Raw genomic sequence first — 71,754 nt, 5'->3', positions numbered from 1 at the left:
ATATGAGAACACCACTTAGGGAAGGTATGGAATCAACACTTGACATTGAAGCAACTCGAATACCACAACTGAAAACAAAACAAAGGATTGGCTTGCAAAATAAGCTGGAACAAACATATGATAGAGATTTCGTCCGAAGTTTACGTGGTGGGGCCCACACGGGCTCGATCGTACAGCACCATCATGTACAAGGCAGTGCACATGACATACGAATCGTCCCCGAGTCAGCATAGCCAAGGACTCTTTAAGACGCAATGAGACCACTGTAAAACCAACCGTGGATAGGTGGGCCACTAGACGTCGAACCCCAATTTCATATCATACATCTCTCGGAGAGATATCCTAAGAGCTACTTGAATTCCCACTTATAAACTCTCGAACCTTTCCGGTTATTCAATCAGGTGTTGGGGATACAAGGGAAGCATAATATCTCACCCAAAGCTAGCAAATCCTACATCCAGCTGTATCCATCCTTCAACACATAACCAAGAAACCATCGGAAATCGTTTACCTCAACCTTCGAAAAGCATCCGTTATACGAGTTATGACAATACTCCCGAACTCCCTCCCTAGTACTGGGTGGCGTCGAGGTTATCTCACCAACAACTGCATAAAAGAGATTTTCGATGTCGGTGAAACTCGGGTATTCCATAACTGCAACCATAAAATTGTGATGACAACACCTCGGAGATCAACTCCCAGGACACTGCCACAACCCCTAAATGTCAGGAGGCACCAAGAACAATGTTCTCGTCACAAAACCATCGGAACGATTCCAAGATACCCGCGTGATCCTAAAAAAAATTAGTGAAATTTGAGAAGAGAAGAGTCAAAACTCTATGTCAGGATGCCTCACCAGAGCGACGAAGGGACTGAGGAGTAAAAAGAAGTCCTACTCTCCGATATATATAATCCTAAATGACTCAAAACATTTTTCTAGACTCAACAACGCCAATGATTCGATCAAGCAGGGGGCTCCTAAGGTCGGGGAAGGCTCTGATACCAACTTGTAATGCCCTCGATGCGGCTATATCTCCCACGTGTCGAAGCACGACTTAGAGGCATAACCGCATTGAAAGCAATGTCGCAAGAGAGGTAATCTTCAAGCAACCCATGTAATACATAAGGGAAAGAGATACATAGTTGGCTTACAATCGCCACTTCACACAATACATGAATGGAGCATTACATCATCCAGATACAATCAAGGTCCGACTACGGAACCAAAATAAAAGAAGACAACCCCAAATGCTACACAGATCCCCGATCGTCCCAACTGGGCTCCACTACTGATCAACTGGAAATGAAACAACATAGCGAACGTAATATTCATCGAGCTCCTCCTTGAGCTTGGTTGCGTCACCTGCACGGTTCAACGGCACCTGCAAGCTGGTTTTGGAAGTAAACTGTGAGTCACGGGGACTCAGCAATCTCACACCTTCGCGATCAAGACTATTTAAGCTTATGGGTAGGTAAAAGGTATGTGAGGTGGAGCTGCAGCAAGCACTAGCATATATGGTGGCTAACATACGCAAAAGAGAGCGAGAAGAGAAGGCAAAGCACGGCCGAGAAAACTATGATCAAAAAGTGATCCTAGAGCAACCTACGTCAAGCATAACACCAACACCGTGTTCACTTCCCGGACTCCGCCGGAAAGAGACCATCACGGCTACACACGCGGTTGATGCATTTTAATTAAGTTAAGTTTCAGGTTTTCTACAACCGGACATTAACCAATTCCCATCTGCCCATAACCGTGGGCACGGCTTTCGAAAGTTCAAAACCCTGCAGGGGTGTCCCAACTTAGCCCATCACAAGCTCTCACGGTCAACAAAGGATATTCCTTCTCCCAAGACAATCCGATCAGACTCGGCATCCCGGTTACAAGACATCCTCGACAATGGTAAAACAAGTCCAGCAACACCGCCCGAATGTGCCGACAAATCCCGATAGGAGCTGCACATATCTCGTTCTCAGGGCACACTCAGATGAGACATCCTACGAGTAAAACCAACCCTCAAGTTGCCTGGAGGTGGCCCCGCAGTCTACTCGGTCGGACCAACACTCAGAGGAGCACTGGCCCAGGGGGGTTTAATAAAGATGAACCTTGAGTCTGCAGAACCCAAGGGAAAGAAAAGGCTAGGTGGCGAATGGTAAAATCAATGTTGGGCATTGCTGGAGGAGTTTTATTCAAGGTGAATTGTCAAGGGGTTCCCATTATAACCCAACCGTGTAAGGAATGCAAAATCCGGGAACATAACACCGATATGACGGAAACTAGGGCGGCAAGAGTGGAACAAAACACCAGGCATAAGGCCGAGCCTTCCACCCTTTACCAAGTATATAGATGCATTAATTAAATAAGAGATATTGTGATATCCCAACAAATATCCATGTTCCAACAAGGAACAAACTCCAATCTTCACCTGCAACTAACAACGCTATAAGAGGGGCTGAGCAAAGCGGTAACATAGCCAAACAACGGTTTGCTAGGACAAGGTGGGTTAGAGGCTTGACATGGCAATATGGGAGGCATGATAAGCAAGTGGTAGGTATCGCAGCATAGGCATAGCAAAAGAGCGGGCATCTAGCAAGCAAAGATAGAAGTGATTTTGAGGGTATGGTCATCTTGCCTGAGATCCCGCAAGGAAGAAGAACGAGTCCATGAAGAAGACAAATGGACGAAGTCGAACGAATCCTCACAAACGCAACGTTGTCGGAACCAACCCGAAGAAGCAACACCGGAAAGAGAGCAAACAACATAGTAAACAACCACCACATAATCATGCCACGAAGCGCAAACAAGTATGATGCATGTCCGGTTTAATGAAGCATGGCATGACAAAGTGCACAAACAGTCCTACAAATTATATGGAGCTCAACATGCAACTCCGTTGCATATTGACGAAACACCACATTCAAGTTATTAAGTTCGATCTCGTTTATGTACCCAACAATATTAAATGTTGTTAAACATGGCAAGAGGGTGAAGCAAAGTAAAACTACCTATCTAGTCAAGTTTAAATGAGGCCGGAAACAACGAACAACAATTCCAATAAATCCACATATGCATATTTTAGGTTTGGTACTGTTCTGCCCTAAACCATATTTTAGAGTTGTTAAACATGCAAAGCAAGTACACCATGTTAAACTAGGCATTTTTCTACCCCATTTACATATAAAGTTTGTTAGGTTTGGAGCTACGGTTATTTAACTATGAATTAAATCATTTTAACATGACATAGGGGAAAATTTAACCAAACCGCATTTTAAACATTTTTAAACATAGATTAAAGTGACATATTATGAAACTAGACAAAATTCTAAGCATGTTTCATATATAATGTTTTAACATATGATGCACGGTTGTTGAGTTATTATATGCATGAAACAGGATGGTTTTTCTGTAAAACTCTTGTCTCTGGAAAAATAGGAAAAACGTTATACGAAAAAAAACAAGAAACAAGCCATCTCTGTTGGCCCAACAAAGCGTAGAGGGTTTGGGCGTGGCTGCTGACATGGGCCACGGTCCAGTTCAGTGGAGGAGGCAGGCCGCGAAGGACATGCCGGCCTGGAGGCGCGGTCAACGCGGGCGGGACGAGGCGCGCTGCTCTCGTTCTGGAAGCAGAGGACGCAGGCGGCGGAGGACCTGGCGCTTGCGTCTCCCAGTGACGAGGATGGGGCGGATCCAGGTGGAGGCGACTAGGAACAGGGTGCAGGCGCGGATCCGACGGCGGGGGTTCCATTCTCAGCGCCGGAATGGAGGCGGGATGCACCGACAGGAGAGCTTGGAGCTTCGAGTGGTTCGGGCACGATGCAGATGCAGAGGAGGTTGGCTCCGAGGCGGATGGGCGCGGGTCAATAGGGCGCGGAGGAGGTCCCTGGCGGCGGGGCTTGGAGAGCTTTTCATCGAGGAAGGAGCTCCACTTCGGCGAACTCCCATGGCGGCGGTGGTTCCTGTAGGGCGGCGTCACTGGTGAGGAGCAGAGAGAGGGAGAAATGGAGGGAGAAGAAACATGCGAGGAAGAGGAGCGACGGGGAGCGCTTGACCTGGCGGGGGGATTGGCAAGGCTCGTCGACGGTGAGAGCTTCGGTGGCCGGGGCTCCTCTCCTGTTGGGCTCGAGCGAGGCGACGAGGAGGAGGCAGGCGCCAGGGGATCATCGGCTTCGGTTGCTGCTGCTGTGATTTGGGCGGCGCTGAAAAACAGGGAGGGGTTGGAGAGGATTTGGATTGGGAGGAGTGCGGCTCTGGTTGGCTGGGTGATGGATCGAGGGAGATTGAGTGAGGGGATCCCGAGAGGATTAGCGGCGGCGGCCGAGAGGGATGGATGGGACAACTCCCCTAGAAATTAGGGTTGACTATTTATATAGGTAGGTTGGTTAGGTTAGGGGCTACTCGGTCCATCCGATCGTAATCGGACGATCGCAAATAAATATGTTAGGAAGCCCAATTAACAAAACGGAGACGTTTTGTAGATGTTTGGGGATGATCTGGACACAACAGTGACGACTGCTCGGGTCGGGTCCGGGACAACATTTCGGACGCGCGCGTGAGGAGGGCCGCGGGCTGACGAGAGAGGTTAGGTTGGGCTTGGCGGTAGGTAGTGGACCGTGCGGAAGGCCTCAGGCTGAGAAAAAGAGAAGAGAGAAGAGAGAGGCCCGGCGACTGTTTCCGGAGACCGAAAACGTCCAACGATAGACCGGCTATACTGCCGCTATAGTTTAACGGTTAGGCTATCAAACGAACTCCGAATGCGATGAAACTTGACAGGCGGTCTATCTACACTATACTAAGACCACACGCTAACTTTCAACCCAATCTGAGAACATTTTCCGGCCACTTATAAAATACTATTTCGGACATGCCGCGGGCGCGTGCAAGTGTGTCTGGGCTCAGAACGGACAACGGATGGAACGAGGAGACCGGGACGGATGCAAGTTTTGAAAACATGATGATGCAATGCGGATGATGACATGGCAAGATGCAACACGCAAGCAAAAGACAAGGCAACAACAACGAATAACTGGAAGACACCTGGCATATCGGTCTCGGGGCGTCACATGATCATACCTAGATATTCTCATAACTATGCTCAATTCTGTCAATTGCTCAACAGTAATTTGTTCACCCATCATAAATACTTATGCTCTTGAGAGAAGCCACTAGTGAAACCTATGGCCGCCGGGTCTATCTTCCATCATATTAATCTTCCAATACTTAGTTATTTCCTTTGTCATTTATTTTACTTTGCATCTTTATCATAAAAATACCAAAAATATTATCTTATCATATCTATCAGATCTCACTCTCATAAGTGACCGTGTAGGGATTGACAACCCCTTATCGCATTGGTTGCAAGGATTTATTTGTTTGTGTAGGTGCGAGGGACTTGTGCGCGGCCTCCTACTGGATTGATACCTTGGTTCTCAAAAATTGAGGGAAATACTTATGCTACTTTGCTGCATCACCCTTTCCTCTTCAAGGGAAAACCAACGTAAGTGCTCAAGAGGTAGCAATGACCAGCACAAATTTGGCATACTTCTTATTCTTCTTGAAAAGATTAAGAGAGAGAGAGATAGCGCAAACTCAATGAACCACCGGTAGGATTAAAAGAACGAGCGAAGAAAACGAACGCATCACCAGGAAGAATTGGAAAATGAATGAAGATACTTGAGGGAAATTAAATCCATGAGAACAAAGAGATCATGAACCGATTAGAGGATATTTGAACGATGCACCTGTCGGTAGAATTGGGGAATGAGAGCTGAATGTTGAGAATGAATAAATCATCTAAAATGATGGCCTCCGGAGAATCAAACTGAAAATACTCCTAAATTGCTCCGGATGGGTGAAAAGAATTCTCACAATCGAAAACAATTATGAGAGGATGGCATGAAGCTAGAACCATGAATCTTCACGAGAACATATAGGATTGAAGAGAAACTCTTCCTCGAACTTCAAAATCCCTGGATGACGATGGGAAACACCATCAAGAATTGTTGATACACTCCAGAATGAAAATTAGAAAGGTTGAACCAATGATGAAAAGAATTTAAAAGATATTGGAGAAAACATATGACTGATGACAATTCATTCTTACGTCAAACTTTGAGAGAATTTGAGAATAACTCCGGGAAAATAAGGAGAGTCGGGTAAGATCCTGGGAAAAGACCTGTGGGTTAGTGCCCACTCCAAAGAAACACCGTTGAAGAGATTGCTTGAAAAGAGATATTACACCGGTTGGATTAAATGGCTTGAATAAGGTAACATCTTCAAAAGAACTTGAGCGAATTGAGAATGGAAACTTGAATCTTCTGAGATATCTTCCGCACTTCGGATATGAATAGAGAGAGATGAATGATTAAGAGGAGCACCGGCATGGGAAAACATTTGAAACGAGGAAAATATATGATCGACAAAGCTTGACTTGAATCCACCGGAGAAGAAAACGAGGGAAGAGTGATGAACTTGAGGCTTCCTTAGTATCTTCCTGAGAATCACCGGATAAGCATATTGACGGAAAATAATGGAGAGACTTCCCATCAATAAGATGCATATTTGATTAAGAAATATGAGTCCTCGAAGAAAAAGGGGTGGGTGGGCGGGAAAACAAAGGCAACTTGGGGACAGATTAAACGAACAACATTGGGAAAAACCGAGAGGTGATCTTGCGGATGTTGACATGATCGGATCCACTTGAAGAGAAAAACATCGGTTGGGAAAGAATTGGCATGACCACCTTGATGATCCAGAAGGATTAATACTCTCATAGAAATATGAGAGCATCGCTTAGGAAAGGTATGGAATCAACACTTGACATCGAAGCAACTCGAATACCACAAATAAAAGAAAACAAAGGATTGGCTTGCAAAATAAGCCGAAAACAAACATATGATAGATCCCTATCGTATCATGTGTCTGTTGGAAAGACATTCTAGGAGCTACTTGAATTCCCACTTATAAACTCCCGAAACTTTCTGGTTATGCAACCAAGTGTTGGGGATACAGGGGAAGCATAATATCTCACCCAAACTAACAATTCCTACATCCAGCTGTATCCATCCTTCAACACATAACCAAGAAACCTTCGGAAATCATGTACCTCAACCTTCGAAAAGCATCCGTTATACGAGTTATGGCAATACTCCCGAACTCCCGCCCCAGTACTGGGTGGCGTCGAGCTTATCTCACCAACAACTGCATAAAAGAGATTTTTGATGTCGATGAACTCAGGTATTACAGAACTGCAACGATAAAATTGTGACGACAACACCTCGGAGCTCAACTCCCCGGGACACTGCCACAACCCCTAAATGTCAGGAGGCACCAAGAACAACGTTCTCATCACAAGACTATCGGAACAATTCCAAGATACCCGCGTGATCCTAAAAAAATCATGAAATTTGAGAAGAGAAGAGTCAAAACTTCTGCGTTAGGAGGCCTCACCAGAGTGACGAAGGGATTGAGAAGTAAAAAGAATCCTACTCTCTGATATATATAATCCTAAGACTCAAAACATTTTGTTCTAGACTCAACAACGTCAGCGATTCGATCAAGCAGGTGGCTCCTAAGTCGGGGATGGCTCTGATTACCAACTTGTAACACCCACAATGCGGCTATATCTCCCACGTGTCGGGGCACGACTTAGAGGCATAGCCGCATGGTAGGTCTGTCGCAAGAGGGGTAATCTTTACACATCCCATGTACTGAATAAGAAAGGGATAAAGAGTCGGCTTACAATCAAGTAATCCATACATCATTCAAAGTACAATCAAAGGTCTAACGACGGAACCAAAATAAAGAAAGACAACCCCAAATGCTAGATCCCCGATCGCCCCAACTGGGCTCCACTACTGATCATCAGGAAAGGAAACATAATAGCGACCCAAATCTTCATCGAAATCCCACTTGAGTTCGGTAGCATCGCCTGCACTGGTATCGTCGGCACCTACAACTGTTTGGAAGTATCTTTGAGTCATGGGGACTCAGCAATCTCACACCCGCGAGATCGAGACTATTTAAGCTTAAGGGTAGGAAAGGGTAGTGAGGTGGAGCTGCAGCAAGCACTAGCTTATATGGTGGCTAACATACGCAAATAAGAGCGAGAAGAGAAGCAACGCACGGTCGAGAAGCTATAAGTGATCAAGAAGTGATCCTGAAACTACTTACGTTCAAACATAACACAAGGCCGTGTTCTCTTCCCGGACTCCACCAAAAAGAGACCATCACAGCTACACACATGGTTGATTCATTTTAATTAAGTTAAGTGTCAAGTTCTCTACAACTGGATATTAACAAATTCCCATCTGCCACATAACCGCGGGCACGGCTCTTGAAAGTTTATACCCTGCAGGGGTGTCCCAACTTAGCCCATCACAAGCTCTCACGGTCAACGAAGGATATTCCTTCTCCCGGGAAGACCCGATCAGTCTCAGAATCCCGGTTACAAGACATTTCGACAATGGTAAAACAAGAACAGCAAAGCCACCCGATGTGCAGACAAATCCCGATAGGAGTCACACATATCTCGTTCTCAGGGCAACACCGGATGAGACTAGCTACGAGTAAAACCAACCCTCAAATTTCCCCGAGGTGGCCCTGCAGGCAGCTTGGTTCGGACCAACACTCAGAGGAGCACTAGCCCGGGGGGGTTTAAAATAAAGATGACCCTTGAGTCTGCAGAACCCAAGGGAAAGGTATATGGTGGTAGGTAGGAAAATGGTAAAACCAAGGTTGGGCCTTGCTGGAGGAGTTTTATTCAAAGCGAACTGTCAAGGGGTTCCCATAACACCCAACCGCGTAAGGAACGCCAAAACAAGGAACATAACACCAGTATGACGGAAACTAGGGCAGCAGGAGTGGAACAAAACACCAGGCATAAGGCCAAGCCTTCCACCCTTTACCAAGTATATAGATGCATTAAAGTAAATAAGATATAATAATGATATCCCAACAATATCCATGTTCCAACATGGAACAAACTTCATCTTCACCTGCAACTAGCAACGCTATAAGAGGGGCTGAGCAAAGCGGTGACATAGCCAAACAACGGTTTGCTAGGAAAGGTGGGTTAGAGGCTTGACATGGAAATATGGGAGGCATGATATAGCAAGTGGCAGGTTGCGTGGCATAGCAATAGAGCGAGCAACTAGCAAGCAAAGATAGAAGTGATTTCGAGGGTATGGTCATCTTGCCTGCAAAGTTCTCAGAGTTGTCGAAAGCTTGATCCTCGTTAGCGTACTCAACAGGTTCCTTGATCACGTACTCGTCTCCCGGCTCTACCCAAGTCAAGAACACAATCAAAGGACCAACAATCAATCACTGTGCAATGCACAAGCAACATGATGCAAAACATGGCATGATATGCAAGATTTGATATGCAATGCATATGCGTGCTTCGGAAGGGAAAGAAAGATCAAGGCATCAACTTGGCAAACCAAGTGTGCCGCTGGAAATATGAGATGATTTTGGGTGAAAATGATATAAAGATCACCGGAAACGGATGCACGGTATGCAAATGGCAAGCAAAACGAGAATGGCACAATTCTGCGTTTAACAGCACGATGCTACTTAGCATGCAACAAGAAACTAAGCTATTACACTCCAACATAACAACAAAGCATATGGCAGTGATTTACACAAGATGCTTGACAAAACATGAATATTGAGATACGGCTAAATCACACAAGAGCAGGTTCAAACAAGCATGGCAAAAGTGCAAAAGATAACAGCTTCACAGACTTAGTGAAAATACTAACATGTCAAAAACAACATCAGGAAGCACTATTTAGAGCAAGCAAACAACATGCTACAGGAACATATCATAGTAAAACAAGGCATGGCATGATTGTACTAAATGAATGGAAGAAAAGTCACTTACTGATCATGACCCAAAAAGTCACAAAAGATATGATGAAACCCATGTAAACATAGCAAGTTTTATTAACAGATTCAGACTTGGCAGAAAACAGAGCATGGCATAAACAGAATTACGAAGGCATCTTTGCGAGCTCAAACCACTCATCACAAAGCCTTGCATGACAAAACAAGCATACCAACAGCAAGATGACATGTGCATGAAGCTAACCATGGCAAGAGCAAGTTCATAGCATGCATGGATCACTAGCAACAACCATGGCAAAATTGATTAACATGTAAACATTCTGCCAGGAACATTTTATAGCAAAAGTAGAGCAAGAATAAGACATGCTAGGTTACTCCATAATTGCAAATAGGGGCTCCGATGCATAGAGCATAACCACTTGTTCAAAACATCCTTACTGAAGTATCTCAAAACAAGCATGGATATCACTGTAGCATCAAGTTTACATGGCATAAAAATAACAACAGGAAAAGACTTGGCAAAATCCTAAGTCCCTGAAAATAGCAGTATCACGAAGCCTAGTTTTCATGCTTGTGCTAGTCACCACATTGATCACAAAAATGCAAGACGAGCACCTCTGTAAAGATGGCATGTTGTAGATCAAAACACATGTAGAGCTCATGCTCATCTGAAGCACACATCAAATGTGACAAAAATGACAAATTAGCATGATATGATAAGTAACAACAGTTAACATTTATAGCACTCTTGCTTCAATGATTAGGGCATCAAGATGAACTCAAACAAGCATGCCACAATGAAATGAAATGAAGATCATCTCAAATGAACATTTTGATATATCATATGCATGATTTGGATCAACAAGCATCGAGATATGACTTGTTGAAGTGGGTATGAAAATTACTAAGATTCCCGGGACTTAGTCGTTTTGAAAAAAAACAGGTGCGCGCTGAAAGCTAAAGTGTGCACCGGGCGAAGAATAGAGGGGGTTCGCTCACCAGATGGTCTCGGCCCAGAGAGGAGGAAGCAGGTGGGTCTGACGGGCCGGATGCGGGGTGGGGCCCACTTGGAGGTTGTCCTCCTCCCGAACCCGCCTCGATCGGGGAGACACAAGGCGACAAACAGTGGCAGGTGGCACTCGCCGGCGACGGGGCGAGGGCGCCGGCGGGATCTGGTGGAGATGGGGCGGCGCGGACAGTTGCCGGTGTGCAGCGGAGCAGGGAGGCGGCGGACGGAGCGCGCTGGAGGTGGTGCGCGAGGGCGGCGGCGGCGGTGCGTGAGGGTGGCGGCAGTGAGGCACAACGCGCCGCGTGGCACGGTCGACGGAGCAGGGCCGCCGGCGGCGAGCGGCGCGGTGGTGCGAAGGAGGCAGCGGCAGAGGGATCCGGCGAAGCGGCGGCGGGGCACTCTGTTGGGGAACGTAGTAATTTCAAAAAAATTCCTACGCACACGCAAGATCATGGTGATGCATAGCAAGGAGAGGGGAGAGTGTTGTCTACGTACCCTCGTAGACTGGCAACGGAAGTGTTGAGACAACATAGAGGAAGTAGTCGTACGTCTTCCCGATCCGACCGATCCAAGTACCGAATGTACGGCACCTCCGAGTTCTGCACACGTTCAACTCGGTGACGTCCCTCGAGCTCCGATCCAGCAAAACGTTGAGGGAGAGTTTCGTCAGCACGACGGCGTGATGACGGTGATGATGTTCTACCGACGCAGGGCTTCGCCTAAGCACCGCTACGATATGACCGAGGTGGAATATGGTGGAAGGGGGCACCGCACACGGCTGAGGAACGATCACGAAGATCAACTTGTGTGTCATGGGGTGCCCCGTTGCCTCCGTATATAAAGGAGGGAGAGGGGGAGGTGCGGCCGGCCCTAGGGGTGCGCCTGGAGGAGTCCTACTCCCACCGGGAGTAGGACTCCCCTCTCTTGCCTTGTTGGAAAAGGGAGGAAGGGAGAAAGAGGAAAGGGGGGAGGGAGCGCGCGGCCTTCCCTGGCCGGCCCTCCTCTTCTCCCTTATGGCCCATGTAGGCCCAATAACCCCCGGAGGGGTTCCGGTAACCCCCCCCCCGGTACTCCGGTAAAATCCCGATTTCACCCGGAACGTTTCCGATACCCAAATATAGGCTTCCAATATATCAATCTTTATGTCTCGACCATTTCGAGACTCCTCGTCATGTCCATGATCACATCCGGGACTCCGAACAACCTTCGGTACATCAAAACACAAAAACCCTAATTACGATCGTCACCGAACTTTAAGCGTGCGGACCCTACGGGTTCGAGAACTATGTAGACATGACCGAGACACGTTTCCGGTCAATAACCAATAGCGGAACCTGGATGCTCATATTAGCTCCTACATATTCTACTAAGATCTTTATCGGCCAGACCGCATAACAACATACGGTGTTCCCTTTGTCATTGGTATGTTACTTGCCTGAGATTTGATCGTCGGTATCTCAATACCTAGTTCAATCTCGTTACCGGCAAGTCTCTTTACTCGTTCTGTAATACATCATTCCGCAACTAACTTATTAGTTGCAATGCTTGCAAGGCTTAAGTGATGTGCATTACCGAGAGGGCCCAGAGATACCTCTCCGACAATCGGAGTGACAAATCCTAATCTCGAAATACGCCAACCCAACAAGTACCTTTGGAGACACCTATAGAGCACCTTTATAATCACCCAGTTACGTTGTGACGTTTGGTAGCACACAAAGTGTTCCTCCGGTAAACGGGAGTTGCATAATCTCATAGTCATAGGAACATGTATAAGTTATGAAGAAAGCAATAGCAACAAACTAAACGATCAAGTGCTAAGCTAACGGAATGGGTCAAGTCAATCACATCATTCTCCTAATGATGTGATCCCGTTAATCAAATGACAACTCATGTCTATGGTTAGGAAACATAACCATCTTTGATCAACGAGCTAGTCAAGTAGAGGCATACTAGTGACACTCTGTTTGTCTATGTATTCACACATGTATTATGTTTCCGGTTAATACAATTCTAGCATGAATAATAAACATTTATCATGATATAAGGAAATAAATAATAACTTTATTATTGCCTCTAGGGCATATTTCCTTCAGTCTCCCACTTGCACTAGAGTCAATAATCTAGATTACACAGTAATGATTCTAACACCCATGGAGCCTTGGTGCTGATCATGTTTTGCTCGTGGAAGAGGCTTAGTCAGCGGGTCTGCAACATTCAGATCCGTATGTATCTTGCAAATTTCTATGTCTCCCACTTGGACTAAATCCCGAATGGAATTGAAGCGTCTCTTGATGTGCTTGGTTCTCTTGTGAAATCTGGATTCCTTCGCCAAGGCAATTGCACCAGTATTGTCACAAAAGATTTTCATTGGACCCGATGCACTAGGTATGACACCTAGATCGGATATGAACTCCTTCATCCAGACTCCTTCATTTGCTGCTTCCGAAGCAGCTATGTACTCCGCTTCACATGTAGATCCCGCCACGACGCTTTGTTTAGAACTGCACCAACTGACAGCTCCACCGTTCAGTATAAACACGTATCCGGTTTGCGATTTAGAATCGTCTGGATCAGTGTCAAAGCTTGCATCAACGTAACCATTTACGATGAGCTCTTTGTCACCTCCATATACGAGAAACATATCCTTAGTCCTTTTCAGGTATTTCAGGATGTTCTTGACCGCTGTCCAGTGATCCACTCCTGGATTACTTTGGTACCTCCCTGCTAGACTTATAGCAAGGCACACATCAGGTCTGGTACACAACATTGCATACATGATAGAGCCTATGGCTGAAGCATAGGGAACATCTTTCATTTTCTCTCTATCTTCTGCGGTGGTCGGACATTGAGTCTTACTCAACTTCACACCTTGTAACACAGGCAAGAACCCTTTCTTTGCTTGATCCATTTTGAACTTCTTCAAAACTTTGTCAAGGTATGTGCTTTGTGAAAGTCCAATTAAGCGTCTTGATCTATCTCTATAGATCTTAATGCCCAATATGTAAGCAGCTTCACCGAGGTCTTTCATTGAAAAACTCTTATTCAAGTATCCCTTTATGCTATCCAGAAATTCTATATCATTTCCAATCAATAATATGTCATCCACATATAATATCAGAAATGCTACAGAGCTCCCACTCACTTTCTTGTAAATACAGGCTTCTCCAAAAGTCTGTACAAAACCAAATGCTTTGATCACACTATCAAAGCGTTTATTCCAACTCCGAGAGGCTTGCACCAGTCCATAAATGGATCGCTGGAGCTTGCACACTTTGTTAGCTCCCTTTGGATCGACAAAACCTTCTGGTTGCATCATATACAACTCTTCTTCCAGAAATCCATTCAGGAATGCAGTTTTGACATCCATTTGCCAAATTTCATAATCATAAAATGCGGCAATTGCTAACATGATTCGGACAGACTTAAGCATCGCTACGGGTGAGAAGGTCTCATCGTAGTCAATCCCTTGAACTTGTCGAAAACCTTTCGCAACAAGTCGAGCTTTGTAGACAGTAACATTACCGTCAGCGTCAGTCTTCTTCTTGAAGATCCATTTATTCTCAATTGCTTGCCGATCAACGGGCAAGTCAACCAAAGTCCACACTTTGTTCTCATACATGGATCCCATCTCAGATTTCATGGCTTCTAGCCATTTTGCGGAATCTGGGCTCACCATCGCTTCTTCATAGTTCGTAGGTTCATCATGATCTAGTAGCATGACTTCCAGAACAGGATTACCGTACCACTCTGGTGCGGATCTTACTCTGGTTGATCTACGAGGTTCGATAGTAACTTGATCTGAAGTTTCATGATCATTATCATTAGCTTCCTCACTAATTGGTGTAGGTGTCACAGGAACCGGTTTCTGTGATGTACTACTTTCCAATAAGGGAGCAGGTACAGTTACCCCATCAAGTTCTACTTTTCTCCCACTCACTTCTTTCGAGAGAAACTCCTTCTCTAGAAAGGATCCATTCTTAGCAACGAAAGTCTTGCCTTCGGATCTGTGATAGAAGGTGTACCCAACAGTTTCCTTTGGGTATCCTATGAAGACACATTTCTCCGATTTGGGTTCGAGCTTATTAGGTTGAAGCTTTTTCAAATAAGCATCACAGCCCCAAACTTTCAGAAATGAAAACTTTGGTTTCTTGCCAAACCACAGTTCATAAGGTGTCGTCTCAACGGATTTCGATGGTGCCCTATTTAACGTGAATGCAGCTGTCTCTAAAGCATAACCCCAAAACGATAGCGGTAAATCTGTAAGAGACATCATAGATCGCACCATATCTAGTAAAGTACGATTACGACGTTCGGACACACCATTACGCTGTGCTATTCTGGGTGGCGTGAGTTGCGAAACTATTCCGCATTGTTTCAAATGTAGACCAAACTCGTAACTCAAATATTCTCCTCCACGATCAGATCGTAGAAACTTTATTTTCTTGTTACGATGATTTTCAACTTCACTCTGAAATTCTTTGAACTTTTCAAATGTTTCAGACTTATGTTTCATTAAGTAGATATACCCATATCTGCTTAAATCATCTGTGAAGGTGAGAAAATAACGATATCCGCCACGAGCCTCAATATTCATCGGACCACATACATCTGTATGTATGATCTCCAACAAATCCGTTGCTCTCTCCATAGTACCGGAGAACGGCGTTTTAGTCATCTTGCCCATGAGGCACGGTTCGCAAGTACCAAGTGATTCATAATCAAGTGATTCCAAAAGTCCATCAGTATGGAGTTTCTTCATGCGCTTTACACCGATATGACCTAAACGGCAGTGCCACAAATAAGTTGCACTATCATTATCAACTCTGCATCTTTTGGCTTCAACATTATGAATATGTGTATCACTACTATCGAGATTCATCAAAAATAGACCACTCTTCAAGGGTGCATGACCATAAAAGATATTACTCATATAAATAGAACAACCATTATTCTCTGATTTAAATGAATAACCGTCTCGCATCAAACAAGATCCAGATATAATGTTCATGCTCAACGCTGGCACCAAATAACAATTATTTAGGTCTAAAACTAATCCCGAAGGTAGATGTAGAGGTAGCGTGCCGACCGCGATCACATCGACTTTGGAACCATTTCCCACGCGCATCGTCACCTCGTCCTTTGCCAGTGTTCGCTTAATCCGTAGTCCCTGTTTCGAGTTGCAAATGTTAGCAACAGAACCAGTATCAAATACCCAGGTGCTACTGCGAGCTCTAGTAAGGTACACATCAATAACATGTATATCACATATACCTTTGTTCACCTTGCCATCCTTCTTATCCGCCAAATACTTGGGGCAGTTCCGCTTCCAGTGTCCAGTCTGCTTGCAGTAGAAGCACTCAGTTTCAGGCTTAGGTCCAGATTTGGGTTTCTTCTCCTGAGCAGTAACTTGCTTACTGTTCTTCTTGAAGTTCCCCTTCTTCTTCCCTTTGCCCTTTTTCTTGAAACTGGCGGTCTTGTTGACCATCAACACTTGATGCTCCTTCTTGATTTCTACCTCCGCAGCCTTTAGCATTGCGAAGAGCTCGGGAATTGTCTTATCCATCCCTTGCATGTTATAGTTCATCACGAAGCTCTTGTAGCTTGGTGGCAGTGATTGAAGAACTCTGTCAATGACACTATCAACAGGAAGATTAACTCCCAGTTGAGTCAAGTGATTATGATACCCAGACATTTTGAGTATATGTTCACTGACAGAACTATTCTCCTCCATCTTGCAGCTATAGAATTTATTGGAGACTTCATATCTCTCAATCCGGGCATTTGCTTGAAATATTAACTTCAACTCCTGGAACATCTCATATGCTCCATGACGTTCAAAACGTCGTTGAAGTCCCGATTCTAAGCCGTAAAGCATGGCACACTGAACTATCGAGTAGTCATCAGCTTTGCTCTGCCAGACGTTCATAACATCTGGTGTTGCTCCAGCAGCAGGCCTGGCACCTAGCGGTGCTTCCAGGACGTAATTCTTCTGTGCAGCAATGAGGATAATCCTCAAGTTACGGACCCAGTCCGTGTAATTGCTACCATCATCTTTCAACTTTGCTTTCTCAAGGAACGCATTAAAATTCAACGGAACAACAGCACGGGCCATCTATCTACAATCAAACATAGACAAGCAAGATACTATCAGGTACTAAGTTCATGATAAATTTAAGTTCAATTAATCATATTACTTAAGAACTCCCACTTAGAAAGACATCCCTCTAATCTTCTAAGTGATCACGTGATCCAAATCAACTAAACCATAACCGATCATCACGTGAAATGGAGTAGCTTTCAATGGTGAACATCAATATGTTGATCATATCTACTATATGATTCACGCTCGACCTTTCGGTCTCAGTGTTCCGAGGCCATATCTGCATATGCTAGGCTCATCAAGTTTAACCTGAGTATTCTGCGTGTGCAAAAACTGGCTTGCACCCGTTGTAGATGGACGTAGAGCTTATCACACCCGATCATCACGTGGTGTCTGGGCACGACGAACTTTGGCAACGGTGCATACTCAGGGAGAACACTTTTATCTTGAAATTTAGTGAGAGATCATCTTATAATGCTACCGTCAATCAAAGCAAGATAAGATGCATAAAAGATAAACATCACATGCAATCAATATAAGTGATATGATATGGCCATCATCATCTTGTGCTTGTGATCTCCATCTCCGAAGCACCGTCATGATCCCCAATGTCACCGGCATGACACCTTGATCACCATCGTAGCATCGTTGTCGTCTCGCCAATCTTATGCTTCCAAGACTATCGCTACCGCTTAGTGATAAAGTAAAGCATTACAGCGCAATTGCATTGCATACAATAAAGCGACAACCATATGGCTCCTGCCAGTTGCCGATAACTCGGTTACAAAACATGATCATCTCATACAATAAAATTTAGCATCATGTCTTGACCATATCACATCACAACATGCCCTGCAAAAACAAGTTAGACGTCCTCTACTTTGTTGTTGCAAGTTTTACGTGGCTGCTACGGGCTTAGCAAGAATCGTTCTTACCTACGCATCAAAACCACAACGATAGTTTGTCAAGTTGGTGTTGTTTTAACCTTCGCAAGGACCGGGCGTAGCCACACTTGGTTCAACTAAAGTTGGAGAAACTGACACCCGCCAGCCACCTGTGTGCAAAGCATGTCGGTAGAACCAGTCTCGCGTAAGCGTACGCGTAATGTCGGTCCGGGCCGCTTCATCCAACAATACCACCGAACCAAAGTATGACATGCTGGTAAGCAGTATGACTTATATCGCCCACAACTCACTTGTGTTCTACTCGTGCACAACATCAACGCATAAAACCTAGGCTCGGATGCCACTGTTGTGGAACGTAGTAATTTCAAAAAAATTCCTACGCACACGCAAGATCATGGTGATGCATAGCAACGAGAGGGAAGAGTGTTGTCTACGTACCCTCGTAGACCGGCAACGGAAGCGTTGACACAATGTAGAGGAAGTAGTCGTACGTCTTCCCGATCCGACCGATCCAAGTACCGAACGTACGGCACCTCCGAGTTCTGCACACATTCAACTCGGTGACGTCCCTCGAGCTCCGATCCAGCAAAACGTTGAGGGAGAGTTTCGTCAGCACGACGACGTGATGACGGTGATGATGTTCTACCGACGCAGGGCTTCGCCTAAGCACCGCTACGATATGACCGAGGTGGAATATGGTGGAAGGGGGCACCGCACACGGCTGAGGAACGATCACGAAGATCAACTTGTGTGTCATGGGGTGTCCCCTTGCCTCCGTATATAAAGGAGCAAGAGGGGGAGGTGCGGCCGGCCCTAGGGGTGCGCCTGGAGGAGTCCTACTCCCACCAGGAGTAGGACTCCCCTCTCTTGCCTTGTTGGAAAAGGAAGGAGGAATGGATAAAGAGGAAAGGGGAGCGACGCCCCCCCTTCCTTGTCCTATTATTTGGACTAAGGGGGGAGGGGGCGCGCGGCCTGCCCTGGCCGGCCCTCCTATTCTCCCTTATGGCCCATGTAGGCCCAATAACCCCCTGGGGGGTTCCGGTAACCACTCGGTACTCCGGTAAAATCCCGATTTCATCCGGAACGTTTCCGATACCCAAATATAGGCTTCCAATATATCAATCTTTATGTCTCGACCATTTCGAGACTCCTCTTCATGTCCGTGATCACATTCGGGACTCCGAACAACCTTCGGTACATCAAAACACAAAAACCCTAATTACAATCGTCACCGAACTTTAAGCGTGCGGACCCTACGGGTTCGAGAACTATGTAGACATGACCGAGACACGTTTCCGGTCAATAACCAATAGCGGAACCTAGATGCTCATATTGGCTCCTACATATTCTACGAAGATCTTTATCGATCAGACCGCATAACAACATACGTTGTTCCCTTTGTCATCGGTATGTTACTTTCCTGAGATTCGATCGTCGGTATCTCAATACCTAGTTCAATCTCGTTACCGGCAAGTCTCTTTACTCGTTCCGTAATACATCATCCCGCAACTAACTTATTAGTTGCAATGCTTGCAAGGCTTAAGTGATGTGCATTACCGAGAGGGCCCAGAGATACCTCTCCAACAATCGGAGTGACAAATCCTAATCTCGAAATACGCCAACCCAACAAGTACCTTTGGAGACACCTATAGAGCACCTTTATAATCACCCAGTTACGTTGTGACGTTTGGTAGCACACAAAGTGTTCCTCCGGTAAACGGGAGTTGCATAATCTCATAGTCATAGGAACATGTATAAGTTATGAAGAAAGCAATAGCAACAAACTAAATGATCAAGTGCTAAGCTAACGGAATGGGTCAAGTCAATCACATCATTCTCCTAATGATGTGATCCCGTTAATCAAATGACAACTCATGTCTATGGTTAGGAAACATAACCATCTTTGATCAACGAGCTAGTCAAGTAGAGGCATACTAGTGACACTCTGTTTGTCTATGTATTCACATATGTATTATGTTTCCGGTTAATACAATTCTAGCATGAATAATAAACATTTATCATGATATAAGGAAATAAATAATAACTTTATTATTGCCTCTAGGGCATATTTCCTTCACACTCGGGCGCGAGGCGCGACCCGGTGGCGGAGAGATTGGCCCCACGGGCCAGATCTGGGCTCGCGGGCCCGACGACGAAGTGGGGCGCGGTGGAGGCGACATGTGACGCCCCGCGGTTGGCTCGGGCAATGGTGGAGCGGACGTGGCGCTCCTTGATTCGTCGGGGTGACGCGGCTGGTGGACGCGTCCGGCGTGGGCGGACGTGTCCGGCGCGGAAGGAGAGGGCGGATCTAGGGTTTCGCCCGAAATTTCGGAGGGGAGGCCTTTTTATAGGTAGGAGGAGGTAGGAGTGTCCAAATGAGGTGTAGTTTTTGCCCACACAATCGTGATCCGATGACGGAGGACATGGAAGTGGTTTAGATGGGTTATTGGGCCATTTTGGAGGGGTGTTGGGCTGCAACACAAAAGAGGCTTTAGCGGTTCCCCGGTTAACCGTTGGAGCATAAAACAGCCTTCAAATGGGACGAAATTTGACAGGCGGTCTACCGATGGTGTACCAAGGCCACTTGGCAAATCTTGATCCATTCCGAGAATGTTTAACACCCGCTCACGAAAAGAGACAAAAGGAGTACGCCGGTGCATGTGGGAGTGTCGGATTGCGAAACGGACAACGGGGAAAACGCTCGGATGCATGAGCGAACACGTATGCAAATGAGATGCACATGATGACATGATATGAAATGCATGACATGAACAAAATGCAAAAACGAAGACAAAACCCAACCACGAAAAGACATCTCATATCGCATCTCCGAAAAGGGCAAGAGTCAGAGTTACAAATATGGAAAGTTGTACACCACCATCCCTCGCCTTCTCCCCTCTAGTCTCGTCCTTCGATGGTGGCAAATTGAGAACCGGCGATGGTGGTGCTAGCGCGAGGCGGGCGGCGCCGCGAGCTCTCATCCCGAGGAAGTCGCGGGAGGCTCGAGATGGAGATGGTCGCGCCAGCGGTCTTTTGAGCAGCGTCGCCTAACGAGCTCCACGCACGAGGAGGTGTCTCCATGGTCCACGAGCGTGCGCAGCCACGTCCCCTCGCTAACGTCGGCCTCGCCGCAAAAGAGGGTTAGCCCGCCCAGGCTACCGGTCAAGTTACGTCTAGAGGCGAGGAGGGGGAGCAGCCACGCCCAGAGGAGGTCGTTCTCGGCGCTCGCATCCTCGTCGTCGACCTTGCCCAAACGGCAGGTCGCTGCTGCTGGCCGAGGTCGCCCAGGTCATCACCGCCCCCGCCGGCCTGCAGCTCATCCTACCCAAAGGCAGGGTATGTACAGTCGCTTGCTCCCCCTTCCTCCCCTTGTCGATCTCCAGAGGTGTTGATTTGTTTGGGTTGTTCGATTCAGTGCTTCGAGCGAGGATGACTGTGAGTGGTTGGGCATGGGATAGCCTAGCGCCTGTAGATACAGGATAGATTTGTGCTTCACTAATTGTTACACATGCAGCTATGCAATTACCCCAAGTGGAATTAAATTACTTGTAGAATGATAGCCGTAATATTATAGTGCTGGTCCCAGTATCCGGTTATCCTTTGATAAAAAACAATTTGTTGCAAAATTAATAATAAGTATGTGCCCTTTTTTTCTCAGATGAATGCAAGACGGCTTGCATAGTTCTCAGACTGGAATATGTGGAATGTGCTATGTGCCCAACATCTCTATCTACTCCACTGTGATCTAACTCACATGTCAAAGAATCACATAATACATTTGTGTGAAGGAGGTGCAAGAACCTACTTATCTTGCAATAGAAAGTACTGCAAGACATGTTTATCCAGAGAATATTGTGTTGGATGCTTGCTTCAAATTGGCTAATCTAACTCTTCTAATAGATAATTTACTGGCCAATCAGCAGTGTTATGTATTTCGACCAATGTCAGCTAATTTCCAGCTATAAACAGGCAAGTATAATTTAATCTTCATTTTCATGGACTTGAATCTGAATATATTTTGGTTTAGTACATTATCTAAACTATTACTTTTGGGGTTTGCTATGAGGCATTGGGTTTTAAATACTTTCTTAAGAGTTGTGTGAAATAGCGTTTATTCCAAGAAATTGCAATGTATATAGTGCTAATTTCTTTTATATTTTTATTTTAAAAATTGTTCCTCGACACTTCAAACTTAGAATTTTCACAATTAACTCTTAAATCGGAAATTAGCTGCCATGGCCTGAATTATCATGGATCGAGTGTGTTTTTTGAAAGATTTTTCTATTGACAATCCTTTTATATGTTTACCTTCTAGGAAGTATGTGCATTCCTTCTTGCAGACAGATATGTTATGTCAATGAACACGAGGAGGAATTGTTGCTTGTATAGCTTTGTTCTACATGGATGATAGTTTTCTCAGGTTGTTGAATGTTGGAAACGTGGATTCTCAGTCACAAAATACATAGCAGACCTTCGGATCCATGGATGTAGCCGGCAAGGGCGCCATCAACCTGGGCTACCTTAGAGCTTAGGCAACCATGCTGTATTTGATGTGAACAGTTCATAACTTCATATCAATAGCTCGATTAACTTGTCTGTGTCTCATGTGTGGTTGAATACTAATTCTAAGTTTCTAACCCTATTGCAGTCTGTGCTACCATTTGATCTAAAAAACTGAACCATGAAAGGTTCGCTGTTAAATCAGTATGCGACATGGTGACGGTTGCAAGATACTGGAATGTCACAATCATCGTGCCGTACATGGATAAAACTTCATTTTGGGTTGCCCAGTTCAGCATTTCTTTCTGCAGTCAATGCAATTCTTAACATTTCAGTTAAGGACTGCCTTTGTCTTACCCTTTTCTCTTCCTTTCCCTACAGTGAGTTCCGAGATATATTTGATGTATACTACTTCATAGCATCATTGAAAGGTGAGGTCCGGATACTACAAGAGCTGCTTCCAAGGCTGAAAAGGAGAGTTGAATAGGGCTATCTTTGCTCCTTGCCGCCCTTCAGTTGGTCTGATACATCCTATTACCATAATCATGTTTCTTTGCATCTCTCCATTTCTCGTGATGTATCTAAATCATATGCGTACCCAAATAAATATTGTAAGTAGTAATTTATGGGAAAACATATTTTACCAATGATAAAGAAGTACACGATCCTTCATATGAATAAAACACGTGCACGGCCTGAAAATAATGGGCTACCCACGGAGATTCAGAAACCGAGGTGCCATTTCAGTTTTCATGCACTTGGATTTACCCCCTGAAATAGAAGAGTTGGGCAGGTGTGTGGTTCAAATTCTTCGTCGGAATGGACCCTTTTGTGGTTCTCCACTTGCGGTATGAGATGGACATACTTGCCTTCTCTGGGTGTACACATGGTAGCAGGAAAGATAAGGCTGGGGAGGTTAGAAGGATGAGATATTGCAGTTCTGGCAAGTGGATCTGCACAAACGAGTATGTGTTTGACTGTGCAGGTGATAAGGGAGCTGAAGCTGCTGGACAACGGCGATCTTGCAGAGGTCATCACAATCCTTGTTCCGAATAGGTCCGTCGGGTTTAGCATCCCTTGCCTTGCTGCACTCTCCTGGAAGGTAATGTTTGTCACTCATTGCGCGCGCGTGTGTGTGTAGGATACGTCGTGATGAAAATGATATTCTAAAACAACCCTTCATGTTTGGGCACAAGTTGACTCTTCCCACCCGTGTACAGAGATGATTGAATTCTCAAGTCCCGTCAATTGCTTTGCCATGTTTTGTAAGAGAAAATGTATGTGTTGATTACTACTATGTTTTTGGTTAGTTGTTGAACCTGGCAATGTGTGTGTATTACTTGACACTGTACATTCGATGCTTCATGGTGTTCCAATACAACCCCATCTAGCTAAGCTTGTTGGTAGTATTGGACAAAAACAATAGATATTTCAACTTTGACAAATTAGGATATGTCTGTTTCAAGCGTGTTGTGCTTATGTTTAATTTACTCTTGTGCGTGAGGTTTTCTCATTGTCCCTAGCTCTGTACATTGTTCCTAGGAGTTGTTCCTGTTGTTTAGTAAAGCTTTATAATGATGCACTGGGTTTAGAACCACAACCACAATCTCTTCCTATTTTTTATCATCTTCTTGTTTAGAACCACAACCTACGATATCTTTCTATTTTTTATCATCTTCTTGTTTAGTACCACAACAGATAAGCATCACTTGAGACTTCTTCTCTAAACAAGTAAGCATCATGGGCAGTGGGTATGAGGACATTGGAAAAATGATATTTGGGGTGGTGATTTCACCAATGCTGCTTGGTTAGATGATATATCTCCTGATAATGCAATGTGTTTTCAATTTTGTGAGTTTGACCTTTTATAGAAAGCTTTTCAATTGCAGGTCTATCTCTTATGGATGGATGGTCACATGGGAGTAATCAGTTGACTAGCTATGAAGATTGCTGAGATTGACAAAAACGCAAAAATGATCCAGTCGATGGAACTATTATAAAACTCCTGAAGGAGGTAACCCTTTACAAAAGGGTGCAAATGTTACTGTCTCCTGCTATATTTGACAGTAAAAAACCAGTCAACAAGTAGTCAACTATTCTTGATTGAAAGTCTGCAAGTAGTCAAGTGGTCTTACGGAAGGCCATTCTAGAAGATCTTTGCTTGTTGTAGTTATATAGTTTACCTCAATTTTTTGCCAGTAGCTAGCACCGTATTTTAATCTTTGTGGCTTTGGCAAGGATTTTTTTGTCCGCTCTTTTTCTTGTACCAAATTAACTCCTTTGACTCTGATGCGATTAAGCTTTGTTATAATAATATGTTGAGAGCAGGCTAGCATTGCTTTTATGCAGTTGGGCATAAATTGCAAACAACAAATAGAAAGGGACGCCTTTCACCTGACACCGCCCCAACTAAAACTTAGGCGGACAACCGAATGTGTGGAAACCTAACACCGCCCCAACTAAAACTTAGGCGGACAGCCGAATGTGCGGAAACAAGATAAGAGCGCACAGGCACACCTCAGGAGGCGCCACCAGGTGGCGCCCCAGCCTTAGTTATGTATAAGGGTGTGTATGGAGGAGCGTTGTATCTATCGAAAGATGTAGATGTGAGTGCACACAAGGAATTAGACAAGTCCATACCCTCGATGGTGGAGGTAATACTCTACTCATGTGTATGTGGTGTTCTTGCTCTTGCATGTAAAGTACACAAGGATGTTCAACCCTCAGCCCAATGTCCCTCGCCGGTCTATATAGAGTGCGGCAAGAGGGGTATCATGATGTGTCAGTATTAATGATGTAGTTAAGGTTCATGAACGATCCACTGTTTCCTAGCTATAACTTAGTTATAACGACCGCAGTTAACTAGATATAATGTCACCGGGAAACGACTACACTTAATGCTTACTCGAGATTGTGGGCTAAGGCTGCATTACTTGGCTGACTGTTGGCCTGTTGGTAAAACGACTGGAAATCCTTGCCCGGTTAGAGGAAAAGACGCCTGACTGGAAGATGACCCACTTACTAGGCCACATTATGGAATGTAACCTTCGTGGGCTTGGTCCTTTAGCTGGTCCTTATGTCGTTGTGGGCCTCCCAGGTGGGCATTCCCTCCTTAGAAGCCCTGGGTTCCCGATGGTCTTGCTGCAGAAATTGAATGTGCCTCAGATAGAAAGGTGCTGAGTGCTGACTGACCGATGCTCGAGGTGCCATTTTTGTGGGCCATTTGATTGTTCTTATGCTTGAGAAATATAACTTGATACGCATTTGAGACACGCAGACTGATTGCTTATACTGTGTAAATTCATAACTATTACTTCGACAATATTTATCTTGTTCTATTTGGCGACTCTAGTTACAACTTTATCTTGGGGTATTTTCGTTAGAAGATTTATCCATGCGTTGTAAAGGTTATATATTTTTTGTGCTATAATGTGCTAGTTGTAGACTTGTGGTAGCTCTTAGGCAGTCACCATAGTTTTTTTTATTTTGTATACTACACGTGACATGAATTCCTAAGGTCCAAATATGCAGGGATTGGGATTTGGGAATTTTGAGGGTTTGATGGGATTGGGTGGAGGGAAGGGGATCACCAAAGCCCTCCAACCCCTCAAACCTCACATGTGTGAAAAAGACCAATACCAAACAAGGCCTTAGGTGACGGATTTTTATTTGGATGTGTAAAGGCCTTATTTCTGTGGGTGCATGCAATCTGCACTGGTGGTTGAGTCTGCATCCCCTCACCGTCCTTCGAGCTTGAAACATGCTCGGACCAAAGCGTGTGATCCTTCATCGCCGGATGCCCTTGGCTAGGATTTTGTGGGTGGCACGGAAGGTAGGGTTTCGAAGGCTTGAGGTCTCTTTTCAGACTAGGTTTTCATGGCGGCAACTTCAAGCTCCGTGTTAGCGTAGCAGCACTATCTGGAAGCAATGACGAAGGAGTTAGGCCACACTGAGGATGATCGAGACGACTCGTAATTTTGAGGAGGCAAAGTAGAAGGCTGAACAATGTATCGGTTGGCTATAGCTCGAGTTCATACGGATAGAGACTATGCCAAGATCTGGTTGTACAAGACAAGGTTTTAAATTTCGAACATCACCAAAATATGCGAAAATTTGAAAATCATTTCATATTCTGAGTTTCCAATATTCAATAAATTTTAATGCTTTTAACCAAATTTAAATTTTAGCTTGAATTGGGTTCGGAATTTCAGGGTTACAAGTATTTTGGACCCCAACAAAATATGCAAAAATTTATTGAAAATTAGATTTATGGTACACGAATGAGATGGGCCTGGGCACCAAATTCGTGTCCGATAGGAATTAGGAGGAAGGGAGAGTAAAACATGCCGACGATTTGTAGCCTAGAACCAAACCACCCGCGACAGCGAATAGAAAATTGAGAGGGTTAAACCCTCACAGTAACACGCCCCCGCCCCTTAATCCATTCCCTCTACAAAAAAACCCTACATCCCTATCGCTCCCCTTCCACCCTCCACTTCGCCGCCGCCTCCTCTTCACCACCAACCTTGCTTGTCGCGCGCCTCCGCGCCGCCGCCGCCATGGCGACCTCACTCTCATCCCACTCCCAGCTGCGCGCATGCCCCTCCCACGCCCACCGCGCCACCGTGCTCTCCCGCTCCCTCCTCCCCTTCCCGCGCCGTCACCACGGCTCCTCCCGCCGCGGCCTCTCCGCCCGCTCCGCCTCCTCCAACGGCGCCGCGCAGGACACCGCCGTCACCGTACGCCACTTCGCCGCGGAGCCTACCAAGGGCGGCAAGCTCGCCGGCGTCAAGAAGATCATGATTCTCGGCGCGGGGCCTATCGTCATCGGCCAGGCGTGCGAGTTCGACTACTCCGGCACACAGGCTTGCAAGGCGCTCGTCGAGGAGGGATACGAGGTGGTGCTCGTCAACTCCAACCCGGCCACCATCATGACCGACCCCGACCTCGCCCACCGCACTTACATCGGGCCCATGACCCCGCCGCTCGTCGAGGGCATCATCGCCAATGAGCGCCCCGATGCGCTCCTCCCCACCATGGGCGGACAGACGGCGCTCAACCTCGCCGTCTCTCTCGCTGAATCCGGCGCGCTCGATCGCCTCGGTGTGCGCCTCATCGGCGCTTCCCTCCCTGCTATCCGCGCTGCGGAGGACCGCCAGCTCTTCAAGCAGGCCATGGACCGCATCGGACTCAAGACGCCCCCCTCTGGCATCGGCACCACGCTTGAGGAGTGCCTCGCAATCGCCAAGGACATTGGCGAGTTCCCCCTGATTGTCCGGCCTGCTTTCACACTTGGTGGCACTGGGGGAGGCATCGCGTATAACAGGGCCGAGTTTGAGGACATTTGCCGGTCTGGTCTGGCGGCTTCACACACGCAGCAGGTGCTTGTGGAGAAATCCCTGCTCGGGTGGAAGGAGTATGAGCTGGAGGTGATGCGTGACATGGCGGACAATGTGGTCATCATCTGCTCCATTGAGAACATCGACCCCATGGGCGTGCATACAGGTGATTCGATCACGGTAGCGCCTGCTCAGACGCTCACTGACAAGGAGTACCAGAGACTCAGGGACCATTCGGTGGCCATCATCCGGGAGATTGGTGTGGAATGCGGTGGCTCCAATGTGCAGTTCGCGGTTAACCCTGCGGATGGGGAGGTCATGGTGATTGAGATGAACCCCAGGGTGTCAAGGTCATCAGCTCTTGCATCAAAGGCGACTGGGTTCCCGATAGCCAAGATGGCAGCAAAACTCTCAGTAGGTTATACGTTGGACCAGATTCCAAATGATATCACAAAGAAGACGCCTGCTAGCTTTGAGCCCTCCATTGACTATGTTGTCACAAAGGTAGCCATTTTGAATCTCTTTGCAACCTCCTTGGGGCAAATAGTATTTGGTTCATTGTAGAAATTTTGCATCCATCCAACATTAACTTTGTGTTGTGTAGATGGTGTTTGCTGCAACTTCCAACTGTAGTACCGATAGCTTACTCTTTATGTGCTCTGCATGCCATAGAACTTTTCAACTGCTAATGATTGGTTTGGCCAGTATACTCAAGATATTTTAACAGGATGAGTAAAATTTCTTATTCCTTGCTTAAGGGAATTGTCATATGTGCATCGGCATCTCCCTGTCAGAAGTTCAATGGTGCTTCTTTATTCGACTAAAGATAAAGTAGTACTGTTTAGTTATCCTTTATCTCTTGCACGGTTTACTTCATGTTGCTTCACTAATCATTCTTATCTTCTTGGCTACATTAGTCAATTCAGAATCCAAACATCACAATCAGATGAGTTCCTATTTTGTTCTTTATATTGGAGCTCTGCATCTTTGACTAATCTAATTGCTGTGTTCCTACTTCTAATTGCTAGCCCACCAAATATTAATCTGTAAAGCATAACCTGATATCAAGGAGACTGTCATGTTTGTAAATTTCTTTCTATCTCATAGCTTTTCTTAGATATTATCTCATGTTGTTCTTACTGCAAATAATTTAACATCCGCATGTTGGAATATACTCGAGAAGCAGCAAACAATGATCTTGCTACTTATATTGATTTGCTCATTTGCATGCTCTTTATGTTTTTCATCATTCGGAGGTTGTACTTGTACTGTTAGTTCAGCTCAGCTAATGTATTGTATTTGCTTTGCAGATACCGCGATTTGCGTTTGAGAAATTCCCTGGTTCTGAACCAATATTAACCACACAGATGAAGTCTGTTGGTGAGTCAATGGCATTAGGGCGCACCTTCCAGGAATCTTTCCAGAAAGCTGTTCGTTCATTGGAGACTGGCTTTGCAGGGTGGGGTTGTGCGCCCATCAAGGAACTTGACTGGGACTGGGAAAAGATAAAATATAGCTTACGTGTACCTAATCCAGATCGTATCCATGCTGTTTATGCTGCTTTCAAGAAAGGCATGAGGGTTGAAGACATTCATGAAATTAGTTTTATTGATAAATGGTTCCTTACAGAGCTCAAGGAGCTAGTTGATGTTGAGCAGTTCCTTATTTCAAACAACTTAGACCAGCTCTCAAAAGATGACTTCTATCAAGTGAAGAGGAGGGGTTTTAGTGACAAGCAGATTGCATTTGCGACATCTTCGTCAGAAAGTGATGTGAGAGCGAGGCGTTCTGCATTAGGAGTCACTCCAACATACAAGCGTGTTGATACCTGTGCCGCTGAGTTTGAAGCCAACACCCCGTATATGTACTCTTCATATGAGTATGAATGCGAGTCAGCTCCAACTAATCGGAAGAAAGTCTTAATATTGGGTGGTGGACCCAATAGGATAGGGCAGGGTATTGAGTTTGATTACTGCTGTTGCCATGCCTCATTTGCGCTCCGAGAGGTTTGTTTTTACTTCATTTGATTCCACCTTACTTTTTATGGCCAGTGTTTCATCACGAGTTGAATAGGCAATTACATTCTGGTATGGGCCTCCTTTTTTAAATATAAAATTGTAGTGCTGACGTAATAAATTTCTTTGTCAGGCCGGATATGAGACTATAATGATGAACTCCAATCCGGAGACTGTCTCAACTGACTATGATACCAGCGACCGGCTGTACTTTGAACCATTGACAGTTGAGGATGTAACAAATGTCATTGATTTGGAGCGCCCGGATGGTATAATTGTGCAGTATGGAGGGCAAACTCCTCTAAAGCTCGCCCTTCCGATACAACGCCATCTAGAGGAGAAGAAGCTGCGGTCTGCTTCAGGCACAGGATTTGTGAAGATATGGGGAACGTCACCCGATTCTATTGATGCCGCAGAGGACAGAAAAAGATTTAACGCAATTCTTGAAGAGCTTGGGATTGAGCAACCTAAAGGAGGGATAGCAAGAAGTGAGTCTGATGCGTTGTCAATTGCTTCAGAAGTAGGCTACCCTGTTGTTGTCCGGCCCTCATATGTTCTTGGTGGACGAGCAATGGAGATTGTGTACAATGATGAAAAATTGATAAAGTACCTTGCGACTGCAGTGCAAGTAGATCCAGAACGACCTGTCCTGGTGGATAAATATCTGAATGATGCAATTGAAATTGATATTGATGCATTGGCAGACTCAGTTGGGAATGTTGTGATCGGTGGAATTATGGAGCATATTGAGCAGGCTGGTATACATTCTGGTGATTCTGCATGTTCCCTTCCCACTAGAACGGTCTCAACCAAGTGCTTAGATATTATTCGGTCATGGACCACAAAGCTTGCGAAGCGTCTCAATGTCTGTGGGCTCATGAACTGCCAGTACGCTATCACTCCTACTGGTGAGGTGTACCTTCTTGAGGCAAATCCGCGAGCTTCACGCACAGTCCCTTTTGTCTCAAAAGCAATTGGCCACCCGTTGGCTAAATATGCATCTCTGATCATGTCTGGAGTGACCTTGCCAGAGCTTGGGTTTACGAAAGAAGTGATTCCTAAGCATGTTTCTGTCAAGGAGGCTGTTCTTCCATTTGAGAAATTCCAAGGCTGTGACATTCTTCTTGGACCAGAGATGCGCAGCACTGGAGAGGTTATGGGCATTGACTATGAGTTTTCTGGCGCGTTTGCAAAGGCCCAGATTGCCGCTGGACAGATACTCCCTGTAAGTGGCACTGTGTTTGTTAGCCTAAACGACTTGACGAAACGCCACCTTGCTGAAATTGGGCGTGGGTTCCGTGAACTTGGGTTCAACATCATTGCAACATCTGGAACAGCCAAAGTACTTCAGCTTGAGGGCATTACAGTGGAGCCAGTTCTGAAGATACACGAGGGGCGACCAAATGCCAGAGATATGCTCAAGAATGGTCAGATACAGGTGATGGTGATAACAAGCTCTGGCGATGACCTTGACTCGAGAGATGGCCTCCAGCTGCGTAGGCTAGCTCTGGCCTACAAGGTGCCCATAATCACAACTGTGGATGGTGCACGGGCCACCATGGACGCCATCAAGAGTATGAAGAACAAGTCAATTGAGATTCTTGCATTGCAAGACTATTTCCAGCCTGCTGATGCACCACAGAAGCTGCCCGCCGCACAAGTTGCCCCTTAGGGTCATATACCCTCATCATGCTCGCCCTTTTCCCATCTAATGTCTTTATTCTAATATGAACTAGAATCCTGCGCCATGAAGGATTTTGTTAGTCACACCTACTGCATGCGCAAAGGCAAGTGTCGAGATCACATTTGGTTGCTGAGTGTTGGGAGTCAAAAATTGATATTGGGGATTTGTATTTTTACCGTGTAAGAGTAGGGTCGGCATCTATCTATCTATAGAATAAGGCCCCCAGTTGCAATCTGATGGTGGTATCATCTCCATACTGGAGCATGTACTTGTATCCCCGTGGCGCAAATTTGTGCAACCTATCTATATTGTACTGTATTTGTCCCCAAACATTGTGATGATAATTTTTATCTCCCATGCTCCTGGTTACCCATGGTTTTTATCAGGTTCTCTTGCAGTTTGTTTGCATCTCCACATAAAAATCCTGCTGCGCTTGAATTTTGGAGGAGAATTTAATCGTCTCAATGTTTGTTAGTTATGTTTTGTGTCGGCAAATGATCATTCTGTTTGGTTTTTTTTTTTGAAGCTAGGCAATCTCTCTTTCGTAGACACGTTGAGATGGTTGATGTGATGTGAGGACGGGGGACAGATAATTCCAGGATAGTTGTCAAACAAGCGAGCTAACCAAAGGGTGTAGGTGGAGTGAGCAGAAGTCTTTGCCGACGGGAGCGGCTCGTGTGAGCTAGTAGCTGCGGATTCACATGCGCGTTGTAAAACGATTCAATGGTCAAACACACACACAATCGGAGATACATATTTGCCTTCGAAAATTAGAAGAAACATGTTTATGGATGTCTCGCTATCGACTGGCATGTCGACTACTGCTAGACATTTTCGCCTCGGTAAGACATGCTGGTACTGGAAGTAGCCAAGCTCGTGTTTCCTACCCCATCCGTTTCACAATACATGCCTTTCATTTATCAAAATATAAATATATTTAAACATGTTTTAGTATATAGATACATCTATTTTTTAAATAAATGAAAGTCAAATATTTTGGAACGGAGAAAGTACTTCAAAGGATGGATAAGGTCTGGGAGCAATTCCGCCATCCCAATCTACACGAATAGACTTGGAATGAGGGCACCGCGCAGCTGGAATTTGACTTTCACACATGTCATGTCATGCTCCAGTCAAAAGTTCAAAATAGCAGTCAAGCCAGCTCGTCCTCTTGCCACTGTGCTGTTCCGTTCAACGTACGCAAAGCGCCAAGCCAAACGAGGAATGCCAAAGAAACTCGCAGGGCGCTTCTTTTCTCCTCCCGCGACGTTTCCAACTTGTGCGCTTGAATTGACGTGCCTCTTTTCATTCAGGACATTGAATTTTCCTGTTCTTTGCTTTTCCTTCTGAAAAGATCTTGATGCACTTTCATCTTTATGGGTATCAAATTTATACACTTGCAGTTTTTTCTTCTTCTGAACTTGCTGTTTTTTATTTATGAACTTGTAGTTGGGTGTACTTCATTACGTTCTTCGGAAACTGCTATTCTTTTCTACCGCGTATCTAGATGAGAAGTAATTATTGCAATTGAAGATGATGTTAGGCTGGTCGTAATGGTAGTATCATAGCTAGTATCATGCATGCCAACTAGGCAATTTTGATAAGATGTCATAGTATTAAATAAAGAAAAAGAGGATGGAGTATCATATCATGATACCGTATCATAATAAATGCTATACTACTTTGTATCATGCATGACAATAAATAAAGTACTACATGATACTAATATATGATACTATGCATTAGAGAGGTAGTATCATATACTAGTATCATATGATACTAGTATATGATACTCCCCATTACAACCAGCCTCATCCATCGTTTGCGGCCTGTTCCCTGTCTTCCCAGCCTTTTTTATCACCTCGTGATAGTTGTTGTCGGCTTGACGATTTGTCACATAAATGGGTCGGGCGTTGTTTTAGGCATGTCCATTATCTACAAAGTATCACTACCTGGGCTTTTCCTTTTTCTTCATACGCACAAAATATTACACCAGTCAAACTTCAGTCGATCTAGCATGTTTTCGCAGTGCACACACAAGCATGTGCCTTGCTTGTCAAAATAAAAAAAACCTAGAGGGAACAACATTCCCTCGATGGGGGGGGGGGGGGGGGTCGTCTTAAATTGTTGTTTCTCATGCGATAGGAGAAACGAAGACAAACAAAAATAAAAATAAAATAAAATGCAAAGTCAGTTAAAATCGCGTTGTACTCTTGATAAGGACATTCCTATCACTATTATCCTCATAGCCCATGTACTTATGATGAGGACATTCCTACCACTATTATCCTTATAGCCCCTGTACTCCTGATAAGGACATTCCTACCAGTGTTATTGTAACACACATGATGCGACTATATCTCCCACGTGTCGAAGCATGACTTAGAGACATAACCGCATGATGGTTTAGTCGCAAGAGAGATAATCTTCACACAATCTCATGTACTGAATAAGAAAGGAATAAAAAGTTGCCTTACAATCGCCACTTCACACAATTAACAAGTAAACATACATCATCCAGAGTACAATCAAGGTTTGACTACGGAACCAAAATAAATGAAGACAACCCCAAATGCAGGCTCCACTACTGATCAACCGGAAAAGGAACAACACAACGATCAAGATCTTTATCGAGCTCCCACTTGAACTCGGAAGCACCCCCTGCACTGGTATCCTCGGCACCTGCAACTGTTTGGAAGTATCCGTGAGTCACGAGGACTCAGCAATCTCACACCCGCGAGATCAAGACTATTTAACCTTATGGGTAGGAGAAGGTGATGAGGTGGAGCTGCAGTAAGCACTAAGCATATATGGTGGCTAACATACGCAAATAAGAGCGAGAAGAGAAGCAACGCAACGGTCGAGAAGCTAGAAGTGATCAAGAAGTGATCCTGAAACTACTTACGTTCAAGCATAACACAAGACCGTGTCCACTTCTCGGACTCCGCCGAGAAGAAACCATCACGGTTACACACGCGGTTGATGCATTTTAATTAAGTCAAGTGTCAAGTTCTCTACAACCGAATATTAACAAATTCCCATCTGCCACATAACCGCGGGCACGACTCTCGAAAGTTTATACCCTGCAGGGATGTCCCAACTTAGCCCATCACAAGCTCTCACGGTCAACGAAGGATATTCCTTCTCCTGGAAAGACCCGATCAGTCTCGGAATCCCGATTACAAGACACTTCGACAATGGTAAAACAAGACCAGCAAGACCACCCGACTGTGCCGACAAATCCCGATAGGAGCTGCATATATCTCGTTCTCATGGCACACCGGATAAGCTAAGCGTACAAGTACCAACATAACCCAAGTTGCCAAGGGACGGTCCCGCACGGTGCTCTAGTTTGGACCAACACTCAAAAAAGCACTGTCCCAGGGGTTTAAATAAAGATGACCCTTGAGTCCGCGGAACCCAAGGGAAAAGGCTTAGGTGGCAAATGTTAAAACCAAGGTTGGGCCTTGCTGGAGGAGTTTTATTCAAAGCGAACTGTCAAGGGGTTCCCATGACACCCAACCGCGTAAGAAACGCAAAATCAAGGAACATAACACCGCTATGACGGAAACTAAGGCGAGAAGAGTGGAACAAAACACCAGGCATAAGGACGAGCCTTCAACCCTTTATCAAGTATATAGATGCATTAATTAAATAAGATATATTATGATATCCTAACATATCCATGTTCCAACATGGAACAAACTTCAACTTCACCTGCAACTAGCAACGCTATAAGAGGGGCTGAGCAAAAGCGGTAACATAGCCAAACAACGGTTTGCTAGGAAGGTGGGTTAGAGGCTTGACATGGCAATATGGGAGGCATGATATAACAAGTGGTAGGTAGCGCGACATAGCGATAGAACGAACAACTAGCAAGCAAAGGTAAAAGTGATTTCGAGAGTATGGTCATCTTGCCTGAGATCCCGCAAGGAAAAAGAACGAGTCCATGAAAAATACAAGCAGACGTAGTCGAACGAATCCTCACACACGCGACGTTACCAGAACTCACAAGAAGAAGCAACACCAGAAAGGAGCAAACAACATAGTAAACAACCAAGCATAAACATGGCATGATGCACAATCAAGTATGATGCATGTCCGGTTTAAAGAGCCATGGCAAAGTGCAACAAACAATACTACAAATTAAGTGGAGCTCAATATGCAACGAATTGCATATTGACGAAACACCACATGACTTATTTAGTTCTCTCTCGGTTATGTACTCAACAATATTAAATGTTGTTAAACGTGGCAAGAGGTGAAGCATAAATAAACTAACTATTTAGGCAAGTTTAAATGAGACTGGAAACAACAGCAATAATTCCGGAAAAACCCCATGTGCATTTAGCAATTGATGCAAACAACAATTTTAAACATTTTAAATGTTATTATCATGATGCGGGTGACATGTGCAAGTTTTATACAATTTTGTTAAAATTTGACATGACCATGATATGAAGCATTTGGTCGCCATGACGGAAAGAAAGGGGTGACATGGCGGCCATAACGAAAATGATGCCATGACAACATATCGGTTCCGGTAGCTCAACTGAGATACCGGTGCAGAAGAAAGTGTGACGATAGTGTGTCATGCGATGAACGATGGGATGCTCCCGGTTACTAGGTTCCCACATGTCGGTGGCAAGGCAAAAGAGGGGCGACGTGCACCGTGCTACCTCTTGAGCACTGCGTTGGTTTTCCCCAAAGAGGAAGGGATGATGCAGCAAAGTAGCGTAAGTATTTCCCTCAGTTTTCGAGAACCAAGGTATCAATCTAGTAGGAGGCTACGCGCGAGTCCCTCGTACCTGCACAAAACAAATAAATCCTCGCAACCAACGCAAATAGGGGTTGTCAATCCCTACACGGCCACTTACGAGAATGAGATCTGATAGATATGATAAGATAATATTTTTGGTATTTTTGTGATAAACATGCAAAGTAAAATAAAGGCAAAGTAAAAAAGCAAAGGAAATAACTAAGTAGTAGGAGATTAATATGATAAAGATAGACCCGGGGGCCATAGGTTTCACTAGTGGCTTCTCTCAAGAGCATAAGTATTCTACGGTGGGTGAACAAATTACTGTTGAGCAATTGACAGAATTGAGCATAGTTATGAGAATATCTAGGTATGATCATGTATATAGGCATCACGTCCGAGACAAGTAGACCGACTCCTGCCCGCATCTACTACTATTACTCCACTCATCGACCGCTATCCAGCATGCATCTAGAGTATTAAGTTAAAAACAGAGTAACGCCTTAAGCAAGATGACATGATGTAGAGGGATAAACGCATGCAATATGATAAAAACCCCATCTTGTTATCCTCGATGGCAACAATACAATGCGTTCCTTGCTGCCCCTACTGTCACTGGGAAAGGACACCGCAAGATTGAACCCAAAGCTAAGCACTTCTGCCATTGCAAGAAAGATCAATCTAGTAGGCCAAACCAAACTGATAATTCGAAGAGACTTGCAAAGATAACCAATCATACATAAAAGAATTCAGAGAAGATTCAAATATTGTTCATAGATAGACTTGATCATAAACCCACAATTCATCGGTCTCAACAAACACACCGCAAAAAGAAGATTACATCGAATAGTTCTCCACAAGAGAGGGGGAGAACATTGTATTGAGATCCAAAAAGAGAGAAGAAGCCATCTAGCTAATAACTATGGACCCGTAGGTCTGAGGTAAACTACTCACACTTCATCGGAGGGGCTATGGTGTTGATGTAGAAGCCCTCCGTGATCGATGCCCCCTCCGGCGGAGCTCCGAAACAGGCCCCAAGATGGGATCTCGTGGATACAGAAAGTCGCAGCGGTGGAATTAGGTTTTTGGCTCCATATCTAATTGTTTGGGGGGTACGTAGGTATATATAGGAGGAAGGAGTACGTTGGTGGAGCAATAGGGGGCCCACGAGGGTGGAGGGCGTGCCTGGGGGGGGGGGGGGTAGGCACGTCCCCTACCTCGTGGCCTCCTCTTTTGTGTCTTGACGTAGGTTCCAAGTCTCCTAGGTCTTGTTCATTGAGAAAATCACGTCCCGAAGGTTTCATTCATTTGGACTCCGTTTGATATTCCTTTTATCTTCGAAACCTTAAAACAGGCAAAAAACAACAATTCTGGGATAGGCCTCCGGTTAATAGGTTAGTCCCAAAAATAATATAAAAGTGGAAAATAAAGCCCAATAATGTCCAAAACATTGATAATATAGCATGGAGAAATCAAAAATTATAGATACGTTGGAGACGTATCAAGCATCCCCAAGCTTAATTCCTGCTCGTCCTCGAGTAGGTAAATGATAAAAACAGAATTTTTGATGCGGAGTGCTACTTGTCATAAATGTAATTATTATTAATTGTGGTATGAATATTCAGATCAGAAAGATTCAATACAAAATTTTAATATTGACATAAAAATAATAATACTTCAAGCATACAAACAAAGCAATTATGTCTTCTCAAAATAGCATGGCCAAAGAAAGTTATCCCTACAAAATCATATAGTCTGGCTTTGCTTCATCTTCACCACACAAAATATTTAAATCATGCACAACCCCGATGACAAGCCAAGCAATTGTTTCATACTTTTGGTGTTCTCTAACTTTTTCAATCTTCACGCAATACATGAGCGTGAGCCATGGACATAGCACTTATAGGTGGAATAGAATGGTGGTTGTGGAGAAGACAAAAAGGGAGAAGATAGTCTCACATCAACTAGGCGTATCAACGGGATATGGAGATGCCCATCAATAGATATCAATGTGAGTGAGTAGGGATTGCCATGCAACGGATGCACTAGAGCTATAAGTATATGAAAGCTCAACAAAAGAAATAAGTGGGTGTGCATCCAACTTGCTTGCTCATGAATACCTAGGGCATTTTGAGGAAGCCCATCATTGAAATATACAAGCCAAGTTCTATAATAAAAAATTCCCACTAGTATATGAAAGTGACAACATATGAGACTCTCTATCATGAAGATCATGGTGCTACTTTGAAGCACAAGTGTGGTAAAAGGATAGTAGCATTGCCCCTTCTCTCTCATTTTTTTATTTGGGCCTTCTCTTTTTTTATGGCCTCTTTTCTCTCCTTTTTTATTTGGGCTTCTTTGGCCTCTTCTATTTATTTATTTTCGTCCGGAGTCTCATCCCAACTTGTGGGGGAATCATAGTCTCCATCATCCTTTCCTCACTGGAACAATGCTCTAATAATGATGATCATCACACTTCTATTTTCTTACAACTCAACAATTACAACTCGATACTTAGAACGAAATATGACTCTATATGAATGCCTCCCGCGGTGTACCGGGATATGCAATGACTCATGAGTGACCTGTATGAAAGAATTATGAACGGTGGCTTTGCCACAAATATGATGTCGACTACATGATCATGCTAAGCAATATGACAATGATGGAGTGTGTCATAATAAACGGAACGGTGGAAAGTTGCATGGCAATATATCTCAGAATGGCTATGGAAATGCCATAAAAGGTAGGTATGGTGGCTGTTTTGAGAAAGGTATATGGTGGGTGTATGATACCGGCGAAAGGTGCGCGATATTCGAGAGGCTAGCAAAGATGGAAGGGTGAGAAAAGTGCGTATAATCCATGGACTCAACATTAGTCATAAAGAACTCGTATACTTATTGCAAAAATCTACAAGTTATCAAAGCAAAGTATTACGCGCCTGCTCCTAGGGGGATAGATTGGTAGAAAAAGACCATCGCTCGTCCTCGACCGCCACTCATAAGGAAGACAATCAAAAAATAAATTATGCTCTGACTTCATCAGATAACGGTTCACCATACGTGCATGCTACGGGAATCACAAACTTTAACTCAAGTATTCTTCAAATTCACAACTACTCAACTAGCACAACTTTAATACCACCATCTTCATATCTGAAAACAATTATCAAGCATCAAACTTCTAATAGTATTCAACACACTCATACGAAAGTTTTATTATTAATCTTGTATACCAAGCATATTAGGATTTTAAGCAAATTACCATGCTATTTAAGACTCTCAAAATAATCTAAGTGAAGCATGAGAGATCAATAGTTTCTATAAAACAAATCCACCACCGTGATCTAAAAGATATAAGTGAAGTACTAGAGCAAAACTACATAACTCAAAAGATATAAGCGAAGCATATAGAGTATTCTAACAAACTTCAAATCATGTATGGCTCTCTCAAAAGGTTTGTACAACAAGGATGATTATGGTAAACTAAAAAGTAAAGACTCAAATCATACAAGACGCTCCAAGCAAAACACATATCATGTGGCCAATAAAAATATAGCTCCAAGTAAAGTTACCGATAGAAGTAGACGAAAGAGGGGATGCCTTCCGGGGCATCCCCAACCTTTGGCTTTTAGGTGTCCTTAGATTATCTTGGGGGTGCCATGGGCATCCCCAAGCTTAGGCTCTTGCTGCTCCTTGTTCCATAATCCATCAAATCTTTACCCAAAACTTGAAAACTTCACAACACAAAACTTAAAGTAGAAAATCTCGTGAGCTCCGTCAGCGAAAGAAAACAAAAGACCACTTCAAGGTACTGTAATGAACTCATTATTTATTTATATTAGTGTTATACCTACTGTATTCCAACTTCTCTACGGTTTATTAACTATTTTACTAGCCATAGATTCATCAAAATAAGCAAACAACACACGAAAAACAGAATCTGTCAAAAACAGAACAGTCTGTAGTAATCTGTAGCTAGCGCAAGAACTGGAACCCCAAAAATTCTAAAATAAATTTCTGGACGTGAGTAATTTATCTATTAATCATCTAAAAAAGAATTAACTAAATATCACTTTCCAAATAAAAATGGCAGTAGTTCTCGTAAGTGCTAAAGTTTCTGTTTTTTACAGCAAGTGTAACAAGACTTTCCCCAAGTCTTCCCAACGGTTCTACTTGGCACAAACACTAATTAAACACAACAAACACAACCAAAACAGAGGTTAGATAAATTATTTATTACTAAACAGGAGCAAAAATCAAGGAATAAAAATAAAATTGGGTTTCCTCCCAATAAGCGCTATCGTTTAACGCCCATAGCTAGGCATAACAAGCAAGGATAGATCTAGGTATTGCCATCTTTGGTAGGCAATCCATAAGTGGCTCTCATAATAGATTCATAAGGTAATTTAATTTTCTTTCTAGGAAATTTTTCCATGCCTTTCCTTAATGGAAATTGGAATCTAATATTTCCTTCCTTCATATCAATAATTGCACCAATCGTTCTAAGGAAAGGTCTACCAAGAATAATAGGACATGAAGGATTGAAATCTATGTCAAGAACAATAAAATCTACGGGCACATAATTCATATTTTCAACAATAAGAACATAATTAATTCTTCCCATAGGTTTCTTAATAGTGGAATCCGCAAGGTGCAAGTTTAAAGAGCAATCATCAAAATCACAGAAACCTAACAAATCCCACAAAGTCTTTGGAATCGTGGAAACACTAGCACCCAAATCACATAAAGCATAGCATTCATGATCTTTAATTTTAATTTTAATAGTTGGTTCCCACTCATCATAAAACTTTCTAGGGATAGAAACTTCCAATTCAAGTTTTTCTTCATAAGATTGCATCAAGGCATCAACGATATGTTTAGTAAACGCTTTATTTTGACTATAAGCATGAGGATAATTTAGCACGGATTGCAACAAGGAAATACAATCAATCAAAGAGCAATTTTCATAGTTAAATTCCTTGAAATCCATAATAGTGGGTTTAGCAACATCTAGGGTTTTAATTTCTTCAATCCCACTTTTATCAATTTTAGCATCAAGATCAAAAAATTCCGAATTCTTGGAACGCCTTCTAGGTAAAGGTGGATCATATTCAGTCCCATCATTATCAAGATTCATATTGCAAAACAAAGATTTAATAGGGGACACATCAATAACTTTTAGATCTTCATCATTATTTTCATAGGAACTAGGAGAACACGCTCTTATAAAGGCATCTTTCTTAGCACGCATCCTAGCAGTTCTTTCTTTGCACTCATCAATGGAAATTCTCATGGCTTTGAGAGACTCATTGATATCATGCTTAGCTGGAATAGATCTAAGTTTCAAAGAATCAACATCAAGAGAAATTCTATCAACGTTCCTAGCCAACTCATCAATCTTAAGCAATTTTTCTTCAATCAAAGCATTAAAATTCTTTTGCGAAGTAATCAATTCTTTAATATTAGATTCAAAATCAGAGGGCATCTTATTATAATTTCCATAGGAATCGTTGTAGGAATTACCATAATTATTAGAGAGATTACTAGGATAAGGCCTAGGATTAAAATTTCCTCTATACGCATTGTTACCAAAATTGTTTCTACCAACAAAATTCACATCCATAGATTCATTATTATTCTCAATCAAAGTAGACAAGGGAATATCATTAGGATCAGAAGGAACACTCTTATTAGCAGATAATTTCATAAGTTCATCCATCTTTCCACTCAAAACATTAATTTCTTCTATCGCATGCACCTTTTTATTAGTAGATCTTTCAGTATGCCATTGAGAATAATTAACCATAATATTATCTAGGAGTTTAGTAGCTTCTCCTAAAGTGATTTCAATAAAAGTGCCTCCCGCGGCCGAATCTAAAAGATTTCTAGAAGCAAAATTCAATCCGGCATAATTTTTTTGTATAATCATCCACAAATTCATACCATGAGTAGGGCAATTACGTATCATTAATTTCATCATCTCCCAAGCTTGTGAAACATGTTCATGATCAAGTTGCTTAAAATTCATAATATCATTTCTAAGAGAGATGATCTTAGCGGGAGGAAAATACTTAGAGATAAAAGCATCTTTGCACTTATTCCATGAATCAATACTATTTTTAGGCAAAGACGAAAACCAAGCTTTAGCACGATCTCTAAGTGAAAAAGGAAATAGCTTCAATTTAACAATATCATTATCCACATATTTCTTCTTTTGCATATCACACAAATCTACGAAGCTATTTAGATGGGCAGCGGCATCTTCACTAGGAAGGCCGGAAAACGGATTTTTCATGACAAGATTCAGCAAAGCAGTATTAATTTCACAAGATTCAGCATCGGTAAGAGGAGCAATCGGAGTGCTAATAAAATCATTGTTGTTGGTATTGGTGAAGTCACATAATTTAGTATTATCTTGAGCCATCGTGACAAGCAGGCAAACTAACACACAAGCAAACAAAAAATAAGCGGGCAAAAAGAGGCAAATAGAGAAAGAGATGGAGGATAAAGAGAGAGAGGGCGAATAAAACGGCAAGGGTGAAGTGGGGAGAGGAAAACGAGAGGCAAATGGCAAATAATGTAATGCGGGAGATAAGGGTATGTGATGGGTACTTGATATGTTGACTTTTGTGTAGACCTCCCCGACAACGGCGCCAGAAATCCTTCTTGCTACCTCTTGAGCACTGCGTTGGTTTTCCCCTAAGAGGAAGGGATGATGCAGCAAAGTAGCATAAGTATTTCCCTCAGTTTTTGAGAACCAAGATATCAATCCAGTAGAAGGCTATGCGCGAGTCCCTCGTACCTGCACAAAACAAATAAATCCTCGCAACCAACGCGAATAGGAGTTGTCAATCCCTACACGGCCGCTTACGAGAGTGAGATCTGATAGATATGATAAGATAATATTTTTGGTATTTTTGTGATAAAGATGCAAAGTAAAATAAAGGCAAAGTAAAAAGCAAAGGAAATAACTAAGTAGTAGGAGATTAATATGATAAAGATAGACCCGGGGGCCATAGGTTTCACTAGTGGCTTCTCTCGAGAGCATAAGTATTCTACGGTGGGTGAACAAATTACTGTTGAGAAATTGACATAATTGAGCATAGTTATGAGAATATCTAGGTATGATCATGTATATAGGCATCACGTTTGAGACAAGTAGACCGACTCCTGCCTGCATCTACTACTATTACTCCACTCATCGACCGCTATCCAGCATGCATCTAGAGTATTAAGTTAAAAACAGAGTAACACCTTAAGCAAGATGCCATGATGTAGAGGGGTAAACTCATGCAATATGATGAAAAATCCATCTTGTTATCCTCGATGGCAACAATACAATACGTGCCTTGCTGCCCCTACTGTCACTGGGAAAGGACACCGCAAGATTGAACCCAAAGCTAAGCACTTCTCCCATTGCAAGAAAGATCAATCTAGTAGACCAAACCAAACTGATAATTCGAAGAGACTTGCAAAGATAACCAATCATACATAAAAGAATTCAGAGAAGATTCAAATATTGTTCATAGATAGACTTGATCATAAACCCACAATTCATCGGTCTCAACAAACACACCGCAAAAAGAAGATTACATCGAATAGTTCTCCACAAGAGAGGGGGAGAACATTGTATTGAGATCCAAAAAGAGAGAAGAAGCCATCGAGCTAATAACTATGGACCCGTAGGTCTGAGGTAAACTACTCACACTTCATCGGAGGGGCTATGGTGTTGATGTAGAAGCCCTCCATGATCGATGCCCCCTCCGGCGGAGCTCCGAAACAGGCCCCAAGATGGGATCTCGTGGATACAGAAAGTTGCGGCGGTGGAATTAGGTTTTTGGCTTCGTATCTGATCGTTTGGGGGGTACGTAGGTATATATGTATATATAGGAGGAAGGAGTACGTCGGTGGAGCAATAGGGGGCCCACGAGGGTGGAGGGCACGTCTGGGGGGGGGGGGGGGGGTAGGCGCGCCCCCTACCTCGTGGCCTCCTCTTTTGTGTCTTGACGTAGGGTCCAAGTCTCCTGGGTCTTGTTCACTAAGAAAATCACGCTCCCGATGGTTTCATTCCGTTTGGACTCCGTTTGATATTCCTTTTCTTCGAAACCTTAAAACAGACAAAAAACCCCAGCAATTCCGGGCTGGGCCTCCGGTTAATAGGTTAGTCCCAAAAATAATATAAAAGTGGAAAATAAAGCCCAATAATGTCCAAAACAGTATATAATATAGCATGGATCAATAAAAAATTATAGATACGTTGGAGACGTATCACACCGACAATTCGAACTCGAGGCAAACAAGGGTGCATCTCATACAACATGCATGTGGAAATTATGGAAGAGTCTCAATCTCCATACATGGAGACTCGCAGTATATATATATTGATTGAGGGGATCGGTACAGGAGATGGCAGCGTCGAGGCTAACCACCAGAGATATTACAGGAGGGTTTTAGGAGATAAGAGAGATAAACATGTAAACGATAAACCTCCTAACTACTATGTCGTGGACCTCAAGGCCACACCAACAACCTGCACAATATATGTTTAACACTCCCCCATAATCACAACTATGACAAGTTGAGATTACATTTAAATTCTTCAAAACTTCTGACTGGCAAAGCTTTAGTGAATCCATCTGCAAGCTGATTTTTGGATGGTATAAATCTGATCTCAAGCTGTTTGTTGGCAACACGTTCTCTCACAAAATGAAAATCTATTTCAATGTGCTTTGTTCTGGCATGAAAAACCGGATTTGCAGACAACTACGTGGCACCAAGGTTATCACACCATAAGAACGATGGCTGAGTCTGAATTACCCCAAGTTCTCTGAGCATGGATTGAACCCAAATGATTTCTGCGGTTGCATTTGCTAGTGCTTTATATTCTTCTTCTGTACTTGACCTAGAAATAATGGCTTGCTTTCTTGCATACCATGATATTAAGTTAGATCCATAGAAAATGGCAAAACCACATGTTGACCTTCTATCATCCAAACAACCAGCCCAGTCTGCATCTGAGAATGCACTAGCAAGTGTGGAAGGTGACTTGCTGAATGTGAGACCCAAGTGTATAGTGTTGCTTATATACCTGAGAATTCATTTTGCAGCTGTCTAGTGTGCTGTGGTAGGTGCATGAAGATACTGACACACCTTATTAACTGCAAAAGAGATGTCAGGTCGAGTAAGAGTCAAGTACTGAAGTCCACCAACTAGACTTCTGTAACCAGTGATGTCCTCTTGGTGCAACGGTTCTCCTTCTCAAGGACAAGGGTTCTGAACTAGACAAGGGTGTTGGTGAAGATTTACAATTCTACATACCAATTCTACTTAGCAGTTCAATGGCATACTTTGCTTGAGATAGATGAATACCATTGCTATATTTCTTGACTTCAATACCCAATAAAAAATGCAGATCTCCCAAATCCTTGAGAGCAAACTCAGAGCCTAAATCCTTAAGCAGTGCTATCACGGCTCCATCAAAAGAGCTAGTGACAATGATATCATCAACATATATCAAAACAAATATGGATGTTCTATGCTTGTTATAAATGAACAGAGAGGTGTCAGACTTTGATGGAACAAAGCCAAGTGACTGGAGTTTCATACTTAACCGTGAATACCATGCCCTGGGTGCCTGTTTCAAACCATACAGAGCTTTATCAAGCTTGCAGACATATGATGGTGCACTTTTATCCTCAAACCCAGGAGGCTGTTTCATGTACACTTCCTCTTCCAGAACACCATGAAGGAACGCGTTCTGGACATCTAGCTGTCTCAGACTCCATCCCCTGGACACAGCTATTGATAATACAAGACAGATTGTTGCAGCTTTAACAACAGGACTAAATGTATCCTCATAATCTATGCCATACCTTTGCTTGAATCCCTTTGCTACAAGTCTTGCCTTGTATCTGTCTATGGTACCATCAGATTTTTTCTTGATTCTATAGACCCACTTACAATCAATCAGATTTTTGCCTGGTCGTGGGGGCACTAGGTGCCATGTTTTATTTTTTCGCAATGCCATGATTTCATCTTCCATGGCTGCCTTCCACCTCGGATCATCAAGTGTTGTCATTAAACTGTTAGGCTCACCAGTTGTGCAAGACATACCAATCTTAGAGAAAATTTTGTAATTTAAACGAGTAGTTACTCCCTTCTGTAGCCTTGTGCGCGGCGCCACAGGAGAAGCCCCAGGAGGCGGAGCCATAGGAGATCCATTGTCTGTGTCAGGCACTGGCGAACCGGATCCCGAGGAGGATTCGGTCGCTGCCGCTGGCGACCACGACCGCAGCAATTCCGAGGGGGATTTTGTCGCGCCTGCTGGCGACCGCGACTGAGGCGAGGTGGCGGGCCCAAGCGAGGGCCCGGGCGAGTCTGGCACAAGCGGCCGGTCGGAGGTGGCAGGCCCCGACGAATCCAGCGCGAGCCAATCAGGCGAGTGAGGCCTGACCGCGTGAGTGTCCTCCCGCCACGCGTCATCAGCCGATTGGTGCGGGGCAGCGACGTCGCTTTCGCGACCTGGCGCACGCTCGAGGCCTGAGGTGCGACCAGGTGCTGTCCGCCCTGTCTGCCCGGATCCCGGAGGGGATATTGCCTCCTGTCGTGAGGATCCCGAGGCAGATCCTCCTCGGTGCGCGTCCGTGTCTCCAGCTGGGGGCACATGAAATCTTGCCCGTTTTGCCTCGGATTTTCACCATTTGAACTGATTTCTGCAGCAGTAATCTCAGGCATAATATGATGATTAGATGCAAGTTGATTAGTACTATTATTCTCTCCCCCATGATCAGCGCCAGATAAAGATGAGGGCAAGAGAAGAATTTCTTTGCGAAGCAATGCGCCGGCATTTGGGTGGAGTTTGGCAAAGGGAAAAACCGTTTCATCAAAGACTACATCTCGAGAGATATACACACGTCCCGTGGCTACGTCAAGACACTTGACGCCTTTGTGCTGTGCACTGTAGCCTATAAACACACATTGGGTCAAACGAAACATGAGCTTCTTGTTGTTATAGGGACGGAGATTTGGCCAACATGCGCAGCCAAACACTCAAAGATGTGAATAGTTGGGTTTGGTGTGAAGAAGACGTTCAGTGGGTGTTTCGTGATTGATGACACGGCTAGGAAAAATATTTATGAGGTGTACTTCTGTGAGAAAAGCCTCATCCCAAAACTTTAGTGGCATAGAGGCGGCAACAAGAAGGGAGAGGCCAATATCAACAATGTGCCTGTGCTTGCGCTCTGCTGAACCGTTTTGTTGGTGAGCGTGAGGGCAAGAAATATGATGAGAGATTCCTATACGTTGGAAGAAGGAGTTGAGTTTTTTGTACTCACCTCCCCAGTCTGACTGCATAGCAAGTATTTTGCAATCAAACTGTCGTTCTACCAAAGCCTGAAAGTTAAGGAAGACTTGAAAAACATCGGAGCATTTTTTAAGAACGTATATCCAGGTATACTTGCTAAAATCATCAATGAAGCTCACGTAATAGGTATGGCGACCAACAGAGGAGGGGGCCGGTCCCCAAATGTCTGAAAACACAAGTTTCAAGGGTTTTGTGGACACACTTGTGGATATAGGATATGGTAACTGGTGACTTTTTGCTCTTTGGCAAGAGTCACAAATAGTTTCACGATCATGCTCATCAACAAAAGCAAGCTTATTTTTGCTAAGAATCTGATAAACAATGGAAAAAGATGGGTGGCCTAAACGATTATGCCATCGTTCTGAAGACACTTTGAAGACTCCATAGGCTTGCTTATTGATCTTGGAAATTTTGGGGATCGATGGGTAGAGGCCTTGCACACATCTACCGCGATAAAGCACCCTCCTCGTGACCTGATCCTTGATCAAAAAGAAGAAGGGATGAAACTCGATGAAAACACCATTATCAAGAGTAATGCGATGTACGGACAAAAGATTTTTGGATGCATTGGGAATGTGAAGTACATACATCATCTACAAGAATATCACGGTGTGGGGTTTGAATAATAGACTCTCCAACATGACTAATCATCATACCTGGACCATTTTCAGTGGTGTGGACATGATCTTGGCCGTGATACTTCTCGTGCATGGTCATCTTTTCAAGTTCAGAGGTGATGTTCTCATTCGAGCCAGAGTCAAGATACTAGTTGGAGTCAACTCCGTATGAGGCATCCGCCGCAGCTGCAACACACCTTTTCCTGGAATTATCCTCTGCATAGCGCCACTTACATTCTTTTGCAATATGGTTAGTTTTCTTACAGATCTGGCATTTTTTTTCATACTCCTCATACCCGACGAAGCGGCCCCCTTGGTTGTTGTTGTAGTAGTGGCGTGGAGGGCCATTGTTGTTGTAGTAGCCCCCCCCCCCCCCCCGCCGCCGCCACGGTGGCCGCTGCCTTGGCCGCCGTCGTTGCCATGGTTGTTGTAGCCGCCGCTACCCGTGCCAGGATAGCCACTGCTAGGGTTTTGGCCGCCACCACCAGAGTAGCCGCCGCCGTGACCACCTTGCTTCTGGTTGCGGCAGCCGCCTCTGCCACCACTCGATCGACCCCGGTAAGCGGCGTTCACTGATGACTTGAAGCCACCAGCGCCGCTGAACATCTCAGCGCGTTGATCGAAGTTTTCCACCATCGAGAAGAGTGCGTCGACGGTGATGGGCTCGGTGCAGACGTCGAGTGCAGAGATGATGGGCTGATACTCCATATCAAGCCCGACGACGATGAAAGAGATGAGTTCGTCATCCCCGATCGGTTTTCCTGCCGCCGCAAGCTTGTCGGAGAGAGCACGCATCTGCCCGAAGAAGGTGGAGGCCGACTGTGACCCCTTCTGGGCGTTCATGAGGGCTGACCTGATGTTATTGACACGAGACAGAGAGACCGCAGAAAACATGTTTGCTAACGCGGTCCAAATCGCATGTGATGATTCAAGCGAGGCTACTTGAACAAGCACCTCCTTGGACAGGTTTCAGAGGAGGTATGCTACGATTTGCTGATCTTGAACGAGCCAAGGATTATGATTAGGGTTGGAAACTACCTAATCTTTGCCATCTTTATCTTTGCTGATGATTGTTCTTGGAGGCTCCTTTGTAGTCCGATCTATATAGCCAAACAAGGCGGCGCCCAATATCTGGGATCGTGCTTGGGCTCGCCAGAGAACATAGTTCGTCCGGCTAAGAGGTTCTGAGGTGTTATAGTTGAGGCCAGAGGAAGGGACTGCGGAGGAGGTGGACATGATTGCGGCGTGATGGTTCTGGGGAGGGAACGGATGGAGGAAGATGAGCTAGATGTCGTGGAAGAGGCCTGCTCTGATACCATGTGGAAATTATGGAAGCGTCTCAATCTTCATACATGGAGACCCGCAATATATATATTGATTGAGGTGATCGGTACAGGAGATGGCAGCGTCGAGGCTAACCACCAGAGATATTACAGGAGGGTTTTATGAGATAAGAGACATAAACATGAAAAAGATAAACCTCCTAACTACTATGCCGTGGACCTCAAGGCCACGCCAACAACCTGCACAATATATGTTTAACAATGCATTCATTCGCGGGCGTCGTCTCGGGGTTATACCTTCGAAGCATGCATTTCCAGGGCGGTTCGAGTTCATCGAGGGAAGTAGAGGAAGTAGTTGTTCCGTGGCGATAATAGAAGTAGTGGTACTATCAGTCCTCGACGGTAGTGGTACACGTTTTCCTGTAGATGTTCGGGTCAACGAGGGGGTACTTGGCGCAACATAGGTCTCCGGGGTCATCGGGTACACGTTCACAAAGTAGTCGTACACGCCGATGGTAGTGGTTCACTCAACGGCCTTCAATGACGGTAGTGGTACATGGCGAGGAACTTGACGTCCACGGTGCCTTCGAGGGTCGAGGGTAGAGGTACTTGTTGCTGTTGTGTTTCGTAGTAATTTCAAAAAAATTCCTACGCGCACGCAAGATCATGGTGATGCATAGCAACGAGAGGGGAGAGTCTGATCTACGTACCCTTGTAGATCGACAACGGAAGCGTTTGGTTGATGTAGTCGTACGTCTCCACGGCCCGACCGATCAAGCACTGAAACTACGACACCTCCGAGTTCTAGCACACGTTCAGCTCGATGACGATCCCCGGACTCCGATCCAGCAAAGTGTCGGGGAAGAGTTCCGTCAGCACGATGGCGTGGTGACGATCTTGATGTACTACCGTCGCAGGGCTTCGCCTAAGCACCGCTACAATATCATCGAGGACTATGGTGGAAGGGGGCACCGCACACGGCTAAGAATATGATCACGTGGATCAACTTGTCTCTCTAGGGGTGCCCCTGCCTCCGTATATAAAGGTTCAAGGGAGGGGGGCCGGCCGGCCAAGGTGTGGCGCGCCAGGAGGAGTCCTACTCCTTCTGGGAGTAGGACTCCCCCCTTTCCTAGTTGGAATAGGATTCGTGGAGGGGGGGGGGGAAGAGGAGAGAGAGGAGGAAGGGGGCCGGCCCCCTCTCCTTGTCCAATTCGGACCAAGGGGGGGAGGGGCGCGCGGCCCATCTCTGGCCACCTCTCCTCTCTTCCACTAAGGCCCACTAAGGCCCATATACCTCCCGGGGGGTTTCGGTAACCTCCCGGTACTCCAGTAAAATCCCGATTTCACCCGGAACACTTTCGATATCCAAACATAGGCTTCCAATATATCAATCTTTATGTCTCGACCATTTTGAGACTCCTCGTCATGTCCGTGATCACATCCGGGACTCCGAACAACCTTCGGTACATCAAAATGCATAAACTCATAATATAACTGTCATCGTAACCTTAAGCTTGCGGACCCTACGAGTTCGAGAACAATGTAGACATGACCGAGACACGTCTCCGGTCAATAACCAATAGCGGAACCTGGATGCTCATATTGGCTCCTACATATTCTACGAAGATCTTTTATCGGTCAGACCGCATAACAACATACGTTGTTCCCTTTGTCATCGGTATGTTACTTGCCCGAGATTCGATCGTCGGTATCCTATACCTAGTTCAATCTCGTTACCGGCAAGTCTCTTTACTCGTTCTGTAATACATCATCCCGCAACTAACTCATTAGTTGCAATGCTTGCAAGGCTTAAGTGACGTGCATTACCGAGAGGGCCCAGAGATACCTCTCCGACAATTGGAGTGACAAATCCTAATCTCGAAATACGCCAACCCAACATGTACCTTTGGAGACACCTGTAGAGCTTCTTTATAATCACCCAATTACGTTGTGACATTTGGTAGCACACAAAGTGTTCTTCTGGCAAACGGGAGTTGCATAATCTCATAGTCATAGGAACATGTATAAGTCATGAAGAAAACAATATCAACATACAAAACGATCGGGTGCTAAACTAATGGAATGGGTCATGTCAATCAGATCATTCAACTAATGATGTGATCCCGTTAATCAAATAACAACTCTTTGTCCATGGTTAGGAAACATAACCATCTTTGATTAACGAGCTAGTTAAGTAGAGGCATACTAGTGACACTCTGTTTGTCTATGTATTCACACATGTATTATGTTTCCGGTTAATACAATTCTAGCATGAATAATAAACTTTTATCATGATATAAGGAAATAAATAATAACTTTATTATTGCCTCTAGGGCATATTTCCTTCAGTTGCATCGCTGGGCATAGTCGTACACTTGGTCTTGTCGGATTCGCGACAACGGTAGTGGAACTTGACGCTTGAGGTTCGAATACGGGGTCGGACGTGTAGCCGTTCATAGTCAAACTTGGCGCATCCGAGTCGTGTACTTGGCGAGTCCGCACATAGAGGTACTTGGCGAAAATCCTGGCGACGATGCGTCCGCGTACAGTTCTTGGCGACGTTCTTGCTGGTCCAAAAAGAAGCAAGACAGGAGGCTGGAGGTGCAGCAACGGCGACAACACGGCTTGGACACGGGGTGAGGTGCGGGGCAGTGACGGGCATTGGGGACGGGAGGAGGTGCGCACTGCTGAAATCTGAGATGGGCTCTAGGCCCATATTGCAATTTCTGAAAAATCTCTAAGGGCCCATGTGGGTTATATGGCACTAGGTGTGGTGGGAAGTTTAGTCCCACCCCGGAAGTGGAAGGAGAGTTGGAGTGGTTTATAAGGGTTTCTCTTCTACATGCTATTGGAGCTTGAGAAGAGAAGAGGCCCTCGCGCACTCCTCCTCCGCCGCCCGCCTCGCCACGCCACGCCTCGTCACGACGCGCCGCGGGTTGCGGGATTGAGCCGAGCCGAGCTCACACCTACGCGCTTATTTTTGCCAGTCACTAACGGAGAGTTTTCTGACAGCTGGGCCACGATCTGAGACGTCGGATCGTGGGCTGTCACGGACTCGGAAGTGGGTCGAGCCCACGTCTCTCCACGCGGCTGCGCCTATAAGTATGCAGTGTCTCCTAACCCTAGACGCCACAAACAGATCACATCTGCTCACGCGCACGCCCACCGTTGTTCCTTTGCTGCTGCTGCCGCCGGTGACTCCATCCCGTCCGCCACGTACACGGTCGACGGGAGAGCAGGTCTCCGAAACCACGCCCTTCTGGTTCCTGTACGGGGTGAGGGGCGAATAGGTTTTTGGGCAGCGATTACACGACTGCTCGCTTCCGATCGTCTACTTCCTCCACGTCCGCGTCGCCTTCGTCATCACCATGTCCACCGACGCCGACCGTGTCGCTGCCGAGAAAGATGAAGCCGACAAGAAGGTCGCTGAGGACGCCGCTGCTGCCACCAAAGCCGCGGCCTCTGCGTGGCCTACTGGAGGGTATAACTCGTTTATCCCGCTCTTGATTATTTTCATATTAGCAATACTAGCAGTATGTGTAGATTTGTCTACTGTTTGCTTAGTACGTGCATGTTTAGATCAGAGTCGGTACGTCATCACCTTAGTCAATGCCATGCTAGTGATTTACTCATGGATTAATTTAATCGAGAAATTGCCTATTTACTCAACAATCCAAAAACCTATTATGTGTAGGAATTTCTCGGCAAGTGGCTTTGCCGCTGCACTGAAACCGGATAAGTTTACCGGTACATACTTCAAGCGTTGGCAGACTAAGACCACGTTATGGCTCACGGCTATGAACGTGTTCTGGGTCACCGGTGTCTCCACGGGAACGATTGCTCCTGAACAGGAGAAGGCGTTCAAGGAGGCTACCGTTGTGTTTCTCGGAGCAGTTCTTAGCGTGATCGGAGATAAACTGGTCGACGCATATTTACATGTGCATGTCGCCAAGGACTTGTGGGAGGCGCTCGAATCTAAATTCGGGGCCGCCGATGCAGGGAGCGAGATGTATATTATAGAGCAGTTCCACGATTACAAGATGGTTGAAAACCGTCCTGTATTGGAGCAGGCTCATGAGATAATATGCATTGTTAAGGAACTTGAGCTTCTCAAGTGCGAGTTACCGGGCAAGTTTGTCGCGGGCTGCATAATCGCTAAGCTCCCTAATTCCTGGAGGAACTTTGCCACCACTCTGAAACATCAGAGGCGTGAATTCTCTGTGGAGGATGTCATTGGCCATCTGAGTGTTGAGCAGAATTCGAGGGCAAAAGACTCGCACGGAAAAGGGGCCGAAGGGACTTCTGTTGCCAACATGGTGAACCAGAAGAACTTCAACTCCCATAAGCCCAAGGGAAAGAACGGTGTCCAACACAATACCGACTTTAAGAAGAAGGGTAAGAAGACCTTCAAGAAGAACAAGAAGGACGAGGGCTGCTTTACTTGTGGTTCGGTTGAACATTGGGCCAACAAGTGCCCAAACAAGTACAAGAAGTCAGGACAGGACTCCAAGTCTGTCAACATGATTGTGGGCAACAATGAGAATGGTGCATCTGGGTACGGTAATTTATTTACTGTTTTTTCAGTGTTTCAACCCAACGATTGGTGGGTGGACACAGGTGCAGGTGTTCATGTGTGTGCTGACATTTCATTGTTCACTTCTTACCAGGTCACAGGTCACGGGTCCGTATTGATGGGGAATGGCGCGAGTGCTTCTGTTCATGGTGTTTGCACGGTCGATCTGAAGTTTACTTTGGGAAGGATCGTGCAGCTGAAGAACGTGCAGCATGTCCCCGCCATCAAGAAGAACCTCGTTAGTGGCTCCCTTCTATGTAGAGAAGGGTTTAAGTTGGTTTTCGAGTCTAATAAATTAGTTGTTACAAAATATGGACTCTTTGTTGGAAAAGGTTATGAGAGCGGAGGGATGTTCCGCCTTTCCCTCGCAGATTTTTGTAATAAAGTCGTGAACCATATTCATTCGAATGTTAATGAATCTGAAGTTTGGCATTCACGTCTTTGTCACATTAGTTTTGGTGTTATGACGCGGCTAGCCAAGTTGGATTTAATCCCGAGTTTCACTTTAGCCAAAGGTTCTAAGTGCCTTTCATGTGTGCAAGCTAAGCAACCTCGCAAGCCTCATAAGGCCGCGGAGGAGAGACACCTGGCACCATTAGAACTCATACATTCTGATCTTTGTGAGATGAATGGTGTGTTGACTAAAGGTGGAAAGAGATACTTCATGACATTTATAGATGATTCCACTAGATATTGCTATGTGTATCTGTTAAATACTAAAGATGAGGCTCTACACTACTTTAAAATCTATAAGGCAGAAGTTGAAAATCAACTTGAAAAGAAAATTAAACGAGTCCGGTCAGATCGTGGTGGAGAGTACTTCTCGAGTGAGTTTGATTCCTTCTGTGCGGAACACGGCATTATTCATGAGAGGACGCCTCCCTATTCACCCCAGTCAAACGGGGTTGCCGAGCGGAAAAACCGTACTCTAACTGATTTGGTTAACGCCATGTTAGATACATCGGGTTTATCCAAGGCATGGTGGGGGGAGGCTATATTGACGGCATGTCATGTCCTGAATAAAGTTCCGACAAAGGATAGTGAGATCACTCCCTATGAGAAATGGGCAAAGAGAAGGACGACACTCTCGTACTTGCGCACTTGGGGCTGTTTGGCGAAAGTCAACGTGCCGATCCCCAAAAAGCGTAAGCTTGGACATAAGACCGTGGACTGCATTAATTTGGGCTACGCTAAGAACAACGTTGGCTATAGATTTCTAGTAGTGAAATCTGAGGTACCTGACCAGAAGATCGGTACAATTATGGAGTCTAAGGATGCTACATTCTTTGAGGATATTTTTCCTATGAGAGATATGCAAAGCACTTCTAGACAGGAATCTGAGGAGACTCCTGAACCTGCCATCCCTATGGAATATTATGAACAAACACATGATGAAAATACCGAGGAGGATGACGAGGAAACCCTTGGTAGGGGCAAGAGACAAAGGACTGCAAAGACCTTTGGTGATGATTTCTTCGTGTACCTCGTGGATGATACTCCCACTTCTATTTCAGAAGCGTATGCCTCTCCAGAAGCTGACTACTGGAAGGATGCGGTCCATAGCGAGATGGATTCCATCATGGCTAACAGGACATGGGAGATCACTGACCGTCCCTATGGTTGCAAACCACTGGGATGTAAGTGGGTGTTCAAAAAGAAGCTTAGGCCCGATGGTACGATTGAAAAGTACAAGGCTAGGCTTGTGGCCAAGGGCTATGACCAGCAAGAAGAGGAAGATTTCTTTGATACTTATTCACCTGTGGCTAGACTGACCACCATTCGAGTATTACTCTCGTTGGCGGCCTCACATGGTCTTCTCGTCCATCAGATGGATGTTAAGACGGCTTTTCTAAATGGAGAGCTAAAGGAGGAAATCTACATGCAACAGCCTGATGGCTTTGTGATAGATGGTCAGGAAAGAAAGGTGTGTAGGTTGATAAAATCTTTATATGGCCTGAAACAAGCACCTAAGCAATGGCATGATAAGTTTAATACAACTCTGACATCTGTTGGTTTCGTTGTTAATGAGGCTGACAAATGTGTATACTATCGCCATGGTGGGGGCGAAGGAGTTATACTGTGCATGTATGTTGATGACATACTGATATTCGGAACAAACCTCAAAGTCATTGAGGAGGTCAAATCGTTTCTATCTCAGAACTTTGAGATGAAAGACCTTGGTGTGGCTGATGTTATCTTGAACATCAAGCTACTGAGAGATAATGAGGGTGGGATCACACTTCTGCAATCCCATTACGTTGAGAAGGTGTTGAGTCGTTTTGGATATTCGGACTGCACACCATCTCAAACACCATATGATCCTAGCGTATTGATTCGAAAGTCCAAAGGCATGGCTAAAGATCAATTGAGATACTCTCAAATCATTGGTTCACTGATGTACCTAGCGAGCGCAACGAGGCCTGACATCGCGTTTGCTGTGAGCAAACTGAGCCGGTTTGTTTCCAAACCGGGTGATGTACATTGGCATGTTGTTGAGAGAGTTATGCGCTATCTGAAAGGTACTATGAACTATGGACTTCACTATACCGGATACCCGTCGGTACTTGAAGGGTATAGTGATGCGAATTGGATCTCTGATGCTGATGAGATGAAGGCCACAACTGGGTATATGTTTACTCTTGGAGGTGGCGCTATTTCCTGGAAGTCTTGCAAGCAAACGATCTTAACGAGATCGACAATGGAAGCAGAATTAACGGCATTAGACACATCTGGTGTTGAAGCGAGATGGCTTCGAGATCTTTTGATGGACTTGCCATTGGTTGATAAACCGGTTCCGGCTATCCTTATGAACTGTGACAATCAGACTGTCATCACCAAGGTGAAGAGTTCAAAGGACAACATGAAGTCCACCAAACACATAAGAATGAGATTAAAAGCTGTCAGAAAATTAAGAAACTCCGGAGTGATAGCGTTGGACTATGTCCATACGGCTAAGAATCTGGCAGATCCCTTTACAAAAGGGCTATCACGTGTTGTGATAGATAATGCATCGAGGGAGATGGGTATGAGACCCACATGAGTTGCCATGGTGGTAACCCAACCTATATGATCGGAGATCCCGTAAACTAGGACCTGGGAAAACAAGCCAGTGGTGAACTGAGGAGAGTAACTATACTAACCCACTCCGTTGGAGATGCAATACTCTCGATACTGTATGGTAGGATGACTACAGTCTCAATGTGTTCCAAAGCTTATAAAAGCAAGATGCTATCCTACAGAGCGATCTTTGGAGGAACACACCTATATGAGCCCGACTGCTGGTCACAGTCTATGAGATTGGGGTGATCTCTAGTAAGCTCATGAATAGGCCAGGAGTGTGACTTATATGCTCCACCCGAGGGGTCAGCCTTCGGCAGCCTAGTACTAGTAAGACATGTAGTGAAACTTCTTTACGCCAAACTGACAATTCAAGGCATAGTCCATTGTTCAGTTGTGAAGGAGTGTAGCCACTTGTTCTAGGTGAAGTTCAACCTTAACAGGTCTTTACTGAAACACTGGTATATCGAAACAGCAATTGGAACAGAGGACACAATGGGCCCTCGAGATCTGGTGGGGGATTGCTGAAATCTGAGATGGGCTCTAGGCCCATATTGCAATTTCTGAAAAATCTCTAAGGGCCCATGTGGGTTATATGGCACTAGGTGTGGTGGGAAGTTTAGTCCCACCCCAGAAGTGGAAGGAGAGTTGGAGTGGTTTATAAGGGTTTCTCTTCTACATGCTATTGGAGCTTGAGAAGAGAAGAGGCCCTCGCGCACTCCTCCTCCGCCGCCCGCCTCGCCACGCCACGCCTCGTCACGACGCGCCGCGGGTTGCGGGATTGAGCCGAGCCGAGCTCACACCTACGCGCTTATTTTTGCCAGTCACTAACGGAGAGTTTTCTGACAGCTGGGCCACGATCTGAGACGTCGGATCGTGGGCTGTCACGGACTCGGACGTGGGTCGAGCCCACGTCTCTCCACGCGGCTGCGCCTATAAGTATGCGGTGTCTCCTAACCCTAGACGCCACGAACAGATCACATCTGCTCACGCGCACGCCCACCGTTGTTCCTTTGCTGCTGCTGCCGCCGGTGACTCCATCCCGTCCGCCACGTACACGGTCGACGGGAGAGCAGGTCTCCGAAACCACGCCCTTCTGGTTCCTGTACGGGGTGAGGGGCGAATAGGTTTTTGGGCAGCGATTACACGACTGCTCGCTTCCGATCGTCTACTTCCTCCACGTCCGCGTCGCCTTCGTCATCACCATGTCCACCGACGCCGACCGTGTCGCTGCCGAGAAAGCTGAAGCCGACAAGAAGGTCGCTGAGGACGCTGCTGCTGCCACCAAAGCCGCGGCCTCTGCGTGGCCTACTGGAGGGTATAACTCGTTTATCCCGCTCTTGATTATTTTCATATTAGCAGTACTAGCAGTATGTGTAGATTTGTCTACTGTTTGTTTAGTACGTGCATGTTTAGATCAGAGTCGGTACGTCATCAACTTAGTCAATGCCATGGAGTGAATTGCACAGAACATCAACTTCAGGGGCGCTTATAACACTTTACCCCACCTTTTGGAGAAGTTTTCACAAAACCACAACCTTTGGGCTAACTAGTAACACACGTCCCAAATCCAGCACACACAGTCCAAATCCTCTAACTAATGCCCGTACTAACAGCCACCTGCATCTGCGTGCATGCCGTCTCCTCCCAAGCCAGAGTCGACGGCTAGCTCGTCGCTGGCAGCTCGCTGGTTCGTCCATCCCGACGTCGTCTCCTCCACCAGCACCTCTTCCTTGGTGTCAGCGTTGGCTCGTCCACCCAGCGGCATCGTCGACGCCGTCGGCCATCCTGTACAGAGCTCCTCCCCAACGAGTTTAGGCTGCTTCCTTTGTCCTTTCTTTTTTCAGAGTTCAACAGCAAATAGCTACAGATTTTCTTCAGTGTAATCCAGCGATGCATCATGTTGTGTATCTGTGAATATGAACCAATGAAAACTGACACAAAAGAAACTATAGAATGATCCAAAATAGCTACGACTGAATCAAAATTTGTGATACTTATTTGTAAAATAGCTATAGAAATGAACCAAAGTAGCTACAGAATGAATAAAATATTTCAAACTGAAGCATATATAAGACTAGAACAATACTTAAACGGACAATATCCGTGGTTATCTAGAAGTTTGCAACTTTCATAAGTTGTCTTACAGGAATAAAATATGTGTTGTAACATAAGCATCCATATAGTTATGTGCTTAAGTTACTTAAACCTGACACTTACAAGTCACTGTGCCTAGATCCCCAAAATATGTAATGTAACATAAGCATTCATTCAAGTCTGAGTTTTTAGTTACATAAACCTGGCATTTACAAGTCAGTTTTCATAAAGATGTAAACTTTTCATTCACAAAAGAAGCCTTCGACATAGGATTTTCTTCAGTGGTTGCCACTGGCAGTGAAGTACTCCATGAATCTGCCCCCTGTTGAACCTGAACCCCTCATTACTGGTAGCTTCTCTCTAGTATTAGCTGCAGCTGGTTGTGAAGCAACTTCTTGTATGTCAAACCCATGAAAAGGATCATGTGCTTCGAAGACCGCATGCGCATGAAAAGGATCTTGAATTGCAGCTTCAGCTTGTCCTCTGCCTCTGCCTTTTCCACGGCCTCTTCCGCTTCCATTTACTTGTGCTCTTCCTCCCCCTCTGCCTTTGGCTGCACCAGTTGAAGTATCTGCTTCAGCTTGAGCATGAACATGAACTGGTGCTGCTTCAGCTTGAACATGAACAGGTGATGCTTCGGCTTGACCATGAAGTGGTGTTTCTTCAGCTTGATCATGGATTGGTCCTTCTTCAAATATTCTTCTATTACTCTGAGCAACCAGTACAAACACTCAAAGTTGTGTTAACAAGCAGAAACATATGCTAATTACATTTATGAATATGTGAATTACCTTGTGCTTGTTTTTTCTTATCGCCAAGTCTACTCTCAGTGGTGTGGTACAACTGGTATACTTGTGACCAGGTTTGTGGCAGTTCGAGCATGTCGTTGTTGTCATCCTATGTCTAGAACCCGGCTGAGGCACCTCATGCACTCCCTTCCTTCTGCTCTTCTTAGGTCTTCCAGGATGTCTAGTGAAAATTGGTGGGTCAATATCGGGTGTTTCAGTCTTTGTCCAACTATCTTTGCTAGGGACAGGGTATATAATATTGTTGTAGGCAACCTGGTACATAGCCCTTTTGAAGAATGCACTCATATAATCTTCAGGATGCTCTTTTTTCTTATAAATGCATGACACTGCATGTTTGCATGGCACACCATTAATGTCCCACCTTCTACATCCACATGTATTAGCATCGACATTAACAACATATGTTTTCAATCCAGAAGTAACTTGCCACAGCCCTTGACCTGCACATACTGGCCTACAATGCTTTGCCCTGGTCTTCTCAAGTTCCAACTTCTCTGCATAGTTTCGTGTGATCTCCCAATTTGAATTAACGAGCCCCTCTCTATTGCTGTTGTATCTGACCATTAGTTTTGTCCTAATGTTGTCTATCATGGTTTGAATGGGCTTGTCTCTAGTTTCTAGGATATACTTGTTGAATACTTCACTTAAGTTGTTCACCACTAAATCTGTTTTGCAATTTGTGTCCATGTCATGCCTTGCCCAATGCCTAGGTGGAATTTTGGACAACCATTCCCATGCACTTTCACTCTCAGCCTTCAAGTCACTCATAGCAGCATCATAATCAGACTTTTGGTAAGCATATGCAGCACTATCCATGTGTTTTTTAAGATCACCACCCTTGTGACCAGCAGTTTGAAAATTTGCGTAAATATGCCTAAGACAATATCTCTGATCACAATTAGGAAATACTTTGTCTATGGCATTCAGCAGGCCCTTTTGTCTGTCTGACATGATAGTCCACCTTCCAAATGGCCCTGAGTCGCCACCAAGAGCATACTTGAGTTGTTCAAGGAACCAACACCAATTAGGAATGTCTTCTTTGCCAACAACTCCAAATGCAATGGGGAACAAGTTGTTGTTGCCATCCCTTCCAGAGGCGGCCAACACTTGTGCTCCTGTAGTCAGCTTAACAAAGCATCCATCAAGACCAATGAATGGCCTACATCCATGCAAAAATCCCTCCTTAGATGCATTCACACAGAAGAATAAGCCATGAAACTTAGGATTCATTGCAGGTGGTGGCTGCTGAACCGTGGTCACGATGCATCGGCTGCCTGGGTTTGTATCAAGCACTGTCTGCAAGTAGTCCCTGATCCTCACATACTGTTGTTTGTGATTTCCTAACACAATATCCGCTGCTTTATTCCTTGCCCTATATGCCATCATAGGAGTGATGTCTACACCATGATTTCTCTTGGTAGTGTCTATTAGCGCGCTTATCTTCCAATCTGGATCGCCTCTAAAGTTCTCCTCATACCTGTTGCTCAACCATGTGCTGTCCACTCTAGAAGTATCATAGGTAATGCCACAAGTATGAGGTAACACCATCTTCCTAATGCAAACAGTCTCTTCTCTCTTGATAGCTGAAGCTGTCATATAGAATTGGCAAAGTTCAGTCACACAACAAACATTGACCCGATCTCTATCATTTCTAAGATACATATAGTCTCTACTTTGAAGTATATGATAATTCTTCAAGGCTCTTCTGTATTGATGCATGTTCACAAAACACATATGCAAACAGAGTTGTTCACCTCCAAGCAACCTGCCCTCATCATACCACACTCTAGTTGGAAGTGGTTGTGCTCTACTCTTCTTGCATTTTGGTGCAACGGATATTGCAGGTTCAAAGCCATCATCATCGCTTGATATTATATCCATTCCAATATCCTCACTTCCTGGATCTGAAAGTTCACATGCTTGAGTGTTGGTTACATCTCGCAACTTTGCTTGTGAACCGAGAATAGCATCCTTCCTCAGTTTCTTCTTCTGCCATGCTTCTGCTCTCTTCTTTGATGGATTGCAAGAATCAAGTGTGCTATCTTCAATAGGAATAACAGGTGTATCATCTAGTAGTGGATAAAGGTCCTCAATATCGGTGTCGCCCTCCATGTGCTCCGCAGGATCTTCTTTCTGTCTCTTTAATCGAGCAAGATTTTCCAAGTCTTCATCATCATAATTCTCAGCCACTGCCATCTCTTCTTTTTCCTCTGCCACTGCCATCTCTTCTTCTTCCTCTGTCACCTCAACTTTTTCCTCTAACACATTTTCTTGCTCAACTATGACTTCGTTAATGCCCTCTTTGGTTGGCTGCTCTATCAACAATGCTTGCTTCCTCGTTCTTTTCTTGCCGCGGGTTGGTGCGGGTCTCCTCAAAACTGACAGATTCAACATCTTAACGCTCTTGTACTGATTTACCATTGTTGTCACCTTCTTATTACTGTCCAATAGCTCCATGCCAACTAATCCTCCGCACTGATAATAGATGGTATCCTTTTTGTTATAGCCAACAGAGCACACCAAGCTCACTAACTTGAGAAAAGTGATATCAGACAGTCCAATTATCCTTTGCACATTATCCCCTAGACCATTAATTGGCAGCACATTAACCACCCAAAGTTCATCATCTACACTGCATAATGAAACATACTTGTATATCAGAGAAAGAAAAGCAACAAAAAAGACATGATTTTTTGCTTCAATTCCAACCCTAGATAGCTCGAATCTGATTTAAAATGCAATTAGCTAATACCAATATTGTAACAAATTAGGCGCCTGCTGAAAACTAGTAAAATCTACCAACATAATCACGTCATTCATGAGCAATCACTGAAAATCACTACCTATTTGGTTACAACCAACCCTAAAATCCCCAAAACAAACCAATTTATCAAAGCCAAGAGGAGCTGGAGAGTGGGTGCATACTCAATGCCGGAATTGTTGAAGCTCCACTCCATGATGCGTGTCCGTGAGTCGCCGCGCAACGGCTACCCCAGTTCAAGGAAGAAAGGAGAAGAGGCGCGAGGAACTGGGTGGGTGTGGAGGACGACGGCGCTGGGAAGATGAGGCGGTGTTGAAGCGGAGGAGGAGATGATGTCGGGGAGAAGGGGGAGGAGGGGCGCTGGGGCGACGGGGGCGACGGGGGCGGCGACCTACCGGCGACGAGCGAGCCGGCGGCGGCTTGGCTCTCGCTCGGGAGGACACCGCACGCACGCACGTGTACAGCGTTTGTGTTACTGGGCATTAGTTAGAGGATTTGGGCTGTGTGGGGTGGATTTGGGCCGTGTGTTACTAGTTAGCCCAAAAGTTGTGGTTTTGTGAAAACTTCTCCAAAAGGTGAGGTAAAGTGTTATAAGTGCCTCTGAAGTTGATGTTCTGTGCAATTCACTCCAATGCCATGCTAGTGATTTACTCATGGATTAATTTAATCGAGAAATTGCCTATTTACTCAACACGCACGGCAACAGCTCTCCTTGAGGGTTCGGGCAGGAGAAGCCCTCCTGCCCGAGGGGCTTGTCCTCGAGCGCGATGGGGATGCAGGCGCTGGTGCTGCTCGGGATCGAGCCTTTGCTCTCCCGAGCAAGGAGGCGGCGGGATTGAGGGGAAGCAGCTAGGGGAGGCTGACGAACGACAGGGATGAGCGGAGGTGCAACAACAGAGTTCAAGCGGCTCCCTGGCCACGGCCTTCGCTGGCGGCGAGCGTGGGGACATGCTTGAGGCCGACGGCTGGCGAGACGGTGAAGGTGCTGCAGCAGCGGAGGACCTGCGAGGAGGGAGAAGGCGGAGGACGGAGCAGGTCCGACGAGGCAGGAGAGAGACGGCGGCGGCAAAGGCCATGGAGGCGGGGTCGGCTGGAGCTTCGAGCTCGGCGTCCATGGCAGGACGACGAGGAGGCCGGAGACGCGAGGGCGAGGCAGGCGGCACTCCGGCGGCTTTGGTCGCCGGCAGGGTAGGTGGCGGCGCACGGGAGAGGGAGGAGGGCAGCAGCGGTCGCAGCGCCAAGGCGAGGCAGAGGGGATTAGGCGCGAGGGGAAAATAGAACGAGAGGAGAGAGGCGGCGCTACGGGAGGGAGATGGTGAGATCGAGAGAGAGTGGATCGGGGTAGCTAGGGTTAGGAGGCTTAGGTGGTCTTGGGCCAAAAGGCTGCGCGGAAGCAGGCCGGCCTAGCGGGAGGCCCAAGTGGCCAGCGGTGCAGGCCACCTCCCTCTCTCTCTCTCTCTCTCTCTCTCTCTCTCTCTCAGCCTCTCTTCTCTTATATTTCCGTTAGCAGAAAACAAATAAAGAGAAGAAAAAGAAAGAGGGGATTAGGGAAAGAATTTGCGCACACGGAAAATTTTCCCGGACTCACTAAAATGTGCTTGTTCCGAGAAAATAGAAATGGCCATGATTGGACGACATAAATTCAAACTCATTTGAATTTAATTCAAATGGTTTGAACTAGGACTTGGGTTTTGAAGTGTCCAGAAAATGATGAGGATTTTTGGAGGAACCTCGATAAAAGGGAAGTAAATTGCGGGCAAGGTTTTGAAGTCAAACTTAAAGTAGAAAAGACATGGAGAATATTTGCAAGTGTGTTTATGGGTGATTCCAAATTATTGGAATATAATTTTATAGCTCCCTAATAATATTGGGAGGATATATGTTATAAAGAGAAAATCATCATGTGCATTTTCCTCGATTTAAATGGATCGAAGATCCATATAATTTAATTATAAGAGTTATAAGATTAATGATATGATGGCATGATGACATGATGCGATGCAAAAAAATAAATAGAGCAAGCACAAATAAAACACACGGAGGTCACGAAAATATGGAAGTCTTCTGAAGCGTCGGTCTCGGGGCGTCACAGTTATCCTCATAGCCCCTGCTACTACATAGATAAGAGCTCACACACATTAACTAAACTGCCAGGTACCTTCGTTTCTTGGAACCATTTTCAATGCTCATGAGAATATGATGTTGCCCAAATCAAATATGTTCTTATTGCTTAGGAGTGAAGGGTCTAGCATGGACAAGAGGGATGGACATTCGAGTATGATCAAGCATGGAGGACAAAGCAGGCACATCTAGATGAGAAATAAATATTGCACACTGAAGATGATATGTTGATCACCCTAGTGACAATTGTTGGCTTGACTATTTGTCATACAATCGGGCCGAGCCTTCTTGATTATATACATATATCACTAGTTGGGATTTTCCTTTTATTCTATATGCACAAAATATCACAACATTAGTCAAATTTTAGTCGATCTAGCCTGTTTTCGCATTACACAAACAAGCATGTGCCTTGCTTGTAAAAAACCCAGAGGGAACAACATTCCCTCGATGGGGGTATGTCTTAAATTGTTGTTTTTGTGCGGCCGGAGAAACTAGAACAAACAAAAATAAAAATAAAATGCAACACCACATCAGTTGAAGTCGTGTTGTACTACTCATGAGGACATTCCTACCACGGTTATCCTCATAGCCCCCACTGCTACACAAATATGATAAATTACTAGAGCTCACACACATCAACTATTTTATAAGGTATTTTCGTTTCTTGGAACCATTTCCAATACTCATTAGAATTTGATGATGCCTAATCAAATATATTTTTATTGCTTAGGAGTGAAGGATCTAGCATGGATAAGAGGGATGACCATTGGAGCATGATCAAGCATGGAGAACAAGGAAAGCACATCTACATGAAAAATAATTATTGCACATTGAAGATGATATCTTCCCTTGTTTGTGGCCCATTCCCTATCTTGCCAGCCCTTTTGATCGCCTTCGTGATAGTTGTTGTTGGCTTGACGATTTATCACACAATTGGGTTGGGCCTTGTTTTAGGCTTGTTGGTTGTCTGCAAAATATCACTGCGTGGGCTTTTTCTCCATATCAGACAAAAAGCAAGCCATTAGTCAAATTTCTGTTGATCTAGCTTGTTTTCACAATACATACACAAGCATGTGGCTTGCTTGTAAAAAAACCTAGAGGGAACAACATGCCCTTGATGGGGGTCATCTTAGATTGTTGCTTCTCGCGTTGTGGGAGAAACTATGACAAAAAAATGAAAATAATATGCAACACCACATCAGTTGCATTCAATGGGCGAAACCAGGCAGGCTGCCCGGGCGATGGCCTGGGTCGTGAGGTTGGGTTCCTTCCTTCATTGTAGCCATATTTACACTGTTTTGGTATTGTAGTCATTGTTTGGCCCGAGACTTGCCCGCGGCATGACCCGATCCTAGCGCCACCACTGATTGCAGTCGTGTTTTACCCCTTGCAGCCGTGTCGTATGTATGTCATGTGTAGTTACATATCGGGTGTTGGACATGCAATTGGCCGACATCCCATCCCAGTTGCAGTTGCGTCGTGGCCCCTGCAATTGCATGGTAGGTACACCATATGCACATGTTATAGCAAAGGCAGTTGCAAGCCAACATGCAACTGGCCCCTGGTGGTTTAAAAAAAGAGCAAAAAAACAACATTCCCTAAGGGGAGGGGGTGGGTCTTGAATTATTATTTCTCATTGGGCGGAAGAAAGAAATGACAAACAAAAACAAAAATAAAATGCAACGCCACCCGAGTTGCCATGGCATTGTACCCCTTGCAGTTGTGTGGTAAATGTGTCATATAATTACATGTCGAACGGCAGACATTTAACTAGCCGACATCCCGGCTCTGCAGTTATCGCGGTATGCATGCCATCTGCAGTTGCAGGCAACAAGCCAGCCCATAGGCCGCGCGAAAACAACAATGCAATCGCATTGGAAAAAGAAAGCACGAATCTTAGAGGACTTTCATCTAATGGTGGTACAGTTAGATGTGCAATAGGTAATTTTAGGAAATCTGTTTTTTTTTGTTTGTTCTTCCAATCGGATAACATTAGAGAGTGTCCTACATTCCTGCCGCAAATGCATGCAACAAAAAAGATGGTTCAGACACATCAACATGATGAACAAAACAACCCTTTTATTATGAAAACAAAGCTGGAAAGTTACATGGCTTATTTGCAGAGTTGTGGGTTGAGGCTAGGCAGCGTGTAGTCTACACTTTTACACTACAGCCGACGCACCTGAGGTCAAATAAGAAGATGAACATACTAAAGAATGGTGACACAGAACAGAACCAAAGAACCAACCATAAGAAGCAAAATTGTGAGTATCTCTGATCTAGCTATAATAACTATCTAAAGCTGCTGTTATAGCTTCAATAACAGCAGCCTGGTAGTAGGTGCCGCGACATGAAAAATCACTTGGCCTTGTGCTTGGGGAGAGTGAGAGCCACTTCCGGTGTCTGAAAGCCCATGAACTGCTGCCTCCTGATCTCCGGGCTCGGGATCGGGAGCCGGCGGCCGGTGGGGGTAGGAAGGCCCATGTAGTGCAGCCGGGGAGACAGCCTGATCTTGGGGCTGGGCCGAGGCGACGGGATGGGCAGCCGATTCGCGCTCGGAGACGGCACCACTCTTGGTGACAGATTGACATGCTCAAGAGCCATGCTCTGGAGATCAGCCGGGTAGTCGCGGACACAGCCGATCCGCGCGCCAGCAGCGGTTGCCCATTTGAAGGACGGGAGACTGGCCATCTTGGTCGCTGCTGCCTCCGCTTCCGCATTGTCCTCGGCAACCACTTCCTTGATGATGTCCATCTCAGGCAGTTCAATTTGCGAGCTGTTGAGGGTCTCATCATGTTCCGCCTCGGTGGGTTTCTCGTCATGTTCTTCCGTTTCAGTAGGCTCGTCTGAGGTCTTCTTGAACGATGGGTACTCGTCGTCGTCGACGGAACACCTCTGGAAGTGAATTGCAAATGCGTATCAGATATGGTATCCCTGGTGGTTATTAAGACGATACAAAAATAGTACTGTAGCACGAGTGGTAAATTTACCTTGACGTTAGCTAGATCGACATTGTTCTCCTCCAAGAAACTGATGAACTCCCTGAAGTTCTCTTCTGTTGGGAGGTAGTGGCCGCTGTAAGGCCATATTGCCTTAAGAATGCCATCTTTGGCAACCAACCTACCGGCAGCGGTTGTTGCCGCCCCGGCTAGGAAACTCGAGTGCTGAAATTTACCCTTCTTCTTCTGCTCACAAGAGATGAATTTACAGTCAGGACTGATTCATCATGGCACAGAATGTAATTACCATGCACGACTGCTGAACTAGTATAGAGAGAAGAAAAGGATGGAACATTTCCAACCTGCCCGATGTATAGTGATCTAGTTGTGCTCAGCACAAATATCCATTTCGAGTCCTCGGTGGTTTCTACGAGAAGGCCGCTTCTCCTGTACATGAGCTTCCCTTGCTCCACAATAACCTCATACCCTGCCCTCTCGTTCTGCGATTCGAGTAACATTCAAATCAGATCAATTAATCTCTTGGAAATTTGAACATGCAAGATTCAACTTTGAGGTCTGTGCTGTGTATCTTGAGACAGAAAAGAGGATGTCACTTACTGGTCCGAGGTACATAATCAACTGGGAATACAGCTTGCTTCTCGGGCACTTTTGGTGATGAACGTCTTTCCCGGCTCCGATATCCAGCCTGAAAAGGAGTACAAAACAAGGAACGCGCTGTCAGGATCACTACAAACCTCCCTGTAATTGCACCCCACCCTAGGATTAGGAACATGTTTCAGATGAGCAGGACCAAGTAAGGTAATTACCAGTAGAAGAAGGGCTCTGTGCTGGAACTCGAGGACCAGATGTCGTAGTAGAGGTGCAAGTTGTGGCCGTAGCGATGGCGCGGGTCAATCTGGAGAACCACAAACAAAGATTTTGACTTGAGTATAAAAACTTAGTGTATGATTTTTTGGAAACCAAAGGAGAAGGCATGGAGGGAGAAGCTTACAGCTTCGAGCCAGTGCTGCAGTGCCAGTTTCTGGGCCTTCTCGTCTTTGGAGAGCCCCTTGCCGACCTTGGCAATCCTCTTCCCAGCCCTTGACCACCGGGAAGCAGCCGTCTCCTGCTTGGCCTCGTCAAAGAAGGAGATGGACTTGATGTTGAGTGATGCGGAATCGTAGGCCTTCCACCTGAATAATTTCAACGTTGAAATTGTTTTGGTCAGGCACGATGATACTCCAATCAACATGCATGCAGATGCAGGTGAAGATGCAGATGCAGACCAGAGCTCCTCCACGACAATGGCGCAGTCGGCGAGGTTCCTCCGGGTCCGGTGGCCCTTGAAGAGCTTCTGGACCTTGGTGGCCGCGTCGTCCAGCTCGGCCTGAGGCCTCGGAGAGACGAAGTGCGCCTTGGACGGCGACGGCCTCGGGGACTGCTGCTGCTTGCTTCCTGGGCTCTGGAGCACGAGGGTCCCGGGGCGCGCGCCGTTGATGCACCGGCTCGCCGCCTCTGGCTCATCGGCGCCAACCTCCGCCTCCCAGTTCTTGAAGCTGAGCGACCTCTCGAAGAGGCCTCCGGCGCGCGCCATCCTCTTCTTGGGCGGGCCGGCGACGACCCTCGGCGACGGCGACCTCAGCGGTGCCCCGCAGGCATCCCTCGGGCTCTGCAGCTTCTGGGAGTGGAGAAAACTTGGCTCCGTGTTGAGCGGCCTCAGCGAGGACATCTCACCGCTGTGGCACCCCTTTTGTGGAGGAGACTTGTTCTCTTGTCTCTGCAACCGCTGTGGCCCAGCCAGAGGGTCAACTTGATGTTTCTGCAAGGGCAAATCACATAAGAAAAAGATAAGCTCATTATGTCATGGGAAACTAATTGGTTTGGTAGCTGTGGGTTATGAAAGCACAGCCAACCTAAACATCATTACTCTTTTTTAACCAAAAGACTGATGAAGGAAGAAAATAACAAGCACGCAGCTCTGTTTAACCATGACATGACAAGCTCCATGAAGAAACATGGCCAAGTTCACAGAGAGGAAACAGAGCAACAATCGACTAGAAGTAGAAGTAGAAGTAGAACTAGTAGATGGTGTACGTACGTACCAAGGATGGATGGATGGATGGGCGGGGCGCAGCAGATGGAAGTGGAGCAGAGAGGAGCAGGCGATGGATGAGAGTTAAGGTTAGAAGTTGCGCAGCTATATACTAGGAGGAGGAGCGGCGTGGGAGCGGGGGGCGGGGTTGCGGTTGCCGAGGACGGGAGCACAAGTCCAAGTTAGATGCAGAGGACGACGGACGGAGGCGGAAGACCGGCCGTGGCTGACCGGTCGTCGCTGGCACGAGCGGAGACGAGACGAAGGATCCGCGTAGACGCGGGCGCGTGCCGGACTTCCCACGCTTAAACTGCTATTTTCCGTTCATTTCTTTTCTCTTGTTGTTGCTGTTGATGGCCGCGTTTAATAACTTGGAGCGAATGACAGCGACGGTGGAAGAACGTTTTCACGCGCTTCTGCTTCGGAATCCTTCTGGTTTTACCGGGACAGACAGCGTTGCAGTTACTCCCTCCATTCGAAATTATTTATTTTGAAAATAGATGTATCTAAAATTAAAATACATCTACATATATTCATTTTCAAGACAAGTAATCCCGAATAAAGGAAGTAGTACCCATCGTAACTAATTCCAGGCGGCTGCTCTGCAACGCTAATTAATTTGCGTCGTACGTACGATATCTCACTGGCTAACGACGCACGGCTGACTCCCCCTCCGTGTCGACATCCACATGCTACTGCTAGTAGTAGTACATTGCTCAGCTATATATACATACAAGAATACTCCTACTAGTATAGGTATACGCACGCTTCCCTGCGCTGCGCCCCATGATAACAATTGCACTACATTATGAAGACAAGTACACTGTTTAAAAACACAAGCATAAAGAAAGCAAATAAGTTGATCATACATATTATTAAGTACTGGTACATAATACCAAGAGAAAATAAGTTGGTCCAACACATAATTTATTGCTACACAATACCAAAAGCAAATGATTTTTCCATACCAGGTAGTAAAATCAAAAATTGTGATCATATACTTGATAAATTGCATACAAACCGGATGTTTTTTTAATCTGAACACACTCATTACATTTTCGACATATTTCATTAAAAAAAACGACCGGACCGCGCCCGTCCTCAAAGTCCTTGTTTTTCCTCTCCGGCATCGGCTGTATCCATACCTAGCAAAGATTACACCCGTGAAGTGAAGGTGCGGTTGCCGACGAGGAAGAGTACGACAAGGGATATGACCAACCCACTTGGGACTTGAGGCCCTGCCGCCTCCCATGCACTACTCCTTCCGGGCGGCCCTGCCTTGCCCATAGCGGTTGCTCTGCATTATTCAGATTCTAATTAATTTGCATCGTACCTCAATGGTTGACGACGTATGGCTGACTCTCCCTCTGTGTCGACATCCACCTGCTAGTGGTACATCCTTCGGTAATGTATATAAACATACTACTCCCTCAATATCAAAATATAAGACATTTTTTCTTCTTCTAAATCTAGACCTAAAATCGTCTTCTATTTTGGCACAGAGAGAGTAGAAAGGGATGTTGTGTTGAGGCCCAGCAAAACCTTGTTATTTCTATTGTATCGCCACTTGAACTCCTCTTTATTTAAACCTTGTTAACCGTTGTTTTATAATATAAAGCGTGGGAAGCTCTTTTCATCAAACAAAATAAGTTGGTCCTATATATAATATACTAGTACATAATACCGACAAATTCATAGATTCGGTTCTTTTCAGCCCGCTTCCGCGCCTCCCAGGATGTGGAGCGACAGGGTTGAATCTGAGGATGTGTTTGAGCGCAGGTTACCTCCACTGGACTTTGCTAAGAAAACGGGTTCTCCGGATGGGAGGGACGGTCTTGAGCAGGTGACCTCCCGTTCTCCTTCCTCTGCTGCTAGTTCGATGC

General features: G+C 45.2%; 3 protein-coding genes and 1 long non-coding RNA gene across 8 annotated transcripts; 2 read left to right on the top strand and 2 right to left on the bottom strand.

Moving 5' to 3' along the window:
- The first annotated feature begins 20,750 nt into the window (after positions 1-20,750).
- On the top strand, positions 20,751-24,712 carry LOC123061335 (uncharacterized). 4 transcript variants are annotated; one of them, XR_006428912.1, is made up of 4 exons: positions 20,751-21,194; positions 21,517-21,680; positions 21,759-23,460; positions 24,248-24,712. It is a non-coding gene; the product is annotated as an uncharacterized lncRNA (long non-coding RNA). The 4 variants fall into 4 exon arrangements; XR_006428914.1 differs by having other exon boundaries at positions 21,517-22,410; positions 22,507-23,460; XR_006428913.1 differs by having other exon boundaries at positions 21,517-21,649; positions 24,248-24,711.
- Positions 24,713-26,800: 2,088 nt separating this feature from the next.
- Positions 26,801-31,746, top strand: LOC123061334 (carbamoyl-phosphate synthase large chain, chloroplastic). Its single transcript, XM_044484394.1, has 3 exons — positions 26,801-28,201; positions 29,008-29,703; positions 29,846-31,746. Exons 1-3 carry the CDS (start codon positions 26,918-26,920, stop codon positions 31,382-31,384), a joined length of 3,519 nt encoding a protein of 1,172 aa, XP_044340329.1. The 5' UTR covers positions 26,801-26,917; the 3' UTR covers positions 31,385-31,746.
- Positions 31,747-58,503: 26,757 nt separating this feature from the next.
- On the bottom strand, positions 58,504-63,216 carry LOC123061333 (uncharacterized). 2 transcript variants are annotated; one of them, XM_044484393.1, is made up of 3 exons: positions 62,881-63,216; positions 61,710-62,587; positions 58,504-58,960 (listed from the first exon to the last, which is right to left on the bottom strand). In XM_044484393.1, exons 1-3 carry the CDS (start codon positions 62,910-62,912, stop codon positions 58,914-58,916), a joined length of 957 nt encoding a protein of 318 aa, XP_044340328.1. In that variant the 5' UTR covers positions 62,913-63,216; the 3' UTR covers positions 58,504-58,913. The 2 variants fall into 2 exon arrangements, with proteins under 2 accessions (XP_044340328.1, XP_044340327.1); XM_044484392.1 differs by lacking the exon at positions 58,504-58,960 and adding an exon at positions 59,298-59,856 and having other exon boundaries at positions 59,938-62,587; positions 62,881-63,204.
- A 3,683-nt stretch (positions 63,217-66,899) lies between these two features.
- LOC123061332 (IQ domain-containing protein IQM1) lies at positions 66,900-70,147 on the bottom strand. The gene is made up of 8 exons (XM_044484391.1): positions 69,882-70,147; positions 69,066-69,598; positions 68,792-68,972; positions 68,607-68,695; positions 68,398-68,485; positions 68,142-68,279; positions 67,831-68,025; positions 66,900-67,735 (listed from the first exon to the last, which is right to left on the bottom strand). Exons 2-8 carry the CDS (start codon positions 69,506-69,508, stop codon positions 67,199-67,201), a joined length of 1,671 nt encoding a protein of 556 aa, XP_044340326.1. The 5' UTR covers positions 69,509-69,598; positions 69,882-70,147; the 3' UTR covers positions 66,900-67,198.
- Positions 70,148-71,754: the final 1,607 nt, after the last annotated feature.

This window comes from Triticum aestivum, chromosome 3A (assembly GCF_018294505.1).
Source record: "Triticum aestivum cultivar Chinese Spring chromosome 3A, IWGSC CS RefSeq v2.1, whole genome shotgun sequence".
In the NCBI taxonomy this organism is placed as follows: domain Eukaryota; kingdom Viridiplantae; phylum Streptophyta; class Magnoliopsida; order Poales; family Poaceae; genus Triticum; species Triticum aestivum.
Note: the sequence above shows the minus strand (reverse complement) of the source record. Positions and strands in the feature narration are given on the sequence as shown.

Bases quoted from the DNA above. Each gene is read 5' to 3' on its own strand.
- LOC123061334 (XM_044484394.1), top strand. From the start codon at position 26,918: ATGGCGACCTCACTCTCATCCCACTCCCAGCTGCGCGCATGCCCCTCC. The intron at 28,202-29,007 runs GTAGCCATTTTG...TTTGCTTTGCAG, and splicing joins TTGACTATGTTGTCACAAAG to ATACCGCGATTTGCGTTTGA. The intron at 29,704-29,845 runs GTTTGTTTTTAC...TTTCTTTGTCAG, and splicing joins CCTCATTTGCGCTCCGAGAG to GCCGGATATGAGACTATAAT.
- LOC123061333 (XM_044484392.1), bottom strand. From the start codon at position 62,912: ATGGAGTGGAGCTTCAACAATTCCGGCATTGA. The intron at 62,588-62,880 runs GTATGCACCCAC...TTCATTATGCAG, and splicing joins TTCAACAATTCCGGCATTGA to TGTAGATGATGAACTTTGGG. The intron at 59,857-59,937 runs GTAATTCACATA...CTGGTTGCTCAG, and splicing joins TAAGAAAAAACAAGCACAAG to AGTAATAGAAGAATATTTGA.
- LOC123061332 (XM_044484391.1), bottom strand. From the start codon at position 69,508: ATGTCCTCGCTGAGGCCGCTCAACACGGAGCCAAGTTTTCTCCACTCC. The intron at 68,696-68,791 runs GTAAGCTTCTCC...GTGGTTCTCCAG, and splicing joins TGCAGCACTGGCTCGAAGCT to ATTGACCCGCGCCATCGCTA. The intron at 68,486-68,606 runs GTAATTACCTTA...ACTCCTTTTCAG, and splicing joins ACAGAGCCCTTCTTCTACTG to GCTGGATATCGGAGCCGGGA.